This window comes from Cryptotermes secundus, unplaced genomic scaffold (assembly GCF_002891405.2).
Source record: "Cryptotermes secundus unplaced genomic scaffold, Csec_1.0 scaffold632, whole genome shotgun sequence".
NCBI lineage: Eukaryota > Metazoa > Arthropoda > Insecta > Blattodea > Kalotermitidae > Cryptotermes > Cryptotermes secundus.
The window spans coordinates 88,872-160,960 of NW_019738356.1; the positions used below are offsets into that span (position 1 = coordinate 88,872).

Sequence of the window (72,089 nt, forward strand, 5' to 3'; positions counted from 1 at the left end):
ATATCATTTTAATTCTTGTATTGGGGTTTTACCCAGGCCTGACTAGTAAAATTAGAACTGTGTGTTTTTCTTTAATCTGTGTACAGTTTCGCTGCCGTCTAGTGGGCTCGCCGCTAGATTGTTAGTGTGGATTTCTAATTCTCTTAAGTATCGGATCTAGTCGTCAGAGTTCCTGGCTACAGATCCAGAGATCCCGGGTTCGATTCCTGGCGACACCAGATTTTCTGCAATGTAATGGGTCTGGAACGGGGTCTACTCAGCCTCGTGAGGATAATTGAGAAGCTATTTCAAGGAAATAGCGGCTCCGGTCTAGAAAACCGAAATTAACGGCCGTGGGGGATCGTTGCGCTGACCACGCGACACCCTCTATCCATTAAAGTTGGCACTAACTTCGCTGACAAGCGGCGGTCGCTCGGTCGTTATAGTTCGCTTGCGGACTAAAGTTTTTGTATTTGTCTGATATTCCGCTTTCTTATTTCACTGAGGGCTGTGTTAATTTGGGGATCTTCATATATTTAGTTTTCGTCCGAACAAGTTTTGGAATTTTATAGATGTAAATTTCAACATTTCTTCTTCAGCGAGAGAAAAAAAACATTTCATTCACTTGAAGTGGTCATATAAAATTCTTCTCGGAAAAGCGGGAAGAGAGCTGCCAGTCTGGAAGACAGACACAGATGGGAGGGCCACACTAAAATTCATGAAAACTGAAATCAACTGCGTGAAAATATGGTCCAGTGAAGGGCTTTTGTGAGCACAAGGCTGGATCTCCTCCGTCCATAAAAACACAGAAATTTATTAACCCGGTCACCAACTATCAGCTTCAAAATAGCGACTCCGTCCCAGAGAGTTAGTCTTTTTGACTTCTGCTATAAGAGAGAAATATTTCTTTTTATTTCACTAATCTGTCAGTAATTCTGGTTATATCATCTGATGATTTGATGACAATGAAAATTGGATTTTAAAGAATATAAAAATTAATCATCTTGGCTAAATATCAGGTAGCATTTCCTAACTTGTCACGAAGGACCTCAGTCAATATAGCTGGTATCCCAGCCTGGATTCGAACCGAGCACCTCCCCCGAATACAAATCAAAAGCATTATCGCTTGAGTCAGCTTAATCTTTTTTTTTTAATTCGCTTAGTGGGGGCTGAGTCTATCTGGGTCCACTCAGCACGGCGGCCACTGATTGGCCTATTGCACCTGCCCCAGGTGATTATTATGATGATGGAGAATTTGGTGGAATGAAGATTGGCAGGGGAAGCCGAAGTACTCGGAGAAAAAACCTGCCCAAACGCCACTTTGTCCACCACAAATCTCACTTAACCAGACCCGGGATCGAACCCTGGTCGCCGCGGTGGGAAGCCAGCGACTAACCTCTTCAGCTTTGGTGCGGCCATAGAGTCAGCTTGGCCGGTGTCTAAGAGAAACTTCATTAACCATCTCTTTAATATTATATTGTAAATATAGAAAGGCAAGATTTTAACACTGATGTTTTCCTACTCAGACAGAGAGGCCAGCTGCCGCCTGTTCGCATGAGATCAAGTCGCATCTGCTACAAGACTGACGTCGCTGCAGAGACAATGGGATGAAAAAGCCGAAATTGGTCAAAGGAGCGTGAATCCGGGAAGCAGTTTCTTAGAATTCTCTAATCCCATCAGTCGTTTTGAGAGAGGATTACGGTGAACAAAAGAGAAATATTTCCTTACACCGCAACCAGCCAAGTGCCGTAGCACAGATGATGACCAAAAAAGTAAAAACCCAGGATGTGATACTGTGCTGCCTGGTCATAGATACAGATCCTTTAACGACGCTGTCAGTAACTCAGATTATAGGCGTCACATCATAGCCTGGAGGGACTGGTGAATACCACGAAAACCTCATTTAGGATAGTTGAGTCTCCTTGTACATCTAGAATATGTCTTCAGCGATGTTTCTCGGTAAGACGTTAAGAGAAATACACAAAATTTAGCATCTTACATCACATGAAATACGCACACACACACAAAAATTATACAGTGTGTTGCAATTATGGAGAAACGTAACTGACCTTCTGAAGTCCCGGCTCCAGCAAGCGTATATGACAGGATTCATACTGGAGTTGATCCATCCAAGCCACGTCACTACAGCGGACACCAGTTCCTCGTTCCAGATGCACTGCTGGCAAAACCCTGAGAGTAGGTTCACCACGAAGAACGGAGACCAACACACGATAAACACCCCCATTACGATTCCCAACGTCTTCGCCGCTTTCTTCTCCTTAGCAAATTTTGCAAGTTTCCTACTTAAAGAGAAATTCTTAGACATTGTCTTGCTATTAGTGTTCCCAGATATAATTCTGGTTGATGAAAGTCTTGTCAAACCATTATTCTGGTGATGATGATGTTGATGGTGATGATGGTGATGATGCGGTGGTGATAAAGTGTCAGCAGGATCTAGAATTTCAGCTGGAAGTTCATCAGGCGTCCCTCCACTTCCGGTACTGTACATATGTCTGTCATCCACAACAGTACTTCCACTGTTTGTGGAGCTGGTATTGTTTCCTCCTCTGTGGATCCTGAGTGTGAGTTCCAGTTCGCCTGAAGCCATCATGACTTGCTTTGACCCTAGCTTCAGTGATCTAGTCTGAATCACAGCGGCTCTGTATATTCTGTAGTACGTAAACACCATAACAAATAAGGGCAGATAGAAGGATATAGTTGACGAAAACACCAGGTAGCCCAGATGATCCGTGAAAGGACATTTGAAGGCAGGCACGACTTCTGTGCGTACCGCCCTCCACCAAACTATAGCAGGGAAGGAAATAGCTCCAGAACAAACCCAAACAGCGGCAATAAGTAATGCAGCTCTTTTCACAGTCATTTTTGTAGGATACGTGAAAGGGTCTGTAATTGCCCAGTAACGGTCAAGAGAAATCACACAAAGATTAAGTATAGAAGCTGTACTGAAGAGGACATCTAATGATCTCCATACATCACACCAATCCATACCAAAGAACCATCTGTTTTCTAGGACCTCATACACAGCACTGAAGGGCATTACGACAAGCCCCACTAGGCAATCCGCAACGGCCAATGAAGTTATGAAGTAGTTAGTGGCTGTGTGCAAGTACCTCTCTCTGATGACAGCCAGAATGACAAGCATGTTGCCGAACACAGTGGCCACTGAGAAGAGCAGGAGGAGAGCGGCCAGGGGTGCCCGCTTTTGAAGAAGGTCCCAGGTCACATCACTTTCATTTGATGTGTTAGGATCGAGTGTGAAATTTGTATCAATTTTGATGTTTCCGATCGTGACGACATCGGTGAAAGTCTCTTCTGATGTTGACCAGTTGTGCTGGGTGCCAGCGGCAAAATTCCAATCGATAGAGCCATCTGCCGATGCTTCTTCCTCGTCGAACCAGGCCTCTATCAAGCTTCCGTTCATGGTAGAGCTTAGTTGACAAACATTACATACGATTGTGGTTACAGTCTTTTGTCGAGTGCAGTTCCGTACTGTTCTATAGAGTAATTTGTGAACTTACATTCGTAACTCTATTTGAATTGAAGTGTCATAGGATGAATAGAGTCTCTGGAATTCGATTCTGTATCTTGTCTACTGGCTCAGCAAATTTATCTTGCATTTCAGTCAATATTAGCGGCTTTAATACAATTTCGTGCTTCTATTAAAAGGATATTAGAAAATAAACTTTGTCAGATATTACTTACTTATCAGTTTAAATATCACATTTGTAATAAAAAATCAAAATATCCAATTAAACTTTTTTATATACTCCCAAAACACGCCCCAAAAATTCACTATATTTCACGATCGACAATTTCTGTAGTCTTTCTTCTCTGCTTGTAATTTTCTCTTGAAAATATTTATGATTTAATTTATTTACTATATTTCCCATTAAACCACATCACTCTTAAAAATGTTGCTTTCACCATTCTCAAAATAAATCATCTGTAATTACCTCAGTCCAAAATATTCTTCGGTCATCAAAATACTTAATACCACAGTGTCCATAAAAATTCTACTAATTCCAGATATAACACAAATAGTTCATCTTAATAATATCCATCATCGTGTTAATTCTAATGTTCGCTTCCTTCTTAACAAAAATTTTTTCAGCAATTTCTAAAACTAAACCACTTACACGACAAAATTTTCTTCTATGAAAATGATAATTATAATTTCGTATGCGAAGTACAAACACTAAATCACCAAAACGATTAATAATTTTCATGAAGAGACATGTTCATTCTTCAGTTTAAAACAACAACACTTTAAACATTTCCACCATAATAACGCTTTTCATTTGGAATAACAATAAAATTGTCAACTTGCGAGCGACCTCTACATTCACTGCCCAAACACTGCGCTTGAATGGGTGTAGTTAATGAAGAGGGGATGGTTCAACCACTACAGCTCAACGGGACCAATACGTCGGCCCAACAAGAACAACACAACAGTACACACAATTCGAAATAATATCTGAAAGTTGACAGTTCACTGCGATATATGTAGAAACCCTTACAGGGGATATATTGGCTTCCGAAACCGTGTTTGAACTTCATGTATCGGATCTTGAATGAAGTGATGTTGATCTTGTAGTCTGCATTGGAAGTACGTGGTCTGAAGGTTAATATGTATGTATGTGTGTGTATTGTAAAGAAATGTAACCATTCGTACCAATTTGTATGACAATGATGTATGTCTGACACGCAACACTTTTCATAGTTTGGCACCAAGAACACATCACTGAGTCAAGGACAAGTTAGTCTGTATCGCACGCGAACCCACCTTACGGTGTTAACGATATTCTGTTCCGAATTGTCGAAGAGCTTTCTGAAGGTGTCTTATTTTATCTCATCTTACTCACATATCGTATGGGATACGTGGAATCGTTATAAGTTAATAAAAATCTGGTATTTAATAATTAGACTGAAAATAATTCAGAACCAAAATACAAATAACACATTATTTAACTATTTTTATGTAGATATTCTCGTAATTACATAAACGACAACGATTTCATATAATTGTATTATTATATATGTATTAAATAATTAAAAATGTTAAATAACATCAATAAATTTAAATGATATTCATTACAAGAGGTCACACGTTTTAAATATATAAAATTCTGTTTTATTTCTAACAAAAGTCTAATATTTTCTCTCTAAAGCTTTCGCAAATAAAATAATTATAAAGAGAGTGTCCAAACGAGTCTAAACAGAACCGAGTAACGTCACTTTATCCTTATTTATATGGCCATATTACATCAGTCAGACGAAGTTTTGTTGAAGTAACGACTTCACGCGTACGAGTCACGATAATTCAAGGTCGAGCGGCGCAGCTATGTGCTACAAGTGTAACGCAGGCCAGTAGCCTACAGACTGAGGCGTCCTAACTACCCCGAGAAGAGAGTCGGGCCCTCGCGCCGTCGCGCACTGCGGCTGGGAACTCCCTTCTCCTCCGCATGACACAGCCCGGCGTCAGCATCTTCATGATGTTTTGGAAACAACATCATCAACAACAATTCAATAAATAGTAACTCTTGTTCCAAAATGGTGTTGGGAACAAAATAAGAACGTCAACACCAATGAAGCACACATTTTCCAGAAGTGTTTTTTGATGTTCTGCACCCCGCACTACTTCTCACATTCACCGTTAGAAGTCAACAGTAACTTGCAAGATTGTCTACACGTAAAGCTCTGTACTGCCTGAGATTTTTCACGGTTTTCCTTAGTCCCTCGGTCAGCCCACGATCTCTCCATTCCAAATCCTTTACAATTTATCGTCATTTACGTAGCACCCTACAATCTGGCTTTATATAGTCGTGATCCTGAAAGGGCCTTTAAAGAAGACACAAAAAAAAAGCTTTAAAGCAAGGTGGTTAGTATATGTACCACTTGTTTGAACATTAAAAAGAACTCTGCCTTCTGCCCACACAGTGTATCTGTGTTTTCCGTATGATTCTCACAGTAAACAGCGACTGTTTCCCTAAACAGCATTAACCGGTTGGGCTTTGTAACGGAGACGTAACGTGTTTCCTGTGAGGTACGGACTGAATTGCTATATATTCTGCCCACACAGTGTATCTGTATGTTCCTTATGGTTCTCACAGTAAACAGCGACTGTTTCTCTAAACAGCATTAACTGGTTTGTCGTTGTTATGGAGGAGCGGTGTTTTCTGTGAGGTACGAACTCAGTTATTAAATATTATTGGGACTACCTTCAGCCTTCAAAACCAAGTATCTCAGTGTATAACTGGGCCACCCTCTTCCTGCGGGATATAAACACGGGGACCTGGTCCGCCAGGTTGGGGAAGTCTCGAACCTGAGACAGTAAAATATGGTCATGAGTCCCGAGGGACTCGGGCCCGAGAATGATTGCGCTGGCTAGGACCAACAGCAATTATAAACGACAAACCCGTCTTCTCGTCAGAGAGGGTGCCCCACAACAACAAACCCGCAACTGTCTAATACAAATCTGGTCTTGGGCCCCAGATGGGGGCTTGACACCAAGACAGACTGGCCGACTGACCGTCTGTCGTATCGTAAGGTTCACTCTACTGTACCGGCCCCAGATGATAGATGATGGTGATTGTAGAGCAATTGATGGAATGAAGTTTGGCAGGAGAAACCGAAGTTCTTGGAGAAAAACTACCCTAGGCCCACTTTGGCCACCACAAATCCCACATAACCTGAGCTATGGCGCGGCCTTTCATGCTTCTAAGAGTTAACTAATTTTAACATTTACTTGGATATTTTAACTTAAATTTTCCACTTCGAAAGGGTACGTTTCCTCTTCGTCAGCTTTGCACAAACTTTGGCCTTCTACTCTTAGCTTCAAGAGCGCCCCAACTGTGCATTACATTCACATTATCATGGTCTTCGTGTCCAGGCACCATAATATTAGAGACTAATTAAAATGTGGAGGTAAATCTCCATGCATTCACCTAAGCACTGAACATACGTGTAAGGGTCAGTATTCACCATCCATCCGCTTCCATCCCGATTATCCTGATTTACATTTCCACCCTGATGATTGGAGCAACTGTTAGCTTTGAGATGCTAATAGCTACCAGACTACACGACATCACAGTGAACGGTTGGGCATAATGGTAACGCTTCTGATTCATATGATGGAGGAATTAATTTAGAATCTCCGACGGGACACAGGTATTCCTCGCTGGTATTTCGTGGGTTTCTTCCGTCACTCCAAGAAATTTCTCGATATTTCATCGATTATACCACGACCGCTTCCTTACAAATCCTTTCCAAATCATTACAAACGTGCTATCTACTATTTCACTTTATAATACGGCTACTAAAATAACCCATACCCATATAAACGGTGTCACATCCCAGAAGGTACCAGACTTCATAACATTGCATCTATCACAGTACACCACATTTCTGAGCAGATGCGCTGAGAACCGGGTTAGCTCAGTCGGTACAGCAACTAGGCTACGGGCTGGACGACCACAGATTCGAGGTTCTATTCTCGGCTGGGGCAAAACATTTTCTTTCCTCCACAGTATCCAACCCGGTTCTCCGACCTATCCAGCCTCCTACACAATGGATATCGGGAGGCTGTTCCCCCGAAGTTAAAGTGGGCTGGAACGAGAAGCTCACCAATCACCGAAGTGAGAACCAATACCTCCACTCTCCCATAAGTCTTCATAGCATGGTACTTAATTAATTAACAACTTTAACTTCGTTGGATTTGAGGTTCTTACGGCTGCTGTAACGCCTCGTAGTCCTGAGGAACATGTGGTTTCCATCTTCAGGGTCACAGAGGAAGCTGCCTGTTTCTGTAGATTTCGTGCCTGGCTTGCTCTTCGGCGCTAAAGACGGAAAGGGGAACTTTGAGCTCTCTCCCCAGGAGCCCTCAGTCTGCAATTATTCCCTTACCTTTTACCCGGATGCCATCAGCAGTTGATGCCCCTAGAAGCCTGCTATGTCACTTACGTGTCAGTTGATACATTTCTGTCACCTGACTGATGTGTAGAATTTGCTCAGTGTGGCACGTCCATTTGTGCATCTGTTACCTCTCTGATTAGATCCCTGAAACTTGTATTCCAAGTTCAACACAGGACGTCAGTTTACAGCTTAACTGTCTCCATCTCTCAAGCTCCAACTTGAGTCATGACACCGTAAGCACATTTGGCCTTATCGGTCAGACTAGTTCCTGACTAATGAATATTGACTGATATTCCTCCGGGGATATGCACTATAGCAGAATGTTATCTGACCACACGCCTTACATACCGAGGGCAAAAACGCGTGGAGTTATCGTCCACGCCCCCTCCTCCCATGGTCTCTAGGCACAGGAATAACTTCTTAGTCTCGTATCACTACATCAGTGTTAAAACAGTTTAAGATTTCCAGAGAAGGTTGTGCTCACAATCTACTAAAATAAGGGGGTCTGTGTAAGTGTTCTAGTGGTCAGAGTTCCTGGCTACAGATCCAGAGGTCCCGGGTTCGATTCCCGGCGCTACCAGATTTTCTGAGAAGTAGTGGGTCTGGAACGGGGTCCACTCAGCCTCGTGAGGATAACTGAGGAGCTATTACAAGCAAATAGCGGCTCCGGTCTAGAAAACAGAGATTGACGGCCGTGGCGAACCGTTGCGCTAACCACGTGACACCCCTCTATTCGCAAAAGTTGGCACTAACTTCGCCGACAAGCAGCGGTCGCTCGGTCGGTATAGTTTGCTTGCGGACTAAACCCACGGAGTTTTTTGTGTAATCAACATATAAAGATTCTACCGTTAACGCAACAATTGTTTATTAACATATGTACCACTACATGTTTCGACCCAAACGGGTCATCCTCAGGTGCTGCAAGTCTCAGACACTGAACCACTGAACTGCAACTCTCGCATTCTCTTTATATACACGTACATATGGTTCACGAAAGGTAACTTTCTTTATATATTCAGTTCATCAACAAGACTATACCAGCCTAGACATTGATTCAAACAAGAATCATACATGCGATAAAACAGTAAGAATAACAATTAGGTAAAAATTAAATTTAACAATTGATTTTTAAAAACATTGTGAGCTGTGACGAGCTTCATGTCTGTTGTTGCAGTAGACCACGCACAGCCTTCATCAGATTCTTCTCTTATTTGCTGTGTTCTCACCGCCATCTGTGAGCCGATTGTCAAGGTAATGTGGAACCCTCAACGTCTCACAACCCTATGGGCCTTCACGGCCTGGTACAGGGTTAGCTTTACTTTACTTTTATTAGAATATACAAAACTAGCATTTTGCCTGTGGTCCTGTATTGGTGTGAAACTTAGTCTCTGACATTAAGGGAGGAACACTGACTGAGAACAGTGTGTTGAGAAGAATATTTGAACCGAAGAGGGATGAAGTGAGAGGAGGTAGGAGAAAACTGCATAATGAGGAGCTTCATAACTTATACTCTTCTCCAAATATAATTAGAATGATCATGTCTAGGAGGATGAGATGGGCAGGGCATGTAGCGCGAATGGGGAAGAGTAATGTATGTAGGATATTGTTGGGAAAGCCAAAAGGAAATTGACCACTGGGAAGACTAAGGCGTAGGTGGGTGGACAATATTAAAATGGATCTTAGAGAGATAGGATGGGATGGGATGGATTGGATTCATCTGGCTTACGATAGGAACCAGTAGAGGGCTCTTGAGAACACGGTAATGAACCTTCGGGTTCCATAAAATGCTGGGAAATTCTTAAGTAGCTGCAGATTTGGCTCTCCTCAAGAAGGGCTCAGCTCCGTAAGTAAGTAAACCGCTGTGTTGCTGTCAATATGTTAACGTTTCCTAGAGAATGAACCCCTCCCCTTCCATATTGTCGGATGCCAATTTACGGTTAATGTTGTGTAGTCTATTTATGCGGAGCACTTCCCTGCTTGGTTTATGCTACTGTAAGCAATTCCGTTTTGTGTACGCAAGCCTAAGGCATCCATTGCCAATAGAAATAAACTTCATAAAAATTTTCTAAATGGTTCTGACGATGGTGTATAACACTCAGAATTACTGGGTTTTTGGATTTTGCACATCGTCCGGTATTCTGAAGAACATAACGTTTCGGAAACTCGATTTGTTTCCTTCCTCAGGTGACGGCTGATAGAAACCGACTTTGTTGAGTCCGTTAGAAAGAGCTGACCTCAGTCACTTAATCTTCCGCTTATATTAAGAAATATACAAATTCTGTGACGTGCATTTATGCTCCATTAACACAAACATATTGCATTAAATATAATACAGTTGTACCGAACAAATTGTTCGAAACAATAACGCTTCTGACTTTCATCCTGAAGATATCTGGTTCGAATCTAGACTGGGGTACCGACTATCCTGAGGTGTATCGTGGCTTCCTTCAAAGAAATGTTGGGATAGTACCTCACATTAAGCTGTGACCGCTTCCTTCCTCATCCTTTCCAGTTCATTATTCTCTCACACTACCATTCGAAGCTATATAATGTAGCATGTAGACCTGTGCTAAGTAATGACTCTGTAAACAACGGCCGTTGCTGGGTAATGACTGCAACAGATTCGTAACACACACCAATGGAGTAAGTAGGACGCAGTGTTCTCTACGAGATCCACGAGAGAGCTATGTGACGCAACAGTAGAGGAACTGTTGGGAGAGGTGTTCTCTACGCGGTCCGTGCCGAGGGCATATAAGAAGACCACAGTACGGATACGGTCATGGGTTCTGACGGGTTCAGAAACCAAGAACGACTGTGTTGGTGAGGGTCAACGAAAATTTACTGGACTGGACTCGAGAATTCAGTTAAACAGAAGAGTAGGAGGTTTGTGTGAGATGGCCGTCAGTCTGGAAGTTACTCATGAGACAGTCGCCGACCAATAAAGACGTGAACACGGAAGCTGAGGAAGCTACGGCATTAGAAGCCGATACCAGGCGACAGCCAGTGAAGATACAACAGACTGAGAAACTTAGTGCGTCCTGTAGTGAACTGTATATAGTATGTGAATTAGCGATAGTGCTATAGTTACTTGTATTTACGATCTGTGTTTAATAAATCCAATTACAAGTTCAAACCCCCGTCTATAGTCACGCATACACTTGAGAGTATACTGAAAGAGTGTTACTATGTATATCATGAATGTCATCTGCTTCTTGCTAATCTATTGCTTGGGTTAGACCCTGAACGTGGAGGCAGAATGTCCCCTTGGTAAGTCAGTGGGCTTCTACCGGACTACACGGCGTCAAATCCTATAATACAGTACTTTTCATAGTCACCACTGTGCCAATCTCAAATTCGACGTAAATAAGTAAACATTTAGCTCAAGAAAACTGTAGGAAGGAAAATTTCCGATGTTTTGTAAAATGTAAACATTAAGGGTAATTAAGATTACAAAGCGAGCATTTGGGAAATACACTCTTCCTCCACTCTTGTTAATTTCGCAGCTTGACTGTGTATTCGTGATCGCTGTATTTCCCATTTCACCGGCTGATGAGCTCCGGTCGCTCTGGGGAGGTGTGAAACGCAGCACCCCCCATTAATCACCGCATCATCGAGCGGGTTAACTCAGCCTTCCGCAACACAGCACTTCTCCCGGAAGGGGGAAAAAAGATCCTCCACGCCAACGTTGGCATTTTACAAAACGTCAGTCAATTACATAAGCATGAACTGTCTTTCTTTTAAATAACTTGACTAATGTCCGTAAGGTTCATAATTCAATTAAGTTTAAATAAATTAATCAACCGTCTGTCACTAACTGAAGTAGCAACTTAAACTGTCATGCTATTTAAACGAATCAAAATACTTGCATAAAAGTAATCAGTAATGTCAATATATCACTGAAGATTTTCACAAAACTTTCTTGCAGATTTCAATTTAATTTGTTTTATTGGTTTAAACTGTTTGAATTTAATCCGTCAAATATGAGGCTTGTTCAAATGAAAACCGTTTGGGTACTGTTGTGGGACAAGTTGTGAGGGTCGGTGAAAGTACAGTATGCGACAAAAATTTCAGTAATGAAACTAGCGCATCTCGAACGCACAAGTGCGTTTGTCGACGGGGCATAGCTCCAGCCGCACGTGTTCCCAGTATTGAAAAGCTAGTTGTGTTGTGTTGTGTTGGAAATGGGTCTGTCGACGGAGGAAAAAGTATTCATAGTTGAGTATTATTTCCCCTCATACAGAAGTGGTCGCCAGACAACTCGCTTCCTTGGTTTTGAGAGGCCAGATGTTATCGTCCAGAAACCTCTACATAGTTCACGTGTGACTACATGGTGTGCCGTCTCAGCACACGATATATTAGGCCCCTATTTCATTGAGGATGAGGAAGGCAATGCTCTTACCGTCACCCAAGATGCTACAGGGACATGGCGATCGGACCATTTCTTCAGGATTTGAGAAGGTTCTGTCATGCAAGGAGCCTTCAAATGAATAGACAGTGGTATCAACAGGACGTCTTTTCATTTCAGTACTGTAATTTTGACGCATACTGTAGTTCCCATGGGCGATGAGTCAGGCATCCTATTGGCGCACTAACCAATGAAACCCTCTCCAAAGAAAATCCCTGGATTTGTGATAGAACCACTGAACCACTTCGACCCAGCCCAACATGCGAATGGTTTTCATTTGAACAACTCTCATAGCTAATTTAATATAAATGGGTGATGATTCATAACCATCAGAGCATAACAAAGGATTAATCTAGTTATATACTTACTTATGGAACTGAGCCTTTCTTGAGGAGAAGCCAAATCTTCAGCTACTCAAGAACTTCCCAGCATTTTATGGAACCCGAAGGTTCATTAACGTGTTCACAAGAGCCCTCCACTGGTCCCTATCCTGAGCCAGATCGATCGAATCCATCCCATCCTATCTCTGTAAGATTCACTTTAATATTGTCCACCCACCCTCGTCTTGGTCTTCCCAGTGACCTCCTTCCTTCTGGCTTTCCCACCAATATGCTATATTCATTCATCTTCTCCACCATTCGTACTACATGTCCTGCCTTCTCATCCTCCCTGACTTGATTATTCTAATTATACTTGGAGAAGAGCACAAGTTATGAAGATCCTCATTATGTAATTTTCTACAGTCTCCTATTATAAAAAAAAATGTGCGTTATGTTAATTTTATCCTGGATAATGTCCGTTGTTTGAAGTATATTTGGATATAAAATATACATCAGAGCATCGTAATTGCAGTTCCAATCATGAGTTAAAAATAGACTGTAGCAAACTTCCACGATGACCTAATGAACGGGCCATAATTTGATAATAACGCACTACGAGAATTGTTTCATACCCATAATACTGCATTGTTTTGAGGCATGTGCCGAAACTTTCGGTCAATAACATTTGGAGAAATTGCCTTATTTTAGGGCACCAATTTCTCAGTGATCAATAAAACATCCCATATAAGAATTACTCAGTAAACGCCGTGTGCGTTTCCAACGCGCTTTAAGCTTATCCTTGAGAACAAACATTTTCTACCAGATAGAGAATGCTTTCCTCCTGGAATGGTACTTCTAATCTGAATGAAATGTTTTCATGTTCGCACTGTTGTACTCCACAGATATACCGTGGTGATTCGACTAGCTGAGGCCAAATGCCTTCACACTACACGAAGTAACTCTGATGCAGCGTACGAAGTGTGTGACGTACACATTTGCTCAGAGAAATGACGAAACACCTGTTACCGTGGCCAGTGTTCCGGTTGAGACTCGATCTGAGAACTTGCAGAATACCAGTGTAAAGCGTGACCGCTAAGAAAACCCTCTCGGCTGCTTCCTTGACTTACCCTTCGACTTGGGCCGCGCCATAGCTCAAGCGGTTAGTCGCTGGCTTCCCACCGCGGCGGCCCGGGTTCGATCCCGGGTCTGGTCAAGTGGGATTTGTGGTGGACAAAGTGTCGCTGGGGCAGGTTTTCTCCGAGTACTCCGGTTTCCCTTGCCAGTCTTCACTCCACAAATTGCTCCACAATCACGCTCACCTATCATCTGGACCTCGTACAATAGGCCAGATGTGGCTGCAGTACAAGGGACTTAGTCCCACCCCACTAGCAATGAAAAAAATACCCTTCGACTCTGAATACTGAGTCAGACTTAACGGCATCACATCCCAGAAAATTGTACTCTTAACTAATAAAGTAACTTATTAGGTGCAGAGGGTTCTTTCCCGGGGATAATCGGCCGGGGCGTGAAGCTGACCATTGACCAACTTGTTCCGAAGACAAGAATATCTCAACTCCCTTTACTAACTCAACTAATTAAATAACTGTATGACTGATTTGAAAACATTAAACTTCTGAACTAACAAACCAACAAATTCCTTGCTGTTTACAGAAGTTATGAGTCAGTATAGCGACTGGGCTGGAAGACCGAGGGGTCGGAGTTCAAGTCTTGGTAGGGGCTAGAATTTTCTCTTCACCACTTCGTCCAGACCTGCTCTGGGGTCCACTCAACCTCCAACCAATAGGTACTGGGGGCTCTTTCCCCTGGGGTAAAGCGGCCGGGGCGTGAAGCTGACCACTCACCTCTAACTAATACCGAGGTCAAGAAAATGTGGATGTATACATCCACCCCCCCATACGTCTTCATGACTTAGTGCTTAATTATTTAAGCACAGGGAGAAATTTACGTAAGTTCATTACAGTGTTCACAAGAGCCCGTCAATGGTGCATTAAACTGACGGGGAGAGAATTCTCCCTCAGACATAAGGGCTACAAATTTTCGTCTACAAGTATAGTACATGGCTTGTGTGTTTGCTGAAATATTACGTTTATGTGAACAAATCGCCGTGGCTATGTGGCTACTGTGCAGCGATTTCACGTTCAGTTAGTCACGTTGCAACCGTCAAGGAAGAAATAAAATTACATCAAGTTCTTCAGGAAGTTACAAAATGTGCAATGCTACCACTCTTACAACTCAGAATTACCAGACATCTAACCTAACCCCCAGATCTCTTGGAACTGCCAGTACTATGACAGATAATACCACTGTAATCTGTTCCAGACTGCACGGCGGAAAATTAATGGCATGGGCAGGACAATTTTCTCTCTTCCACAGATCCCAGACCTGCTCAGGGACAAACCCAGGTTGTTTCCCTAGAAGTAAAGAGGCAGGGCCGTAAAGTTGACCGTATTTCTCCATTTAGTACCGAGGTTAAAAAATGTGTTGAGCTGTACCTCCACTCCCCCATACTTCTTCATAACGTGGCGCTTAAATAAGTACGGGAGTTTCCTTTACTATCGTAGCAGTCGCAAATAGTTGCATTTAGTAGTCGAGGCCGATTACGAATAATCGCAATATATATCGTACTGCCATATTTGCGTTCTACGTCACATTTCGGTCACCAAACGACCATCATCGGGGCACGTGGGACCTCCCCACAAAAACCATATTCCCGGACAGACTGGCCTAGACATACTGCTTGAGGCCTATATTTGGAAGGTACTAGGTTCGAATTTTGGGCAGGATACCTACAATCCTGACTATGATTTTTATGAATTTTATCAACCATTCCCGGTTGTATCTCAAATAGGCCACGACCGCTTCCTTCCAAACCATTCCCAATTTATCGCTCATTAGTTATCCTAATATATTTTGCCTGTGGTTCTGTATGGGCGTGAAACTTGGCCTCTGACATTAAGGGAGGAACATAGACTGAGGGTGTTGAGGAGAATATTTGGACCGAAGAGGGATGAAGTGACAGGAGGTTGGAGAAAACTGCATAATGAGCAGCTTCATAACTTGTACTCTTCTCCAAGTATAATCAGAATTATCAAGTCAAGGTGGATGAGATGGGCAGGGCATGTAGCACAAATGGGGGAGAAGAAGAATGCATGTAGGATATTGGTGGGAAAGCCAGAAGGAAAGAGACCACAGGGAAGACCAAGGCGTAGGTGGGTGGACAATATTAAAATGGATCTTAGACGGAGTTTGGATTGGTAAGCGAGTTTATTGGACATACACTCCTCACTACAAATACCTACAACAGTCTTGCTAAATTACACACCACAAAGATCACTGTAACTACAGCACACATAAAGTATTCAGTTTTTAAATAGCCGTTGCTTGGCAGCGGCTTCCAACGAGGGATGTCTCCCTTCCTCTGGGCCCCCGAACTTTCTTCGTCCTTAACTACCACCTTTTAACTTCTCACAACTGCAATTTTCAACCGACTGTTTACGTAGCTGTTACTAGGCAACGGATCAACATGTCACAGTTTTAAAATATTTTTATGTAGGCAGAATGTAAGCGTCGGCGGTGAATTTGTGTGATTAAGTAACGGTAGTAAGCACGCAGTTGGTTGGTCGAAAGATTTGAGAGTCTGCTCTTTTTCTGTGACGTCATAATACGCGTTTGGGTGGATGTAAGTTATAAATCGGATATACAGTGAACAGGGTAAGTCATACTAACGCCGTTGTAAAGGCAGGTTTGAGGTTTAGACACAGGGAATTCAAAATGAGCAGTATGGATGTAAAGATTAAGGAGCTCGTTAAGTGAAAGATTATTTTTTTTAATTATACACGTATATATATATATATATTTTTTTNCATGCCCTGAGTGGGATTCGAACCCACGATCCCTGCTTCCGAGCGAGCGAAGACAGTGCATGCCTTAGACCGCTCGGCTACCGTGACCGGCATATATATATATATTTCCTAGCAGGAAATGCTTGCTGACGTAACATAAAATTTCTCAGCTGCAGTGTTTCGAGTTCCGATCTCATCCAAACATTTTCAATTTGTCTAAAACGTGTAAGTAATGGATTCAAGCAGATCTAAAACTCAGACAGGAATTTCTGGGAGACTAAATCCGTTAGAAGCTGAGTGGTTGCCGTTATCTCTGATATCCGCAGACGTGTTAATATAAGGTTCTATTTCGTGATGCACATAAGATCGTTAAGTCATTGTATGTAACATAAAATTCGACCTTAGGAACACTACAGAATTAGACCCTTGGTCATGAAGTAAGGATGTGTCTTCTATGGTAAATCCCTGTCATTATTCACGAAGGGATCCACGAGGCATTTCCATCACGTGACTAACCACCACAAGAGGTCGGTCTGCTCCCCCCCCCCTTCCCGTACTGATGTAATCTTATGCCTCATTTCACTTGCTTCAAGAGAGACTTCACATAAGGTCTAAACTGTAACCCTCCGAGGCATGAAATTCATCAAAACATACATTAGTTTAGGGGTGGATATGGCAACTTTCCTTTATACATATTCGGAAGGTGTTGTGTTTGAATCTCGGCCGGGAAACAGGCTATTCTGACTGAAGTTTCATAGTTTTCCTCAGTCATTCTACGTAAGTCCTGGAACAGTAGCTCTATTATGCCGTTTCTTTCCAAATCCCTGCAAATTCATCATTTGTCAACCATCTCACCATTCGACGCTGTATATACTACTGACAGCATCGTTAAATAAACAACAAAAAAGGTTTCAGTAAATAGCCGGAACAGACTAATACGTGACGAGTCCCATCTTCTGGGGTATATGACCGTGTAGCTCATTGAAATTAAATCGATGTTTCGGAGGAGTATGTCACCTCTATCTTCAGGTCGAAGAATAAACCAAGGAAGAAACCAGAATAAATTAGGTAGCAACCAGTGCTGATCTTCAAAACTGGTGATTGAGGCCATATATTCCTCCGAAACGTCGATTGAATTTTAATGGACTACACGGCGCAATATCCCAGAAAATAGAACTGTAAGAACATTAAGTCCTAGTGAAGAGACAGAAACCTTCAGAAGATCCACTGTTCTCCAGATATCCTTAGGGTAATCAAAACAAGGTCCGGTCTAGACAACCGAGATTAACGGCCGTGGGGATTCGTTGCACTGACCACGCGACACCCTCTATCTGCAAAAGTTGGCATTAACTTCGCCGACAAGCGGCGGTCGCTCGGTTGGTATAGTTCGCTTGCGGATTACAGGCCACAGAATTCTGTTTGTAATCAAAACAAGTCGGATGAGATTGGTGAGGCATGTAGTACGTATGCATACATAATTTGAGTCTGATGCCCTTGAGAAACCCACAGAGAAGCACTAGGGATAAACCGGAAGATAACATTAAAAGGGATCTTAATAAAGAAAGAGGATATGTGGGTACTGATTGTATTAAATTTGTCAAGTGCCGGTTTTTAAAGGCAGTAATGGGACTTTTTAGGGCTCACAGTTTCTTGATCATGTATCCATTAGTAAGTTAGAACTGGAATGAAAACCTATACAGGGACGGTGCTTAGTAGATCGGGTCTCTGGGCTGTGCATTTGCATCGGTGTTCAAGCTCCCAGTGGCTTACTTTTATTGTGTTCTACATATATAGAGAGTAATAGCAACGTCCGACGTAAATTACTTTTCCTCCCCCATCTCCCTTCCCCTTTAAACGAACCCCTACATGTTCAGGCCCCACAGAACCACAACTCTACTAGTATTCTACGGCAATAGCGAATTTCCTAAGTGAATTTTTATTTAAATAGAAACTTTCAAATATCTGAAAGCGTAAGCGTTCTATCGCAATGAAAAAGAATAAAGATAACATAAAACTGCTTACACTCATAGGTGTTTGAAGAACAGGGTGCTGATTAGAATATTTGGAACAAACATAAAAATAAACAGGCGGAAATGATGATTCCGCGGCGAAGAATTCGGTAATATTATTATTATATTATAGTATAAATATTGTGACATGTCTAGCCGTTGCTGAACGAGTTACTACGAAGACAGACCCTTGATAAACGGTCGTTTGCCAAGTTGCGCAACAGTGGAAATTAGGTTACGCAAAAGTAAGGAAAGCGGTGTTTCTCCATGCCGTGCCTAGTAGAGCCGAGCCGAAGCGCGCTGGTTGCTACGCAGCAATAAACAACTCTCGGCAGCGTTGCCCAGCAACGCCTGTAAACACGGTGTTTACGCAACAGTGAAGCGATGTGGGTTTTCCGCTGTCCTACTGAGGGTTTATGACGGAAACTGGGATGCGTAAGCAGAGATTTAAAATGTAGCAGCCGCAGAAGGCAGTGGAAGTCTAGCATTCGCCGGAACAGTTGAAATATAGCAGCAGTCGCGGTAAGAAGAATGTAACATGTGTGTACTGAAGATAGTGTGAAGAGATTTGTGAGTAGGTTTGTAAAGTGTGTAAACGCGTAATAGTGTCATAAGTATTTGTAGCTACGACTTGTAGGTTGTTAAATAAACCAAGTAACAATCTGAACGGCGTCTTCAGTAGCAAAACACGTTAAAATATTATATAAATGTAATATAAACTATAATATAAATAAAATAAATAAATGAATAATATAAAATATAATAAAAATAAATATACTATATTAAATATTAGAGTATTATATTATAATATTACATAATAATGTAATCTTCACCAAACATTATTCGGATTTGTGTAACACTAACTGAAAAGTCAAAGAGGAAGACACTTTAGTTCCTTAGGCAGGCCGCACACCGGCATGCGTCAAGACATGTAACAGTCAAGCACGATGTCTGCGACATGACGCAAAGAAAGGAGCACAGTTGAAACGAACGAGAATATGAAAACCGCCGCACACCGGTCTGAGTCATGATGCTGAATGAATGAATGTAGCAAGACTGCGTATTTTGTCTCATGTCTACATGTTTGTCTTGACGCAGTTAGTGTGCGGCCGTCCTTAAACATTTGTACCTTCATCTACTTCCCTTCTTTCTCCTACTTTCCTTTCAAACCCATTTTAACTCTCCTATCATCACTCCTCACCCTTCGCTTAATATCCCCTTTCGAAATCAAAGCAGTTTCCGTAAATGTGATTTCTTGCCCCGCGGAGTGACTACCTCGAATATCAGGACTGGATAATTAGATGTGGACTTATGGGACGTAACACCGCATGAAGTGGCCAGTGGTTACCATTCCTGCATCGTATTTCGATTAAATCGTGGGTTTAAACATGAAGAGATAATAAGCTATCTCTGTAACAGGCCGTGGAGGCCCATAGGGTTATGAGACGTCGAGGTTCTCACGTTTTCCTTGACAATCCGCTCACAGATGGCGGTAAGGTTGTCAGCCTTACGTAAGGGCCGCCCTTTACCCCCAGGAAGATTCCTGATACTCATTTCTGTTAGAGGCTGAGCCGACCCCAGGGCCATAGTGCGGCTGGAAGGATTAGGTAAATCGAAAAAATCCAATGATCTCATCGGAAATCGAAACCGCGACATTTCGGCTTGTAGCATAGTGCCTCAACCAACTATGCTACCGCGTGCCCCCTGGAAGAGGTGATAGATTCATCCGAAACGTCTATTCCTCTTCATGAATATATACAAAGAATACAACGTAATAAAATTTATTTCTTCTTTTCATTTTTCTCTTTTTATAGACAATTCCTATCCAGATGGAAACACCACTCGGTTTAAAATCGATTTAAATCGGCCTATCGGAATTCGATGAAAACCACATGGAAAGTTGAGTGAGATGGAATAGGAAGATAGGTTCGGGTCCTGTTAAATCAACTAATGTCACGGCGAAATCCATGCTCGGAATGGCTTTTCAGTCTTATCGGTCAAATCTTCAATCATACTTGACTTTGAAAGGGGCGGATATATCGCCTGGCCATTCTCAGGAGACTGCGCAGTGCGTTTCGTCGAGTCCGACTAAGATAAGCTTTGTATAAATCAGTCAGCGGCTTTATTTACAGTGGGATGGCCTCTGTGGTCTATTGGTCAGAGTTCCTGGCTACAGATCCAGAGGTCCCGGGTTCGATTCCCGGCTCTACCAGATTTTCTGAGAAGTAGTGCCTCTGGAACGGGGTCCACTCAGCCTCGTGAGGATGATTGATGAGCTATTTCAAGGAAATAGCGGCTCCAGTCTAGAAAACCGAGATTAACGGCAGTGGGATCCGTTGCGCTGACCACGCGACACCCTCTGTCCGCAAAAGTTGGCATTAACTTTGCCGACCAGCGGCGGTCGCTCGGTCGGTATAGTTCGCTTGCGGACTACAGGCCTCGGAGTTCGTTTGTTTTTTTTTTTTTTGTTTTATTTACAATACGTCATCCTCCCTCCCCCACAATGCTGCCGTATTTACTGCCCCCGCAACGTCTTGTCAGAGTTCACTCCACTCGCAAACTCAGAGACCATGTCTAAATATACAGCCTGTATAATTCTGTATCCTTGGTTCCGAACATAAGGGAGCTTACTTAGGATTATATTTCATTGGTTCTCTACTGACAATAGGCACTGTTATACTCCTGCTTAGTGTTTCCACTCGGGAATTCCTTCTCGGTATTTCTCGGGAAATTTGTATATTTTTATTTTCACGATTCCCGAGAATAATCAGTCGATAAATAGGCAAAAGTGTTATAATTTCCCCGCGAGAATTTAAATCGAAAACAAGAGCATGAAGAGCTGACACAATTCGACCGAAATCAACGCAAAATGAAAGAAAATTTTCTACGTCTGGAGTATTCTTCACGAAACAAATATCAAAAGTTATCATGTAGGGCAATTAATGCTTTGTGTGTTTTAAAATTTAATTTTAAGAATAACTTTTGAATATTAAATATCTGTGTTTTCCTTAATTTTTAAAAATTGTTTTTATTTTGGTATTTATTATGTCATAGTCTTCCCCTCTTTTCATGCTTTATGTTATCAAATGTTTATATCAGGTAGAGATCATTTTTACATATTACTGAATTATACAATCTCGTCACAATATAATAATTGGTTCAATTTATTCATAATACTAATAAGTCATGCATTTATTATTGTCTTTATAGAAAATCTCTGAAACTTTTAGTGTAATTCTATGACATAAAAGTGATTCACTGTTTTTTATTATGGTCACTCACTATTATACAGAAGCACCTAAATAAAATGTTACGAAAAACACGGAATAACTCATGATTTCGGAAGTTCCCGAGAATTCTCAGGAATTCCGATTTCTCCTTCCCGAATTCAGAATTTGGAAACACTACTCCCGCTAACAGAGCGAGTGCACGTCGCAGTCAGTTCGTGACGTATATCGTTACGTCATAATTAGAAACTTAGTAGATTCTGTTTCCAACACACTTATGTATTCATGCACCGGTGGGAAATTCAAATATGCTCCATCAGATTGCCTATACATAATAAGACGTAATCTGGTTCGTAGCGTGGATGGACTTTATCGTAATAAAGTAGAGTAAACACTCACTAATCCAGTTGAAGTTAATCCGGATTATAATATGAAAATGCTGTTCATAGTTTAGTATGTTAAAAGAAACACGACATTTAGGAGTGCAGATGAGTCACTTGTCTGTTAAGAAAAACTCGAAAAATTCTTCAAACCTGCATAATTACATTAAAAAACAAGTATAATTTCTGAGTCTTCTATCAATGAATAAATTACTGTCTTTTATAGTTGTTAAATAAAGGCTCTACAGTAATATTTTCCTCTGTTTTCGTCAGTACTACTTACATCATTAACTTTATATTTATTTGTGTTCTAAGTTTGTTTTTGTCTTCAGGGCTACCTTTTGCTTCGCTAATCCGGATTATTGCTTAATGTGGATGACCTCTCACCACCAGTTACTTCGGATTAGCTAAGGTTTACTGTATTCTAATCCACGAGATATATATTTCTGTTCACTATAACTGTTTTTTTTGTAGTTCTGAATGTAAATGGCTTCTAAAAGATTTGCATATTTTTGTGTTTATTCATTTGCATCTTATTTAATGAAGTTATTAATACCTCAAGACTACGTAATGTCGAATGATTGCATAATTGGATATAATGATTTGGAAGGGAAGTGGTCGTGGGTTATCTCAAGGCATTATTCCGGCATTTGCAGCGTGAGGTTAATCCGTTTCCCAGCCAAGAATGTAAACAAGTGCCTCACGAATTGAGGTTAGAAGCGTGACCCTTTTGGCTAACTTGCTCGTCACTAGAGCGCTCTGTTTTTCACGTTTCAGTGAGATCATTGAACTGGTCACAACGTGATTCTGAAAACTGCGGTACAAACCCACCCCATTATTGACGAGAATCGAACCCCAGCCACTTAACCCCCATCTCAGTGACATCATTAACTGAGCAGTCGGGCTAATAGAACAACAGCTGGGCGGAAGGCCGGAAATTAAATGTGTTGTGCACACTTTAATCTGATAAATTGCGTATCAAGCCTACAAACACACAATAAAATACGTATTATCCTCGGACATGTTTCATAAGTAGAATGAAACAATAAAACAACCTTTAGGTTGCCCCCCCCTCATTTGGATATATTTTGACTCTGCCATTCATTTCATATTGTGTTATGGTCACAAATAAATACCGAAATTATTATATTTACTGTCTGCACTTCATGTAAGTGAAACTAAATTTATCTGAGTTCTTATTGAGAAACGACCAGATGCTCACCCACTCAAGAATATCCCAGAAATTAATGGAGCCCGAAAGTTTATTGCCAGGAACCCGCCAATAATTCCTATCGCAGCTATATGAATCCAGTTCAAACTCTCCTATCTCATATCCTTAAGATCAATTTTAATAATATTATATACTACTGTATTTCAACATCCTGGTGCATTACTGTATCACTTATATACATTCATTTCCGTCTTAAATGCAAGTTTATTTACAATTATTCCTTTACATATAAATTAAAAATTAACCACTTCGAAATTGCTGTGTGTTTCAGAGGTATTCGTCCGTACATTCGTAGGGTCTACATAAATAACACGTAAAACAGTGACCTCACAGAAGAAAGACAGCGTAAGGACTGATGTTCTCCAACAAATGTTTTTTGATGAGTAAAAGGTAAAGTTCTCTCTGCGTTTAACTAATTAAGCAGTACGCCATGAAGGTGTATGGGGGAGTGGATGTATAGATCCATATTTTCTTGGTTTCGGCACTAGTTGGAGGCGAGTGGTCAGATTCACGCCCAGGCCGCTTTACCCCCGGGAAAGAGCTTCTAGTACCCATTGTATAGGAGGTTGGGTAGACTCCAGAGCCAGTCTGGATGATATGGAGAAGTGAAAATTCTTGACCCTACCGGGACTGGAACTCCGACTTCACGGTCGTCCAGCCAGTAGCCAGTGGCTATACCGACTGAGCTATGAGTGGAAGACGTAAATTTGAAAACACTGAAATATTTCAACTTAGGAAATAATTTATCCGAATTACACTGAAGATATAGTACAGCAATTTGACAAGTTACAGAATTACCTGAAAATGGCTCAGTACGGCCGAAACATGTAGTGTAGTCGGTAGCGATTGGCTACGGGCTAGACGATGGAGGGGTTCGAGTTCCAGTTCCGGTAGAGTCAAGAATTTTCTCTTCTCCACGTCGTCCAGACGGGCTCTGAGGTCCACCCAATCACGTATCAAATGGGTACTGTGGGTTGTTTCCCCGGGGGTAAAGCGGCAGGGGCGTGAAGCTGACCACTCACCTCCAGCTAGTGCCGAGGTCGGGAAAATGTGGATCTATACATCCACTCCCCCATACGCCTTCATGGCGCAGTTAAGCACAGGGACAAGTTTTACGGCCGAAACATGTAGCAGTTTCTAATAGATAATTTTTAAATTTTTATGTAAAAAAATATTTGTAAATAAAGTTGCATGTAACATGGAAGTGAATGTGTATAAATAATCAATTTGAATATTATCACGCCATCGACGCCTTCGTCTTGCTCTTTCCTTCAGGTTATCATACAGAAACTTAGTTACGTATTTCTCTTCTCTCTCAAGCGTGCTTCATGTCCTGCCCATCTGATCCTCTCTGATTTGATCGTCATAACAATATCTGGCGATAGTGCAAATCATGAAAACTCCGTACTATGTAATTTTCTCCAGTCTTCTCTCACTCTATCCGTCTTAGTTCCTAATATACTCCTCAGCACGTCGTTCTCAGATATCGTAGGAGACCAAATTTCACTGCCAAACAAAATCACAGGCAATATTATAGTTGTCTATATTTAAATTTCTACACTTCTATATGGCAGACGAAGAGACGAAACCTGATCTGATAGTTACAAACGAAATAAAACTGTGTTTCGTAGTCTGCAACCAGTGAAACTGGGATTCAGAGATAAAGCATCAAATTTAAACACCGGTGATGTCATAACGTGCAGCCTGCCCAAGGCTATGGGGGATCTGGTATATCATCAGACCCGGATTTACAGTTTCGAGGGCCCCGCGGCAATCAAAATATGCAGGGCCCTATCAGCGGCAAGAGACTTAGGCTACTACAATTTTTTCTTAATTTCTTACAATAACGTGTGAAACTTGCTTTCTGACATTAAGGGAGGAACACAGATTGAGGGTGTTTAAGAACAGGGTCCTGAGGAGAATATTTGGACCGAAGAGAGATGAAGTGATATGAGGTTGGAGAAAACTGCATAATGAGTAGCTTCATAACTTGTACTCTTCTCCAAGTATAATTTGAATGATCAAGTCGAGGAGGATTAGATGGGCATGGAATATAGCAAGAATGGGGGAGAAAAGGAATGAATATAGGATATTGGTGGGAAGCCAGAAGGAAATATGCCACTGGGAAAACCAAGGAATAGGTGGGTGAACAACATTAAAATGGATCTTAGAGTGAGAGGATGGGATGATATGGATTGGATTGATCTGGCTCAGGATAGGGACCAGTGAAGGGCTCTTGTGAACACGGTAATGAACCTTCGGGTTCCATAAGATATTGTGAAGTTCTTGAGTAGCTGCAAAATTGGAGGCTACTCAACAAGGGCTCAGCTCCTTAAGTAAGGAAGTAACTTAAAAAAAAACTTTTTGTGATTTCAGATAAGCAAAATAAAGTCTGTGGGTTCTATTTCTGTGGAGGCCCCGGGACGGTAGCCTCAGTAGCTTTCCTTTAAATGCGCCCCTGTAATAGTGTATGGGGTGCTTCTGAAATGATCATTAGTGGAGGAAAACCAAAGAGATTCGAAGACAGACTTGCTCCAGAGCGAATTCCTTTACGAAAAACCTCGCATGAAGTCGCCAGGGGTTTAATGCTATGCTGCTTCTTGGGAAACCACTTGGACTTGCAATAGCCTGGTGGGGGCCTATTGAATATTCAAAAATCGGAAAGTTTGTTGCGTTACCAAGCAGCACGTTGATACCCTCTGATATGTCGATATTTCCAATGAAGTGTCACGACTACAGACCTACACAAATGGAACGTCGGGGATTGAAGTGCCAATCACTAAAATGAAAATGCTTTCAGCCTTCAAATCTTTAACGCATTATTCAGATGAAAATGCATCATATGTTTCAGAACGCTTTGTAATTCAAAAATAAAATATTTATTCTTTCATCACTGTTATATCGGTGTGTTTACGGCCTAGTTGAATTGCACAAAATACTCGTATTTTGACGCGAATATCCTCTCGTCCAAAATATAAAAATATAGCCTGTTATCCCATAATAAAAGGGGGAAAAAATATATGGTCTATCACGATAATGAAGCCCTCAAAGTATTACATAATGTTTCAATATAATTAAAAAAAAACTTCGCTGTATGTGTTTCGAAAATATATTTGTAACTTTCCGTGTGTTCCTTATCAGCAAGAATCCATTGAAAGGCATAATCCAATTATAAATACCGTATTTACGCATGTATAGGCCGCGTGCGTGTATAGGCCGCAGCACAATTTTCAGACAAATTATAGAAAAAATAATTTTCTTGGAATATTATTTCGGGAGTAGAACACCCTGTATTACTAATTATGAATATATTTTTTTTTAAAAATGAAGTGTGATTTCGAATATAAGCCGCACCCAGTTTTCCTCTTGAATTTTTGGCAAAAAAATGTGCGGCCTATACATGCGTAAATACGGTATATGGGATTTTGGGTCCTCATAGCAGTACATATCTTCTGAGATGTTCGCCGACGTTTCAGAGGAACATATTGCCACCGTATTAAGAGTCGAAGAGTAAGTCACGGAAGTAAAAAGTCGGAAGTAGACAGCAAACGGCTGTGCTTACGTCACATCGCGAAATATCACCGCTGTGACAACCCCTGTAGTTACATTAGCACAAGAAAAATTTGTCACGATTTTAGGACATTTCCGCACGAACTGACCCAAACTACGTCTATTCTTCCGAAGAATAGGACACATATGAATACAGTTAAAAGCAACAGAGATGAAGAAACATCGAGATATCGATATTTCGTGGATCGTTCAGTTGCGACCTGTCTCTTCCGCTATCCATCATGGGCACTCAGGATTTACCAAATCAATGATGTGCAATTATACATTAAAGCGTTACGCCCGGCATCTGTCGGTGACACTAACAGGGCAAGTAACATTATTGCGACCCAGTTCCCTGTGATACTGAAATCTAGTTTGCACAAAGTCTTCATATACTCCATCCAGTGTGTGAACAATCCTGCGTCATCATCAGTTAGTGACGTAGATCGTTACGTCATCGTTACAAAATCACTAGAATGAATTTTCAACATACTTTATATACAGGGTGATTCATGAAGTTTTACCCCCACTTAGGGAGGGCATTCATGAGGTAATTTGGAACAAAAAAGTTAATATACTAATGGTATCCAACTCATAATTAAAGAGATACAGTAATTTGAAAACTGGCGAAAAATATTTTTTTCTTCGAATTTCAATCAAAACAAATTAGAAATACAATACAAGCACTTTTTAAATCGTTAATGTTTTAGGAAATAAGCATTCTAAAACCATTTTTTTTAATTTCTTAATTTTGCATTGTGCAACATTTTTCATCGATTTTGTGTTACAAAATTACATTATTTTCAGCATCCAATTCTGTAAACATACCAATGGTTGCATATCACACCCTTCTATCAATCTGTTTCCTTTAAACTGTAGTGCTTTAGAAGACGACTGGATTTACATAAGATTTTCAAAAATGTCTCCCTGCACGTCAACACAATGCGTCGCACGCGTATGAACCGCTCTGCCTATCTACCTACGCGCAACATTCAAATCGGTCTACCTTATCTGCTGACATAGCTGACTGGAACGTATGGTCGCCCACGCTGAAGCATAGCGCTGCATTCACAATGATGCGTTTCGAAAATCTATTGTTACTCCGTAACTATTGAAAATCGACCACAAGTTTATAAGGAAATTTTGCAGAAAATAACCCCAGGTATATGTACCACAAGCCGGGGTAAAACTTCGTGAATCACCCTGTATTCATACGTCGGTGAGAAATTAAAATATACCGGTACCTATTTCTTCCGTGAGATTGCCTCTGAAAGGCGTGACGTAACATGGTTTCATAAAGTTGATGGACTTTACTAGACATAAATACAAGATTCTAATGGGGCATTCTTTTAAAATTTATCACGTTTTCAAAGCGGAGATTGTTTAGATTGGTGTCTTATAGGTTATGACGCCATGTAATCGCCTAGACAACACTGAAAGGAATATACAGCTTCCTTCTTCAGGACTGAAAACAGAAAATCTTACAATAATACACGGTGTCACAATACAAACTACTGCACAGAATCAGAACCCGCCCTTGAACCTTGAAGACGGAGGCAGTAGACAGCAACTTGGATCGAATACCTCGTATCCCGCCATATGTTATTTTATTCATGGTTTTACAATGACGCTACCAATAGCTCAGAATAAGGCATAGGGTCGAGTAATAGAATGATTAATGAAGACTAAATTTGGAAATGATGTGGAAGAATGCAGTCGTGGCCAATTTTGAGGCACCTTTCAAACATTTGTCTGGAGGAACTGAGTAAACACACGCAATCAAGGCAGACAAACTTGCTCAGTAAATAATAAACTGGAAAGGATGTGGAAGGAAGATTTTGTAACGTAATCCGAGGTTGTATCCCGAAATTTGCCTGACGTGTCTGAGGTAAAGCAACATAATCCTATTTAGGATTAGAGGGTCTTACAGCTGTGCTCATGAAGAGTTCAATCTTCTGGGACATAACAAATACTAGTCCGTTGAAAGACAATAGACGTTTCGGAGGAACATGTGGCTTTTATCACCAGTGTTGAAGATCAACTCTTGTTGCTACCTGTTTTATCCTCATCCTTGTTTCTTGCTTGGCTTATTCTTCGACCCTGAAGACTGAGGCGATATTTTCCTTCGAAACGTCGGTTTGATTTTCAGCGGACTACACGGATCTATATCTCAGCTGCAGTACTCTTCAAGATAAACTGAAGTCAGGACAGGCGCTGTCCTGGCCCCTGCTTGTACCATTAACCTGCTAAGCATGAGTCCTGACCACTCTATCGTGACATCAGTAACTAGGATAAAATAAAATGCTTAGGCTGGATTTGGGGGCATGCGATAGTAGTTGCTTGAGGCACTATGCTACAAGCCGGAAGGTCGCGGGATCGAATACCGATTAGGTGGATTTTTTCAATTGACCTAATCCTTCCAGCCGAACTATGGCCCTGGGGTCGACTCAGCCTCTAACAGAAATGAGTACCAGGAATCTTCCTGGGGGTAAAGGGCGGCCAGCGCGTAAGGCTGACAACCTCACCGCCATCTATGAGCCGATTGCCTAGAAAATGTGGGAACCTCAACATCTCACAAACCTATGGGCTTCCACGGCCTGTTACAGGGATAGCTTTACTTTTTACTTGGCTTGATTCATAATTTGGCATGAAATTCGCGACCAGCGTCAGGCATATGAAGAACTTTAACTGGGTCACGGTGTGCAGACTTCGCAACTGGGGGCACGTGGATACATCTCGATACATGTGCCACTTTGTGCTAAGTCCACTGGGACTTGATGAAGCTCCTCCTCTTGCGAGGCGAAATTTTCGACAGTCAGGAAAGCAGTCAGAAGTTGAGTAAAGCTCACTGTACTTAGGGCTGCGTAACAAGATGGGCTACAGAAGCATCTCTCTCTCTTCCCCCCACCCCCCTTAGGAGCGTGTCACTGCCGTCGGCCTCGTCGTCTTGCGAGAAGCTGGTTGCGTCTCTAGGGGAAATAGAATATTACTGCAGACATTTCCTGAACTTAATACCATTAAATTTATTGAAAATTACTGACCAACTGCTTGAAACACGGTCCTCCTTAAGAAACTGCTAGTCACTCAGATCATCAAGAAATTACCCGCCTTTTTATGGAGCCCCAAGTCCTATTATCGTGTTCACAAAAACCCATCTATAGATCTTATCCTGAGCTAGTTAATTCCACACCACATATATATTATTTATTTAAAATGTATTATGATAGCGCTGTTAAATAAGAAACTTAATATATTTTTTGCTACTTCCAAGATCTATTTTAATATTATCGTTCATCCAAGTGTAGTTCTGCAGAATCGTCTTCTTTCTTCTGTTTTCTATGCTGAAATATTTTACGCATTTCCTACCTGTACCATTAATTCTACCTGTCCCGCCAATCTCATCCCTTTCGATTCGATCATCGTAGTAAAATTTACTGAAGAACGCAAGCTATGAACCTTCTATGTGGATTTCTTCGTCCATCTAACATTGCTTCCTTCTTAAAGGTAAATTTATTGCTGTAATTTAGCACCACGCTATGAAGACATGTGGGGGAGTGGAGGTATAGCTCCACAATTCATTTAACCTCGGCACTAGGTGGACGTGTGTGATTAGCATCAAGCCCCGGCTGCTTTACCCCCGGAGATACAGTTGTATAGGAGACTGGGTGTGACCCAAAGCCGATTTGGTCATTATGGAGAAGATAAAGATCTCTTTCCCTTGCTGGCAATCGAACCCCGGTCGTCCTATAGCCTATTGTACGACTGAGCTATCCCGGATCCTGCACTTCCTCATAAGCCCAAACATTCTTCTCAGCACCCTTAGGCTTAAGTGTTTGTGGAGCGCCTTAACAAATTATTTGTCAGTTGTGTGGGTGTGTGGAAACAGCTACATTAATATTGTAGCATGTAAACCCGTTGGCAAGTAAAGGCAACAGATTCCTAACACGCACCAATGGACTAGGGCTGTTCTCTACTCGGTCCGTGCGGCAGCTACATGACGTAACAATTGACTAACTATTGGAAGTGGTGTTCTATATGCGATCCGTGCCTAGGAGTTATTAAGCAGGACAAGTTTAAATTTTGGTTAGTTGTGAGACAGTCGCCGGGCAGTAAGGACCTGAACACAGAAGCTGAGGGACCTACGGCAATGGAAGCCGTCACCATGCAACGACTGAGAAGATATAGTGTTTGCTGTAGTGAACTGCTGAGTGTGTGAATTAGCGATAGTGCTATCTCTAAGTAGTCATTTAATCCCTTTTTTTCCATTGGCGCTACAGCCCTCATTTGGGCCTAGGCCTGCCTCCATGAAACTCTCCGTTTCACTTCGGTTTACTAGATCTTAAACATTCGGTAGGACTCCTTGGGCGGGTGATCAGCTGGTCGCAAGACCTCTACCTGTACACAAACACAGAAAAATGCACACACACACATGCATGCCCTGAGTGGGATTCGAACCCACGATCCCGGCTTCCGAGCGAGCGAAGACAGTGCATGCCTTAGACCACTCGGCTACCGTGACCGGCTCAATTAATCCAATTACCAATCCAAATCCAGTCTATAGTCACTTTATCACCTGATGATATCAGTGGTTCTTTAGGGTTCTAAGCCACAGTGTGTTATTTCAGCTGTTGCTTTTTTATCATAATTAAATTAGATCTCCGGAGCATATATATATAACTATATGTATATATAAATGTATTAATAATTCTTGATTATTTAACGACGTTTATATTGTTAAGATTATATTTTATCGTCTAATTGTATTAATAGAAAGTAAGAACCGAGACAGATACTGAAAGGAGTAGACGTGACCTAGTTTAAGGTAAATATCCCAACCACGAGCATAACTTATTTCTGACATCACCAATCGTGTTGAGTTCATTTACTCAAATCAGGACAACTGAGAAATATTCCTACATATCTGGACATGTCAGAGGGGCCAATCCAAACTTCTAGACACATTTACTGAGGTTAACTCTTTCTAACGGGTTGGACTCTGCTGGAATATTTTCCTGCCTTGCACTTTATAACGGAAACAGATCCAGTTTCCGAAGGGCTGTACTTCAACGAAATGAAGACAATGGTAAGTTAAAAAAGCTACCCCTGTAACAGGCCGTGGAGGCCCATAGGGTTGTGAGACGTCAAGGCTCCCACATTTTCTAGACAATCGCCTCACAGATGGCGGCGAGGTTGTCAGCCTTACTCGCCCGTCGCATTTTACCCCCAGGAAGATTCCTGATACTCATTTCTGTTAGAGGCTGAGTCGACCCTAGGGCCATAGTGCGGCTGGAAGGATTAGGTAAATTGAAAATTCCAATGACATCATCGGGAATCGAACCCACGATGATCCTGGTTATAGCATAGTGCCTCAAGCAATTGCTCTACTGCGTGTATCCAAAATGAGTCATGTTTATTGCAGCAGACCGTTGTAAGAAACATACAGACTTTGCTTACTACCGTAACGCATGCTGACCTAACTACGAAAAACATAAAACGATATTTCTTGTTACCTACTTTATGTTGGTTTCTTGTTTCGCTTACTCTTCGACCTTGAAGATGGAGGCGATACGTTACGTCGAAATTTTTGTTGAGTGTCACCGGATTATGACCGCCTCTGTGGTCTAGTAGTCAGAGTTCCTGGCTACAGATCCAGAGGTCCGGGTTCGATTCTCGGCGCTACCAGATTTTCTGAGAAGTAGTGGGTCTGGAACGGGGTCCACTCAGCCTCGTGAGGATATCTGAAGAGCTATTTCGAGGAAATAGTGGCTCCGGTCTAGAAAACCGAGATTAACGGCCGTGGGGATTCGTTGCGCTAACCACGTGACACCCTCTATCCGCTAAAGTTGGTACTAACTTCACCGACAAGCGGCGGTCGCTCGGTCCGTATAGTTCGCTTGCGGACTAAAACCACGGAGTTTGTTTGGTTTTGTCGCCGGATTACACGGCGTATTCTAGAATTCTTCATGTGAAATCTCATTCGAGATAGCCTGTTTTAGAGCTAATATTTGAACCCGTGGTCCTACCGAAAACTAAGTACGAATGATATGCACTTGGTTACAATTTTCAGTTTGATAAGCAGCACCAAGAATTCCGCCGTGAAAACTGCTTCTCTAGTTAAAAAAATCCTGATTAAATTTAAAATGTAATTTCAGGAAAGAAAAGTCTGATGTGGGGGGAAGTTCTTGCTGATGCTGTTCCAGTTTGTGGGTCCCACTTTATGCATTTATTCACTGAACTAATCTACAATGCAAAGTGAGAGCTGTAGCGATACACAACACGGAGAGAGGAAGGCGGTCGGTGTTAATCACAAGCATCTGGCTGGTACCCTCCTTACATACATACATATTTTCAAACATACATAAACCCTTTAAGGTACAGCGGTTACTATATGTGTCACATACTTTTAATACTAAAACAAACTACAATTTTCCCAGAGTGTCACAAAGACAAAAACAACACTGTCCAGTGTGACTATTTAAGTTTTATCGCTTGGAATCTCATCACCCTTACATGTTTCGATCCCTACGGATCATCTTCAGCTTTTCATAGTCACAGCAGCCTGTGACTGTGAAAAGTTGAACATTGTGTACATTGTGTATTTCAGACATTATATGTGTATGTATACAGGGTGATTCACGAAGTTTTACCCCCACTTAGGGAGGGCATTCCTGAGGTAATTTGGAACAAAAAATGTTAATATGCTAATGGTATCCAACTCATAATTAAAGAGATACAGTAATTTGAAAACTGGCGAAAAATATTTTTTTCTTCGAATTTCAGTTAAAACAAATTAGAAATACACTACAAACACTTTTTAAATCGTTAATGTTTTAGGAAAGAAGCATTCTAAAACCATTTCTTTTTTCAATTTCTTAATTTTGCATTGTGCAACATTTTTCATCGATTTTGTGTTACAAAATTACATTATTTTCAGCATCCCATTCTGTAAACATACCAATGGTTGCATATCACACCCTTCTATCAATCTGTTTCCTTTAAACTGTAGTGCTTTAGAAGACGACTGGATTTACATAAGATTTTCAAAAATGTCTCCTTACACGTCAACACAGTGCGTCGCACGCGTATGAACCTCTCTGCCTATCTACCTACGCGCAACATTCAAACCGGTCTACCTTATCCGCTGACATAGCTGACTGGAACGTATGGTCGCCCACGCTGAAGCATAGCGCTGCATTCACAATGATGCGTTTCGAAAATCTATTGTTACTCCGTAAGTATTGAAAATCAACCACAAGTTTATGAGGAAATTTTACAGGAAATAACCCCAGGAATATGTACCATAAGCCGGGGTAAAACTTCGTGAATCACCCTGTATAATATAACACCTATTGTAATAGTAGTTTCCGGAAAAAGTATTGATGCCCTCTGAGGATGATCCGTAGGGATCGAAACAAGTAAGGGTGATGAGTTTTCAAGTGGTAAAACTTAAATAGTCACACTGGACCGTGTTGTTTTTGTCTTTGTAATTGTTAGTGTGACTGACCAGAATCAAACAAATCAAATTGCCAGAGTGTGTTTATGTGTTCCATATGGTTCTCACAATAAACAGCGGCTGTCTCCCTACACAGCATTAACCGGTTGGGCTTTGTAGCGGAGACAATGTGTTCACTGTGATGTACGGCCTGAATTGCTATATATTTTGCCCACACAGCATATCTGTATATTCCGTATGGTTCTCACAGTAAACAGCAACTGTTTCCATAAACAGCATTAACCGGTTGGGCTCTGCAGCGGAGACGTAATGTGTTTCCTGTGAGGTACGGTCTGAATTTCTATATATTCTGCCTACTCAGTTTATCTGTGTGTTCCGTATGATTCTCACAATAAACAGAGACTCTTTCCATAAACAGCATTGACCTACTGTTCTACATAATCGATATTTTAGTGCCTACAGTATTGAAATTTATTTTTAAGTATTATTTAGATGAACTTTATTTGTTCCACAGAAAGCAAGAATGTCTAGTAAAGGGTACCATCTTCAAGATATGACCGTGTATAGTGCGGTAGAAGCACACTGTCATTTCGGAGGAACCTACTGCCTCCAATTTCAAAATCGATGATTAAGCCAAGGAAAAAGAATCATCAAGAAGTAACAAGCACAGCCTTGTTTGTTAGCTTACGCATCTTACTCTGGGGATGAAGGCTGTACGTTCCTCTGAAACGTCGGTAAACTTCCATCAGAATATGCAGAGTCATATTCATAGCCATTGGTGTGATAACCTCAAACTGAATACGTGACAATTTCTTTCCTTCTGTATTTATTCTCAAGAATCTCTGGGTTAAGTATTTGCTATAGAAAACACCCAAATATAGTGGAATGAAAAAATACGTGTAATTAGTAATATTTTCAAGATCTGCAAGTAAATTGGGCCAGAATTATAGAATATAAATAACACGAATTTAATGGCCTACCTTATTAATTTTCCATCTGATGGAACCTCGTTTATGACACTACGCAGTCCATGGCGTCTTCACTGCTACCATTTTGTCACAGATCCGTGTGTTCACTGCAGAGGTTATTGTCACTGAATACGGTCTTCTGTTTCTCAAATATCAGTTACAGCCACTACACAAATCCTTCCGTGTTCCAGACACAAAACAACACAAACTTCAGCTTCAAAAGTTTCTGAAATATTATGCATACATTGAACATAACCTCACAAATCTTTATATCTGGCACCCTGCCTGCCACCGAGATATTAGCCTACAGATTTTCTATATTGCGCTTCACATACTGTTTTCTCATGAAGTGTAAGGGTATTGTAACAAATGAATCAAGAATCTATCGATATTTATTGATACGCTTTTGTCTTCAGTCAAAAATATGCTTATTTAACTTCAGTGTTCTTTAAGTACGATTTCTGTGAGCTGTTTTACGGCACCCTCGCTTTACAGAATTGAATGGTATGATGGTTGATGTATTGCAAATGGCTTTGAAGGTAGTGGTCGTCTCTAATCTCTGTACTATCCTAACAGGTCTGGAAGGACTGAGAAAAACCTTAAAAAATCGAACCGAGGACCTTCCGAGTACGAGATATAGAGCGTTAACGCTAAGATAACCCGTTCTTTGATATGCATGGTATATTTATATTACGTAAACGTGCAAGAGAGTTTTTGGGAAATTATTAAAGGACTCAAAGTTGATTTTCTGTATTCGTTAGTTACATAAATATTGGCGGCATAAACTTTAATAAAATTAAACAGGAAGAAAAACTACAGCTAAATTTATAAACAAAATTTCGCAACAACAAAAAAAGAGGAAAATAGAATACAAAGAATAAACACAAAACTAATCGTCAAATAAATGTTTAAGAGAGACAGAAAATAAGTAATACTTTGACGTAGTCAATATGATGAAACATTCCCCCACCCCCAAATCTACGAATTACAGAAACCAAATTTGATTAAACTTTTCAAATTGGAACAATAACGAAGGAGAATTTTCAATTAAGCGTATTCAGAACTTCACAAAGAAATATAACATTGTGTGATACTACAGAGTATATATTCTGAATTCAACAAAGGATTTCCAGGAGAAATATATGTTTTGTACCTATATATTTCATAATTTACATTTCAAAATTGATACAACCCCATCCCCTAGCCATAAAAATTAATATTCCAAGTACAATTTTCAGTACCAGTCAAATGAATGTTCGTATTGCACATCGACATCGCGGATGTCAGCTAAAGTATAATTTTTAATTTGTCTAAAACTGGGACGGACGGTGTGTGCTATAATACTGAATGGTCTTCAAATTATGAAGCTGCGAACATAGCAGTTTCTCGGCTACTGAGATTGGGTTATCCGAGAAATATCTGAAGGACGAATGTCAGCATCATGTAAATAAAACTCTATATCATTAATCTAAATCAGTTCGATATACACACAACTACCCTATTAAGCGTTCACTTTACGCATACCGTGCAAAGAACGCACAAAAATGATGCAGTGCTCTCATGTTATATTCTGTATCTGCCTTCTCTGCCATTACTCATCCCACACAAGCTGTGATGTCGTTGTGTACGAACACAAAGCACAGATTGCAGTGACCGTCAAATGTCAATCAAATGGGTAACTTCGAACTCAACTAACTGAACCTTCTTTTTTTCTTTCAGCGATTCTCTATACACATAATTACCATTATATAAACACATGCGATTCTCTGACGATAATTATTGTGGAAGTGTTATGATTTATTTAGCAATTTACAGATCCATCATCATTACGTCATATCATTCACGTGACCGCTAACGAAATTTTTGCACGTGGCCAAATATTTTACAATTTAACACTGAGTTTCAATTACATTTTTTCTCAATATAATCTTATGCCGAGAACTTAGGCAACTAGGCATCTAAAACTAATAATTCAGAAGCTATTTGGCATGTTCATTCACGTAATCAAGCAATCTCAAAATAATTTTCAATATATAAAAGCATCCAGAATTCTATGTGGCCATATCGGTTTATCAAGGTTATCAGCTTATTGCAAGAGCATAAGTTCTTAAAAAATATCACAATTTCTGATGAAAGAACAGATTTAAGTTAAAAATATGTCGGTAAAATTTTGTCAATGACTATACGATTTACAATCTTTCGTCTGATTAAGTTTCACAGTCTCGAAGTACAAGTCAGCTGTCCTCTGTGCAAGAGACCGATGTTAAATTGGCTTCTGATAGCCTTAAGGTTTTATTTAGTTTTACTGAATTATTAGAAAACAAAAATACTTGCCATAAAACTAATGACGCGACACTAGTTAATTATATAAATATTATACGCGATGGACATAGATTTGGGCTGGCAGCTATGCTTATTCCACGCACAACACACGACCCGAACTGCAACAACAGATCCCGTGGTGCTGAAGGTGAAAGCGAAGTAATAGAAGCACCAGTAGATGGCACTCATATCACTCTTCGATACGAGTGTGTCACAGAAAACGCAGCAAAGAAGCAAGAAATGACACGCAGGCGTAAAATAAGTTTACTTATGACTCGGAAATGTCAGATCTTTAATTCTTCTCATTTAGAAAATTAACGAACGATACTGGACGGAAATTAAAGGGAGTGTTAATATTTATTTGCCGATCACAGTGGTCACACGGTCTAAGGCATAAACTGTCTTCCCCCGCTCGAACACTTGGATCGTGGGTTCGAATCCCACTCAAGGCATGGATGTCTGTGTGCGTTTATACTGTGTTGTTCTGTGTGTTGGTTGAGGCCTTGCCACGGGCTGATCCCCCGTCAAAGGAGTCATGCTGACTCTGTATAGATTAAGAAACTGAAAAGGCGGCCAAGGTCCACAAGGGCTGTATAGCCATAGATAGATTAATATTTACCTAGCTGGCCAGCATTCCAAACCATAATTATGTGTGTGTATATCACGGGCAAAAGCTTAGGTTCGTTCTGATTTTTCGATGATTTAATTACATTTCAATTGGCCTGGAGACTTGAACACAAAGGCAAATTTCAATTATTACTGATATCATTTTACAGTTTATCCCAGTTCAGTGTTAAAATATTTTAAGGAATATCAGCTGGACATTAAAATATTGTCAATTACTGTTTATGACTTAACAACTAAAATACTGGTGACATATATTTCCAGTTTCATGGATTAGATCCTCTGGTCCATTGTAATTAAGAATTACTCATAATTCTGTAACTGTAATTCCTTAGGATCTGAGACTTGTCAGGGCTACTTTGACGAGGCCTCTATCCATATACGCTAAGACAACAGCAACAACAACAATAACTGAAGATGTCTGTGACCCCAGCAAGATTCAAACCCACCACTGCAGTTCCTAGAAGTCCTAGAACCCACTCCTCTCAGAGTGTGATTTCTATTGTTTATGCCCACTTTATAGATATTTATATCCAGAACTTTGTTGACAATATAGAACTATTGTTTATACAATAAAATGATCTTGCGATGTTTCATTTCATCTGTTTGGCAGGAACTTCTTTTTCTTCATCATTAAAGAGTAGGCTCTCTGGCCTGTTGCAATTCAGAATTAATTTTTGAAAGTATGAATCTTTTAGACAATTGATAGGATTCTTTGCATGGTGGATCAGCCCATTGCAACACCCCTACCTACACAGAATACCACATAAAAGACTTGGACAAACATCCATGTTCCAAGTGAGATTTGAACCCACAAACCCAGAGGTGAAAGACATTATGTGCTGTAGACCATGCCACCCTTATGATTGGTAAGTATTTATTAATAATCATTGCTATTTAACATATCTTGATATAACTTAGGGGTAAAAAGAATAATTTATGGCAGGAAATTTCATTCAAAACCTTTAAATTAATAAATTTAGGCTTTTATGAGGGGTTCAATGAAAGGCTGATCCTGCTCTTGGATATTTGCACCATGTATATGTAGGCTGATGACCTTGGAAAGAAAGATTTTAGGGAAAATTTGCAGTCCAAAATGTGAACAAGGAGTGTAGAGATTAAGGGGCAATCTGGAACTACAAAATGCATATAAGTACCCAAATATTGTGACTGAAATCAAAATTGGAAGATTGAAATGGCTGGGGCACATCATCAGATTGGAAGATACTGGTATACCAGAAATGATACTCAACACCGAACCAGAAGGCGGAGACAGAGTTGGAATACCCAAGTTAAGGTGGTTAGATGATGTACAAGTTGACATAAAACTCTAGGTATAAATAGATAGAGACTAAAAGCTCAAGAAAGAAAAGAATGGGCAGTAATTCTAAGGAAGGCTAAGGCTAAACTAAAAGGGCCATGAAGCCAGAGAAGATATGGGCTATTTTCAAAGTGGAACATGCTGCCCCCTTCTTCAGGTTCAAAGTCAATATGTGACTTTTTATTTTATATAGGTTGATGATCCACAAGACTCACAGGTGTTAGGGGGAGAGGGAAGGGGCTAATGCTGTGTGAGCCAGTGAGGGGTGGAAGCAAGTCATATATTGGCCATTTCCCTTGAATTTTGGGGGGAAAAAATCAATGCTGGAAAAGGGAATATTTTTTAAGAAATTTGTCTCCTTAATCCTGTAGAGCAGTCAGCAATACTACTACTGAATGGCATCAATGTAAATTTGCAGGCATATTTTCTGGTATAATGATTTTATTTACATATTTTAACACTTTGGCAAACAATAAATATTCTTGAACACAGAGCTGAACAATGCTCAAAAAATATTTAATACCATAAACATTTAAATCTTAAAAACTGCATACATTTTTTGTTTATACAAGCCAAGTTCATAAAAGTTCTACTGTTATGAACTAAACTACTGTGTTAGGGCGAATATGATCTTCTGGGTTGTAATGCTATATAGTTCAAAGATACCTGGAAACACTGAGCCCTCCTCAAACTACATGGTATTACAACCCAAAACACCATGCTCTTCAGTCACTGCAATGAGAACCCTAAATCCTGCACACTTCTCTATTAAACTTCAATAAAATGTACCTGTGAATTAATGTACTAAAACAGATTTTGCTAAATAAAGACATATGTCAGAATTATATATACCAAATCAGTGGTGAATCCTGACTTAGAAGCAGGTCATGAAGAAATGCAGCCTCACAACATGGCACTATTAGCCAAAGCAGAATATTCGCCACCGTTCCAAACATCTAACACAACACATAAATACACACAACGGTAACTCAGACATTAAAAAGAACATTTATTGCATGTAAGATTTTTTTAAATTCCTTCTCAGAATTTGAAAGATCAATTCCAAACACATTTCAGTAAGTTCAGGTACATGAACATTCTGCTTTACACCACTTCTTGGCAACGTCAATCCAATGAGGGAACTGGCACCAGATCTAGGTCTTCATCAAATTCAATATCAGAAATATCAGGAATGAATGTGTGCCCAAAGCCATTATCTGCAGACAAAGGAATGCAGCATATAAACATCAATATGATAGCCATACATGATCAAAAAGAAAACACTGAGAAATCTGTAAGTTTAACCAATAATAAATAAAGAAAATTACACTGAACTGTTATTCATGCCCTAACAGCCAAATACAAAACCAGAAAAAGGAAAGAAGATATAGAAATTACACATATGACAAAAAAAGTCACCAGTTTCTGTTAATGGACTCTGGGAGTCTCCAAAACATTGAATTTTACTCAATGGAGACGTGGCTGATCATTTGGGAAGACTTCACCACATTCAGTAACAGAATAAGCTTAATATTTTACCAGTATTATCTTAAGAATAACATTTCACATCACTGCTTACTGGAAAAGATATCTCTAACTTATGAGGAGGATGAGATGGGCAGGGCATGTAGCACAAATGGGGGGAGAAGAGGAATGCATATAGGATATTGGTGGGAAAGCCGGAGAGAAGGAGACCACTGGGAAGACCGAGACGTAGGTGCATGGACAATATTAAAATGGATCTTAGAGAGAGAGAGAGAGAGGATGGGATGTGTATGGATTGGATTTATGTGGCTCAGGATAGGGAGCAGTGGGGGGCTCTTGTGAATATGTTAATGAACCTTCAGGTTCCATAAAATGCTGGGAAGTTGTTGAGTAACTGCAAAATTGGCAGCTTTTCAAGAAGGGCTCAGCTCCATGAGTGAGTGAGTGAGTGAGTGAGTGAGTGAGTGATATCCTTCCCTACCTTTCATAGTGAGTGTATGCAGTGTCCAAGCATGGACTCCCAGGGAACAGGGGATAGAGTCAGGCAGACTGCATAACTCATTGCAAATACTCCAGAACACTGGATATGAACCCCATCTTCATGGCTGACTGCTGGGAAGACTTCACTGTTTGATTTCCTTTCTATATATATGAAACACAAGTATCAGCATTCAGTGAAACATTACCTAATTCTTCAACAAGTGGAAGCAGCAGGCCAGATTCAAATTCCATATTAGGTGGCTCTGTTTCCATTTCCCAGAAATTAACCATTCGGTGTATGTCTTCGTCACTTGGACGAAGACTGTTGGGTATAATGTCCTCATAGTCATCTAAAGAGAAAAGGATGAACAAATAAACAAATCAATATTCACAGAACACTATAACAAGGTTGACTTGAAAGGATTCTGACGATGGTGTATACTGGTGGTCCAGTGATTAAGACTAGCTCTTTCTAATGGGCCCAACTGAGTAGGTTTATCCTTCCCTACCCACCTGAAGACAGAGACAGATCCAGTCTCCGAATCGTCATGGTCTTTTGTCTTTTACATACTAGACGATGGATGAAGTCCAAAATAAGCCAAAAGAAGTGCTATAACAAGGTTTAAGGCAAAAAATGTGAGAGTTGCTACTTCATACCAAGAAATGTATATCCAGATATGAAAAGAAAAAATATGTTCTAATGTCACATTGCTTTTATCAGGACACAATGTATAAACAGGAGTATAAATGGTTTTTTCAGAACTAGGAAGATGCTCCAGACCATCAGAAAATCTGATGGAGGGGATGACCAACACATATACAAAGGAAATTATTATAAGTTAGGCTCGTGAATTTCTTCCCACATGTATCGTTGTTGAGAACGATAGTTATGTCTTAAGGAACTGGAAATAGCTCCCCCAAAATGAAGTGTTCTGGAACTAAGTACCTGGCATCTGCCAGTGTCTATCCCCATTTCCAGTCCTGCTTCTAACATTTAAGAATCTAAAAAAATATCATAGAAAGTAAATAGTTTTATGAAAAAGTTAGATAGTTCTGTTCAGTGTGACTGGTTGACTTTCTTATTTCAATTATTCATACCTTTACATGTTTCGGTTTTCAGAGACCATCTTCAGAGGGACACCTTTACATCAATACAGTTAGAAACCACTATTACAGTACATGTTCTAAAAGTTAAAATATATACATACAATATAAATAATATACAATTGGCTGTAAAAATCTAAAGTCTTTACAACTACAGCAGATATTCCAATACTTTAAAATATTTCTAGTTAGTTTGTTAAGATTCTATTGGAATTCGTAAACCAAGCTGGTCCGTGTCATCCCTCTTATTATTTCTTTTGACGGGGGCCGAATGTGTGCCACCCTGTCGTTCTCGAGAAGAGGGTTCTTTAATATTGTCCTGTATGTGTTTGTGGCCCGCAGTGTTGCAACAGGCCTTGGAGGCCCACAGGGTTGTGAGAAGTTGATGTTCCCACATTTTCTAGACAGTCAGCTCATAGATGGCGGCAAGGTTGTCAGCCCTATGCGCCAGCTGCCCTTTACTCCCAAGAATATTCCTGGTACTCATTTCTGTTAGAGGCTGAGTCGACTCCAGGGCCATAGTGCGGCCTGAAGGATTAGGTCAATTTAAAAAAATCCAATGACCTCATCAGGACTTGAACCCGCGACCTTTCGGCTTGTAGCATAGTGTCTCAACCAACTACGCTACTGCATGCCCCCAAGAAGAGCCTGAAGAAAAACTTTTTCCGTTAAACCATAGGAGAAAGAAATGATGCTATAACAGGACAACCCGCTATACAAACCTATATGTTCATAATCACTTAAACCATCAAGCTCCAACCAGGACAAATCATCAGTGTCACCATTAATAAAATTATCAATTGCATTTATTTCAGAAAAGAGGGAATATGTTTCTTCGTTCTTGATGGGTGAATTTTGTTGATTCTGCACTGACTGATTCTTTTTTGATGCTGTTCCTTTTATGTCTGACAGTGGCGTCCTTACAGTTGACTTTAAATTTGGTGTCTGTTTATTCAGTGCTACTGGTTTCTTATTTGGCAACGGAGTTTTAGTCGGTGGCTTTACAAAAGAATTTTCTTGATCACAATTTGTCTGCAATGCCTTCCTTAACTCCTGTGTGCCTGGCAATGATTTGATCTTATTCCCAGCATCACCAAGTGCCTTCTTGCTAGAAGGAAGATCACTCACACTAGAAGATTTGAGTTTCACATTGTCTGCTCCTAAAAAGACACATTTTACATATATTATAAATGGATAGTTAATATTTAATAACATAAAAATCCAAATCAATACTGCCAGTTAATCAATGGATGAACAAATTAGTCTTTTTATTATTCATATTAATATTCACATTTTTATTTGTTCCATAAATCCATATTTGGCAATACAACCTCAAGATATAGACCAAGTTAAGTTTTATTGCGTATAAATCACCAACACTAAAATAACTACATACACAAATAGTGTACACATCACAACGTCCCATAAACAACTATAAAAATGAGATAAAATATGACAAACCCGCATATAAAATTTCTATTACCCGAATAAGCACTGTATCCAAAGCTATAAAAATTAAGTGAAAACAAGATCTTTATAATTTCAAGAGACAATAATACACTCACACATATTAAAAAATTTAAAATTACATAAATTCCTCAACAGAGTAAAAAGAGTGATTAAATAGAAAGGATTTTATGCCCTTTTTAAGTAAATTATTGTCATTAGACTTATGATTAGACTAAATTAGCATGGCACCAGGTGACTGGTACTCACTGAACCACAGCCTCACCCTATCACCAGCCCATTTACTGGCTACTGGCCTCACTTGTCACTAACTGCTGTGTAAGTCTCAACATAAGGGGATCCCTTCCATTGAGAAAATCACTGGGGGACAAGAGAGTTTTTTTCTGACAAAACTGAATATGCCATTTAGTTCCGATGGTTGTACACAAAAATAAGTAAAAATTATATTATTAAAAAATAACAAAATCAAAATTTTATACCTTAAATAGAGCTCTAGGTATTTTCACAGATATTATTAGAATTAGCAATTAGAACTCCCCAATTAATTTTTAAGGATCCTGAAATAAGGTTACCCCTCTTTTCTATATTTGGATTAGTATGGTAATTAGGATGTGGTAGCATAGTTGCGTAGTGTGTTGAAGCACTATGCTACAAGCCAGAAGGTCATGGGTTCAAGTCCTGATGAGATCATTGGACTTTTTCAATTTACCTAATCCTTCCAGCCGCACTATGGCCCTGGGGTCGACTCAGCCTCTAACAGAAATGAGTACCAGGAATCTTCCTGGGGGATAAGGGGCGGCTGGCACATAGGGCTGACAACCTTGCCACCATCTATGAGCCGACTGTCTAGAAAATGTTGGAGCCTCAACATCTCACAACCCTATGGGCCTCCACGGCCTGTTACAGGGATACTTTTATTTTCTTTAACTTACAGTAATTAGGTACCCGTACACACATTTCTGGACTGCCATGTGACCTGCAGAAATAACTGTACATGTGTGTAGTTAGATGCCACACCATTTTCAATTCATCCAAACTTGTCCCAGAAAATTTAAATGTGGTTTTTTTTAACACTTTCTCTCCACAAACAAACATGGGTTTAAAATGGGTCACAAATGTGACAGTTTGTAGAAGTAAGGTTATTTGTTATCTTACACTGTGGCAGCTTGAGCATTACACTTCACATCAACTGCTATAGAACAAGACAACCATCAAGAGTAACATCTCTTTACTAAAACATTGTATCAATAAAATCTTAACATTTTACAGTCCAAGTTTAAATTTTAAATTTTGAATGTATTTGTATGCAATCTCCTTTTTGCTATTTAAGCATAAGAAATTCCTATAGGACAGAAAAATGTAAAGCAATTTTATCAACTCAAAATTTCAGTAGAAGTTTGCTAAATTGATGACTGTCTTATTCTTTAAAAATTCAGGTTAAGCCACTTTCTAATGGCTAACTTTTGATCCACCTCAGGTTCTATTTAGAAATACTCATGCAGACATGCCACAATATTGTTAATATACATCACAGCAAACAAACAGCATGACTAAGCTTATAAAGCTATCCATATAACAGACCGTGCAGGCCCATAGGGTTGTGAGACGTTGAGGCTCCCACATTATCCAGACAGTCAGCTCACAGGTGGCAATAAGGTTGTCAGCCTTACATGCCGGCCGCCCCTTACCCCCCAGGAAGATTCCTGGTACTCATTTCTGTTAGAGGCTGAGTCGACCCCAGGGCCATAGTGCGGCTGGAAGGATTAGGTAAATTGAAAAAAATCCAATGACCTCATCAGGACTTGAACCCACGACCTTCTGGCTTGTAGCATAGTGCTTCAACCAACTATGCAACTATGCTACCACATCCTAATTACCATACTAATCCAAATATAGAAAAGAGGGGTAACGTGCAACCATCTGGCTTGTAGCATGGTGGCTCAACCAACTACGCTACTGCATGACCCCTGTCTATGCTTATACAAATACATAACCTCCTACTGACAAAAAAATTCTGAGTCAAGAAAGATTTTGTTTCAAACCAAGTCTGCAGACTTTGACAGTCTTCACATACTAACATATACTGTAGTTCTAACCATAGTACATTAAATATGTTTTTATTATACCACACTGGCCAATGATAGTTTTGATCCAATGCACACTTTAACCACAGCCTTCTCAGCTACAGTTAATCCTCACAGATAAAACTGTGTATGCTCTGCTACAGATATAAAGACAAAACCCACAACATTTCTCCTTAGATATATAAAATTACACTGTCCACATTCTTAATGGCCAAATGTAATGCAGTGTAATGTAAGAACTACATTAACATTGTGTGTAGTGGTGTGAGGTAAAAGGGACTTGAATGTATAAGGGGTGGGCCTTCTCAGCCCTTGCACCGTGACCTACAGTGATCTATTGTGCTTTAAAAGGGGCTTACTGCTTGGGCTTGTTTGATTTGCACTGCCTACAAGACAGGGGAAATGCTTACCAGTAAACTAAGTCTGCTGACTAGCAATGTCAGTTCTCCCTTCCCCCAACAAGAAACACATACACACTCAGATCTCACACTCCAAGGTAATTACACATATCAAAAAGGCATGATATAATATAGCTGATGCCTCTGATAGTTGAAACAAAAGCTTGGTTACCTCACTTACCTATGATATGGTCTTACATAAAAAGAGTCCATCAAATCAGCTGCTGCTCTACACAAGAGGAAACAAACTATTTATAAACCACTAGATTTTCTTTTCTGCACATCTTTTGCCCAAGTTATTAGAAAAAATCCAGGTTGGGGGGGGGGAGACGATTAACCGTCTTTCCATAACACAGCCAAATTTCTTAGCACCTATGGCTAAACCCTGAGGGCAACACATTATAAAAGCTGGTGCTGCAAATTGCAAACTACATTACATTCTACATAAAATTCACGTTTTGAATGGTAATCTAGCTTTAACTGAATTTAAAATACGGCTGTACTGAACAGTAAAGTAGCTGTAAGAACCAGAACAAAATTAAATTGCATCTCATTTACCTTTCAGAGTCCCGAAAGAGTTCGCAGATGATGGTCGGACGGTTAATTGCCGTTGTTGAACTTTTGTTCCAAATATATCAAAAATCGATTCCTCCATATTAAAGTTATGTCAAAATTTATATCGGTATGTATTTCGTTGTTGTTACTGATACCTCCTATGACAGATTTATTCTATATTGTAATAATAAAGGCAATACTGATTTTACACTTCGTTCACAACTCCTCCAAGTTCACCTGATTTAATTCGCATCAAATGTCCCGGATCAAGTATACTGGTCCGTTGTGAGAAGGCACCAATGGCATTCGAAATAACGCATTTATGTCAATGACTTTGATTGGGTGAAAAACGCCACCAGGTAGCATTGTAACCAATATGGCCACTACGAGAGAGAGCAATTTGAGTGCTCTTTATGTTGAATTAAATCGTTTTGGACAGAATGGAGAATACGAGAGGGCTTTAAAAACAGCTAATAAAAGTAAGGTTACTTGTGTGCTCGTATACGGATTTGTAGTGCAGTTAATTTGAGAAATAGCTGTGAAGTATGTGCCATATGTTCATATCAGATCGTGCGAGACAACATGATTGCTACGTGTTGATGTTTAAGTTTTGCACTGAGAGGACATTAAAATTTATAAGTATTCATTTTTTTTGCAGTACTCCAACAGTTTCCCGACGAAGAAAAGGCATTTCACTGCAAGATTGTTTGCTTTATACAGTTATCAAGATTCCAGGATGGGCTTAAGGCTATTTTAAATCAACCAAAACTGTCATCGTAAGTGATTTTAATGTATATATATATATATATATGTGTACGTCAAACACGTCTTTATAGATAAGATCTAAAAGTTATTTATAGAATTATTTGAAATTTGGAGAAAAATTGAAGGCCGTGTCATCCCCAGTTTCCACTTTCCTTAACCTCTCCCACATCTGTGACCCTAGTATCCAATTTCTTAGCATTCAGCTGGCACTATCGTGATGTTACCGTCAAATAGTTTGCATGATCTGTAACAAAATAACCTGAAGTGATATGCGCTATATACGCTGATGCCCTCATTCATCGCTCTTGAAGAGAAAAGGAAAAATGTGATAATCTCCTGGATGTACATTAGTCATTATTCAGTTAGGTCACAAGAATCTCACATCGGCACTGTATTTGTAAACAGAAAACTGATTGTCTCCAGCCATGTTTGTAGCCCAACTGTCGTCAGAAGTGGAAGTTTGTAACCCTGAGATAGTATATTCCCCTGAAATGCTGGTATCCATCTACAAGATTACATGTGTAAGAAGCCAAAACACCATACTGTGAAAACTTTAGAATTTAACACAATTTAGTATTAGCTCATCTGACCAAAAACAGGAATTTCTTAATTATCTGCTGTTGATAATTTTTCTGGCTGCTTAATTCTTAGGTGTACTAATGACAACCGTTCAGATGCAGATATTTTGTAATATTGAATGAGGTGTGGTCTTCAATAGTGAATAGGAGGATTTTGGTTGGAAATGGCAATGGCCTGTTTGAAGGAACTATCCTATCACCACCTGGTGGTACTGACAAAAACATATTGACAGAAACCTGTCACAGAATGTTCTGTATATAACTAAGGGAATTTTCTTTTTAGAACAGTGTTCCAGTACTGAAGATGGGCATTTGAATCAAGCAGCAGCAAAAGATGTTTTACTTCTGCTGTATTTGTTTGCATGTGACTTGAGACCCACTGAATGGATTTTCATGAAACTTGATATACTAAATTTTGTCAACCCATGGAAGTTTTGGTTAAATTCAGACAATTTACAAAGAGATATATACATGCAATTCTACAAGCACCTCAAGTGTAACTTACAAAATATTGTAATGAAGAACATTGCAAACTAATGTTACAGAGAAAAATGAAACATACATTTTATTTGCAATAGAATTTTCCTATAAATCTTATGGTTTTTGAGATAATCAAAATGAAAGGGAGTGAATATGGCAGAATTGTAACCCTGTGTGTACATTTCCTGTTAATGTCATGTATGTAGAAGTGACAGACTTCTGACTGTGAAGTTTAAGTTGATTATTTATCATTTTAATAACTCTGTTTTACAGGGAATTGGTGTTTGAAAAAGCTTACTGTCAGTATAGGCTAAACCTGCCGCAGGATGCTCTAAAGACACTGAACACCGCAGCTTCTTTATCACTGAAACTGAAAGAACTGAAAGCACAAATCCTGTACCGGCTTGAAAGGTATTTAATTACTGGCTTTGGAGTATGTTCATTTCTTGTAACCTAGTCTTATCAGACTGTGAGTTACTCTGTAGAATGCGGCATAAATTTGAAGCTAATTGTAAGGGTAATTTTTCAGGTATGAAGAATGTTTTGATGTGTACCGAGATATAATTAAGAACAGCACTGATGAGTATGAGGACGAGAGAGAAACTAATCTCACTGCAGTGGTAGCAAATCTGTGTATTGAAGGATCGGTGCGTATAATATATAATGCTATTTAATTTACCAAATTGCAGTTGTGTGTCACGGTGACATAATACAAGATGTTCAATCAAGGAGGAAACTTTGCAACACCGCTGACCGGGCCCAATATTCCTCACACATTGCTGCTGTAACTGCAACTGAGCGCGTTTATCAGCGCTAATGACTCATTCTGCTATCAGCAGTTACAGCAGCAATCTGTGAGGAATGCTGGGCCAGGTCAGCGGTGTTGCGAAGTTTCCTCGTTAACTGAACACACTGTATATTCCCATTTTTACATGAAACTAGTCAAATATATTGTTCTTGATCATAAAATATACTAAAATTTCTTATTTTTATATCACATATCTTGTAACTGTGCATGTATTAAATTAAGCTTCAAAATACAGCTTGTGCTTATAGACTTAGCCTCTGGGTTGCAAGCGGGAAGAAGCGTGGCCAGAAGTGGTAGGGTAATGGTTGCAGTGACATTGTGGGAGGGTTGCATATTACATACACTCCATACAATCCTGATCTCAGTTAGTGGACTGAACTGAATCCACCATGCATTCTGCTGGGAATGGCCAGGTATAAAACCAGGTACAGTACATATATACTTAGCTATATAAGTGACATAAACAGTAAGACCACTCATGTTAAGGTACTGACACATGAAAGTTAATGCACTGCAAGAGACAAAAATTGAATTAAGAAGACTGTTGCCTTCTTCCCAGAGCAACAGGTTCCCTCAAAACATTGGCAATGAACTACCGGACTGCATGGTGTCACATCTGAAAAGACAGCATCTTCATAATCACCATCATGGGAATGTGGAATCTGAAGAGACTCAGTTTGAATTATAAAAATACAAACTACAGTTAAAACAGCTTCTATTAATGTTCATAATTTTAAAGATGTTACACAGATTGAGTTAAATTTGTTCCAAAGTAGAGCAACATTTTCAAACAGTGCTAGAAATGGATTTTCTGAGTCACTTATTGTTTAGCCCAAAACATAAAACATTTCTTTTTGCAGGATTCAGAAACTAGGGGCTTCCAATAATTCATTCTGAACTGTTAATGTTTTAGAATCGAGAGATTCCTCAGTTACGGGAACATACGTATGAGTTAGCATACAATAGCTCATGTCAGCTGGTAGGACAAAACCAGTACACGGAGGCTGAGAAGAAATTAAAACTCAGCGAGAGACTTTGCCGAGAATCTTTAGAAGAGGACGCTACAGAAGAAGAAATCGAAGATGAACTGGGCATAATCAAGTATGTAACGTGTGACTACTCAGTCTCGGTCGATTATGCACCTCTTGAGATTTCTGCAGTTTCATATTGTTCATCATTCTACCTCACAATTCTTATGACAGCGATCACCAAGCTAAAGGTTTATGAGAGGTTTTATCGAAGTCCTCAGACATTTATTAAGCTGGTTTTTCATTTTGTAGAGTGGCATATGAAGATATTGATTATAAGTATGATATAAATTTATGAAAATAGGTAGGCAGTTGTTCTGGTGTGTTTATTACTTTGCCTGGAAAGACTGAAGAAGAGCATGGAAACCTCAGTATGGACAGAGTTAAGTTAGTACACTGTAAACCTTCCAGATGTGAGTCAGATGAACAGCTGTCTTATTTGAATTTACTTCAGCTGTAAGAATGTAACTTACATTTAGGACACCAATCAGCATTCTAGAATCTGCGCAATCCATGCAGGCGTATAATTTCATAAATTAGACCACAATGACCTCCCTTCTTTTGTAGATCCTCATTTCATGAATAGTTATCACATCTGAATTGTATTTTGGGAAGTAGTATTAACTCCCATAACTAAGGTTTCCATTCAAATGCCAGTCAAGTGCTGCATGCGGCTACTGCCGTTTCCTTTTACCATTCCCTGCTTCACCCTAACGAAAACCGCAGTTCTGATATTATGCTACACTTCCTTACACCATACAACATATTTCTCTGATAAATGCAGTGAGCAGCTTGGATGAAACCAGCACACTGAGTCTCCTGATTGAAGTATTTGTTTTTCCTCAGTCCCTTTATGTAAATGTTGGGGTAATGCTGTAGCAACATCCTTTCCAATGCCTTACTCATCCTAACACTGTATATTCTGAGATGCTGACATCATCCTTAAATAAATCGTAAGGAAATGGGCGTAGTGCAAGGTAGCCATGTTGGTATTGCTGGCAAGGGAAATAAGTACCAAGATGGATTTCCCTTCGACAACTTGCAGTTCATACCACATTTCAGGAAAATCGGGTACTTGGATGACTGAAATTTAAACAGGGCTGGATGGACGGACGCAGTTCTGTAATATGGTTCTGAAAGAGGAAACACAAGGGTTGCAAAGGAATAACTTTAAGACAGAACTTCCATAACATTCAAAATAAAATATTCAAAGAGCTGTCTGAGTTAATGTCTCAATTTAATGTTGAGTATGAGGATGATGAGGTGGTTAGTAACTAGCTTCTCATTGTAGAGACCTGAATTCGATCCCAGGTCAGTTCATGTAGAAGTTGTGGTGGACAAAGTGTCACTGGGGCATGTTTTCTCCAATTACCTCAGTTTCCTATACAAATTCTCAGCATCCTGGTCTGGTGCAATATTTACTGCGTAAGTGCCAAGGGAGTCGATTTCACCCCCACCCCAAGAATAAAAACTAAATGGGGACAGTGATATTGCAGTAATTCTTTTGACTGTATATGCTACAATTCTGTTTATAAGATCATTATTTTATACTTAAATTAATGAATGTAAAATAACATACAAGAATCATAGCAACCCCCCCCCCAAAAAAAATAGTAAAATAATTTTAAAACAACAGAAGACACCACTTTATATCAGCCGTCTGGCCTCCCAGCAAGAAGAATTCATTTCTGATGTAAAGGCATATATTATAAAAGATAAGACAATTACATCCAGTGTGACTGGTGATGTTTTTATTTCAATTCTTCATGCCCTTACATGTTTCAGTCCTTATCTGATGATGGTCTCTAAGGACCGAAACATGCAAGGGCATGAAGAATTGAAATAAGAAAAACATCACCAGTCACACTGGATGGAATTGTTTTATCTTTTATAATATTGTTAGTGCGACGGACCAGAATAAAACAAAGCATATATTACATTCATTCCTCCGTCTACAATGGTAAAATGGTGGTGAGAAAGACAGTAACAGAATAACTTAACATGTGGATTCCAAACTCCTTAAGTCTAAACATCAACAAATATGAAAACTTTAATCTGCAAATAAAAAGTAATAAAAGCATCCATTCAGATATGGCCAGGAATTGAACCTGTGATCATGTGTGTAGAAGTCCTGTATCTAATCCCCAAGACCACTGGCTGTCCACGGTAAAGGTGTATATTTAACACCTCAACAATATACCCAATGGTAATATAATTAACCTAGAAATGACACGACATATTTTTAATTAATGACTGGAAAAAACATTGAGCAGAAATAAGTAGGATAAGTAAGAAATATGAAAAGATTTTAAGCTGTGGGAATTAACTTTCTGAAAATAACAGAAGAAAAGTCTGAGGACCAGAATCACGAGAAAAAATGAGCTACATTTAAAATTAGGGTTATTTTAAATGAAATTAAAATGAACACAGAATGAAAATTTTTGCTGTACTTAATTACCATGCCATGAAGAGGTATGGGAGAGTGAAAGTATAGCTCCACGCATTCTTAAACTACATCCTTAATGGAGGTGAGTGGTTAGCATCATTCCTCGACCAATTAAAACTCCATTATCCCCTGGACAGGAAGCTGGATGGGCCTGTGAACTGATTTGGACGTAGCAGGAAAAAGAAAAATTTCCGCTTCTGCTGGGAATTGAACCCCAGTCCTTCAGACCTGTAACCTAGGCACTATACCCACTGAGCTACCTGACTAATAAATTCAGTGACTATATAATCGATAAAGTAAAAAAAATATTGCATACAAACTCTGAAGTACAGATTGGTTACATTTTTATTCTAAATTGAACTTAGACTCAAGAGATAAACTAGTAATGAAATTACGAATCCCCCAACTTAAATACCAAGGATATGATAATGCACTGCCTGGACAGGGCTATTTCACACTTCAAGTGTCAGTGATATGTGAGTGTGTAACATTGGTGGGATCGTGATTAGAAAGAGAAAGCTGAGAGAAAACCCTTCTCCAATGCCACTTCATACATAATGACTGTCACAGTGACCAGGAATTGAACCTAAGTTTCTATGGCAGGTAGCCTGAGTTATGGCATGGCCTTATATCTCAAATATTCATTCTAACTGTGAGTATAAATTCATATATACTGTTCACACAGTGTCACTGAATAATATATAAACTTATTCTTTCATTTATATAGGGTGCAGCTGGCGTACTGCCTTCAGATGCTGGGTCGAGAAAAGGAAGCTCAGTCCATCTACACAGCAGCTTTGAAACAAAAGCCAAATGATGCCGGCTTAGTGGCTATTGCAAGTAATAATATGGTCGTCATCAACAAGGATCAGAATGTATTTGATTCTAAAAAGAAGATGAAGAACGCCACTTTGGAGGGACTGGAACATAAGTTGACGTCGCGCCAACGCAAGTACATAGCCTTAAACCACTGTCTGCTTGCCCTCTACACCAACCAGGGTGAACAGTGTCAGCAGATGTGTGAGAACCTCGTGGTAACATACCCCGACATGGGCGCGGAGGCAGCTCTCATCAGGGCTGTCCAACTCACAAAGGATGGAAAGGCTAGAGAAGCTGCAGCACTCTTAGATGAAGAGTCAAAGCAACATCAGGAGAAGAAACTGGAAATGAAACTTGCAGCGGCTCAGCTTCTGCTAGCTGAGGTGATCACATGACAGATTCACTACTGTTGTTGTTGCCCAGCAGTCAGAAGTTATTGCCATTTTTGTTTTGTGTTGACTTCTGGAAATCCTTTTTCTTAAATCTCATTGATGTCTTGGCTGTACTGGAGCCTCTGAGGATCTTGAGGTCTCACTGAAGTCTTCTCAGGCATTCAGTCAGTATGGAATTGGTGTCCAATGTTTCCTTCATCATGTAAACATGGAAACTGTCTGCAAGATATCAGATACTAATTCCATATCACATGAGATGATACTACACACAGCCATCATGAATGCTTCAGATCACAGACCTTTACCTCGTCTGTGACATTCTGGTTTTTTACTTCTCCAGTGAGCCCCCCCCCCCAATTAATTTTCCTCAATTTATGGTCAATTTCAGTGATCCCATGTTTATACTGTCACTGTTAAATTTGGGGGGGGGGGCATGCCATAGCGTAGTTCGTTGAGGCACTATGCTACAAGCCGGAAGGTCGTGGGTTCAAGTCCCGATGAGGTCATTGGATTTTTTTTCAGTTGATGTAATCCTTACAGCTGCACTATGGCCCTGGGGTCGACTCAGCCTCTAATAGAAATGAGTACCAGGAATATTCTTGGGGTTAAAGGGCGGCTGGCATGTAGGCTGACAACCTCACCGCCATCTGTGAGCCGATGGTCTAGAAAATGTGGGAACCTCAACATCTCACAACCATACGGGCCTCCACGGCCTGTTACAGGGATACCTTTACTTTACTTACTTTTACTTTTACTGTTAAATTTGCTCCATTTAAGATTTTCCTCAGTTTAATGTACATGGCCACTGATCCCAAAAGCAGGGGGTTTCATTGTATTCGCCTTTTGCTTTGTGATATAATTATTACATAGGTAAATCGAGTGGAACTAGATTTCTACCTGATTAGAAATATTTTCAGTAAAAATAGTTTAGGCGTTTCTGCATTTTACGCTACAAAATTTTTCTGAGATTTTCTCATGGTAGTGACTACAAAGATTACAGCATTCTGGGATATGATGCTGTGTAGTCGGGTAAATAAATATCTAGCAGCCTGTAAGACATCACTTCTCAGAATACAGTAATGTTCACAGATATCACCATGAGAATATCTAGGCTGTGACAGATACACACTTTTCTTAACATAATACCTTTCAAATTATTTTACATATACACTTTTTTGTTTTGTTTTCAGGGTGACAGGAAAGAGGCTTGTCAGATTCTACAAAATTTAGGTGAAGCCACATTCAAACCGGGCATCATTAGTGCATTAGTTACACTTTATTTAGCAGATGGAAGCCGTGACAGTGCCTCCAAGGTTCTTAAAGATGCTGTTGATTGGTACCGTAAGAACAAGGTAAGTTCACTGATACTGAATAGCAACTGCTTCATTCCAAATAGACCCATAGTTCACTATCTTCATATAGAGATTGAATTCTTCTGCTTCTCTAGGCAATTCTAGTCAAGTAAATTAAAACTCACCATAACTGCTGTCTTCTCGTCTTCACCAGTTCACTTTCCACCTAGAACGTGTGCAGCGTCATTACCTAATTGACTGCAAAGATTACAGCGTGTAGTCGGGTGGATAGCAGTGTTTCAGAGGAACCCAATGGCCCTATCTTGAAGTCAGAAGAATAAGTCAGCCATGGAAAAAAGTAGTAGGAGTAAGGAGAATGCTGTAAGGGATATTCCTTAAAAGAAGCATCACTTTGCGAGAGCACAGTGATGGGGGCAGTAATGACTCGGTGGAAGCCAGGAGAAATAAAGTAAGGAAATGCTGGACCATTAGAGGGCCTGTTTTTGAGAGCAGAGTGAGGGGCTTGGGGGGAATGAAGCAGAGAGAAAGGATAAATTAAATAAATGGGGTGTAGGCTGAAGAAAGAGGAAACATGCCGTGAATGGGGTAAGTGCATGACTGTATGATTATCGAGTACTGGTGGTGTTGACAGGTCAGCACAGGAGATCTGGGCACGCTGTGGCGCCAGGCAGCGGACTTCCACCTGCGAGGGGGTGAGCCAGATGTGGCTGCCAAGAGTCTGGAGGAGTTGCTAAGAATCAACCCAGGTGACAGAAAGACATTGGCCCAATTGGTTGTGGCATATGCTCAAGTGAGTATTAATATTCCTAAGGCATGTAGGTCTGATACTGATCAAGTTCTGAAAGGTATGCATTGCACGACAGTCCTGACATGTTCACTCCCTCGTATTTAATTACATCAAAAACCATTAAGACTTGCATATTGGGCATAAATGTATGTTTAATTTTTCTTTATGCTGTTGTTTTAAGCATTTTTCACCCTATTAAATATTTACCGAGTTACAATCGAGATGCACGCAGAAACGTGAGTAGGTCTTCATATAAAGTATCTGTTATTATTGCCCAATTTTAACCAAAACTTGCATGTGCCTACAAATTTTAGTAGAACAAAAGAGTATCAAGTTTCATAAATATCCGTTAAGTGGTTCCTGAGTTGTTACATGTGGATAAAACAAGGTTAATATCTCCGCAAACTTTTCAAGGGAAATCAACAACAAATCATTCTATTCACAGTGGCTGTATACAGTGAAATGTGGAAACTAAAGCTCTCCCTGTAACAGTCCATGAAGGCCCATAAGGTTGTGAGATGTCGAAGCTCCCACATTTTCTCTATACAGTCGGCTCACAGGTGGCGGTAAGGTTGTCAGACTTACGCACCAGCAGGCCGCCCTTTACCCCCAGGAAGATTCCTGGTACTCATTTCTGTTAGAGACTGATTTGACCCCAGGGCCATAGTGTGGCTGGAAGGATTAGGTAAATTGGAAAAATCCACCTCATTGGGACTTGAACTTCCGAACTTCCAGCTTGTAGCGTAGTGCCTCAACCATGCTACCACACGCAAAATGTGGGAGAAATGTTCTTTTTTCCCTCCTTTTTGCAGTTTGATCCTAAAAAAGCCCAAGCCCTCAGCAAACAGCTGCCACAACTGGACTTCACTCAGGCGACAGATGTGGATGCCTTAGAAACGTCCAGCTGGATGATGGGACCCAAGGTTATCAAGAAGACTGTGGCCAAAGTGGAGCCTTCTCCTAGCTCAAAGCCAGGGTGAGCTATTGATAGTTATACTTGTAGAGAGCAGTAGTGGTCCGACGCTGTTGGGCTGCAAAGACGTATATGACGGCACTGATCTGAATCTAGCTCCAGCAATAGAATGATATAAATGGTTCGTCAGGGTTTGACTTGAGCATTTATATCAACCGATACCAAAATTCTTCTTGAGCTAGCCACACTGCCTTTCTAAATCTATATGTTGATTATGCATCCTGCAACCCTAAATTCTATTCAGTTTCAATCTCAGCCAGGACACCAGCTATCCTAACTGAGGTTTCTCATGATGTTCCTCAGTTAGGCCACAGCTCTTTCCTTCCAAAACCTTTCCAATTAGTCTATCATCCTACCACTTGATACCATGTAGTCTAGTTATTGGCAGTGTCTAAAACAACCCACTTGAAAAAAGCAATATGTATTGAAAGTTCCCACTTTAGAAACAATTATCCAGCAAAGACTGTACACAGATCATGGGACATGTTTGAAATGCAAAATTTAGACCAAAGTCTGCATTCTGTATCTAATGTGTAACTTAAAATATAAGTTCAAATATTTGTCTATTATATTCTTGCAGAACACCAGGCAATGAATTAATTCAAAAGAAGAAAGCAAAACGTAAACGAAAGGGCAAGTTACCCAAGAATTATGACCCAAATGTAACACCTGATCCAGAACGTTGGTTACCAAGACATGAGAGGACAGGTTACCGTAGGAAGAAGGACCGTCGCACCAACAAAGACGTTGGAAAGGGTACCCAGGGAGCAGCAACTGGCATTAGTGACCAATAGTAAGTACTAACAACATGATTCACAAATAATCTATGCAGAAAATAATATTATATTATAGCGTCCTGTTGCACATCACTTACTTATTCATAACAACTGCATACAACACAATAAGGGACTACCCATCATCATAGGACACGTGGGCGCATAGACGAAGGCATATCCCAGAACTTGAACTTATGGACAGAAGCACAGCAGTTTCATCAACAATTTCAGACACTTGAAGATGACCAATGTTGGTCGAAACATGTAGTATGCATACACCAGTGATGCAGAAGAGATTTTAACATTTAAAACTTTTGAAAGTGTTTAAAAAGCATGTTGCACATCAGATGGCTAACAGAAATATATAGGCAGAAAACTACTGAGATTTCATTACCAGTGGAGTAATTATGACACAGGTCAAAATTAGTTCTCTGTAATTCCTAAATGACCAAACCATAATAAGGCTCAGCAGATTTTCTTTATGGGGCCTCTCATATTGAGACATTGCACAGGCTTTCAGGAACATGATATGGGCTGGAGGGCCAGTTTCAAGTTGTGTGTTACTGTTTTGACTTTGTTGTACAGGGAATTAAAATCAGTGCCCTTGACAACATCATTAGAAATGACATCAGTGAAGGAAGGTCTTGTTTACATTTGTCTGTAAACTATAAATTTGTTATGGTGTTAAACTCAACCTGAAGAATGTTATCTGCACATCCTTACTAGAGGAAAAAGAATGCCATATAAGATTGTAATCACCAAAGAACCATACTAATTTATGAACATCAAAAAGTGTAACTCGGACTGACTAGCAAAGTGAAGGTAAAGTTATCCCTGTGTGTAATGAAACACTGTTGTATGGAGATCCATTGTTGCACTAGATGGAGGTGAAGGTCAGCTTCAAGTCGCAGCCACTTTGGCACAGCTACTCGTTGTATGGGGGGGGGCTGTGTAGGCCCAGGGACAGTATGGGTACAATGGTTAAGAATAAAATCTATGCCAGCTCCTAAGATTAGAACTCTAGTCCTCAAGTCATCACCTCGTAATCTAGTTACTACACTGACAGCCTTGCTGGTTCTCGACACACTAGCAGTTAGGTTTATATATAAAAGTCTCTGAGGATCTGACATAAATGTGTTTACTTTTCAGTGACATAACAAAGATGCAACGTCAACAGTCAAAGGCCTCTCCCAATCCTAACAGTCCAGTCCAACCAGAAAGCACTGGTCCAAGACAGCAACAGCGTAAAGTTCAGCAGAAGAAGAAGAAAAAGGGTGGAAAGTGGTAGACACAAGAAACTGAAGTCCAACACTGCCAGCAATGCACAGTAACTGTGTCTCAGTATTGAAACTGTATGGTTCTCACATCACCATTTAAGGTTCATAGTTCACAGATGAATGACTACCAGATTTGAGGTGTTGATACAACAGAGCAATAACTCTTCTGTGAACCTAACTAGTTATTGATGAACAGACACTTATTTAAAAACTGAATGGCTAAAATCACTTGTACACAAAAATATTAAAAATATGAGTATCCTGGCAATCACTTAATGTGGCACAGTTTTCATCTTGAATGTGTTTCTAATACAGTGAAACCCACATTTAAGGTTTATTTGGTGACCAGAGAATTTGAACACTAAACTTAGAAATTTCTTGAATCAAGAAGGGAGGGTTTCCCTGCATACATTTGGGGCAAAAGCCAGAACACATTTGAAATAATGGAAATATTCATTACTTATTTTTCATGATTTCCCTTACAAACATCCTTATAATCTCGGAAAATACATACCCCTTTATGAATGTGAGTATTAATAATGTCTATAATTCTACACACACATCTTATGCGTGAGGAAAGAAAAGAAATAGACATGAGAACTATGAATTGTGTTTGGGCTTTGGCAACGCACTACATATCATCTTCATGGATTTGGCTATTTTGCCTATTCCATTTCCAAATAAAGGTCTTAAAACTGTGCAACTCTAACTACAGAAGGGATGTGTTCTTCAGAATGTACTTACATTATATAATTAGTGTTCCTTATAGCGAAGTTGGTTGAGGCATTATGCTACAAGCTGGAAGGTCGCGGGATCGAATCCTGATGAGGTAGATTTTTCCAATTGACCTAATCCTTCCAGCCGCACTATGGCCCTGGGGTTGACTCATCCTCTAACAGAAATGAGTACCAGGAATATTCTTTGGGGTACAGGGCGGCCGGCGCGTAGAGCTGATGGTCTAGAAAATATGGGAGCCTCAACATCTCACAACCCTATGGACCTCCACAGCCTGTTAAGGGGATACATTTACTTTACTTTTTATTTTAATGTTAAATATCTGTTCATATAACAGACAAATTCAAATGAGGATTTCACTGTACATATTCTTACGCTCTTTTCATTCGTGTCTGTGAGCGCACGTACCAATAAGTCTTTCCTTATCTAATTTACATGATTTATGAAACCTGGGAACTATATTGCAACTTTCTGTATAGTGCCACAAATCTTCCATTTGCAGTAAACAGAAAGTAGTTACGTTAAAATGATGGGTCTCCAAATGTCACATCATATTTCAAAGGAATTCATAACATTAAAATCAGAGACCAGCAGTCCTCTTCCTAGCTTGCAACTCTAATGAAATGTAACTACACATGAAGGGTATGATCATGTGGACTGCAGTACTGTGTGTTTCTGTAGAAGTCCACTACAGTTCAGAGGACTGTTACTGGACTAAGTACATGATGTTGCAGTCCAGAACACTCCTCTTCAGTCACAGCTGTGAGAACCTCAAATCCAACAACTGTTACACATGTTTGGACATTTGTGGATGTTGGTTACTAATACATTAAGCAAAGTAAATGCCGCTGAACAGATATTCTTTCTATAAAACACACACACACACATATATATATAAGATGCTGCTGTTATGATTAAAAAAGATTAATAAATAACTGAAAGGAATTACTGAATAATGAATTTATTTACCTGTCTAGTAAACTTGACGAATGGCACCAGGTTAAAATCTCGAATAGTTTGTGGCTTCGGGAAACAGATGGAAAAGCGCAGGGAAAGTAGACACATTCTGGATCCTCCTTCACACTAAGTTCACAGCACTTTCTTCACATCTAGCTTAAGTCTTCTACCTTGAAGATCGAGGCAGAAGATTCCTCCAAAACACCAGTAATGATGTATCAGACTATACAGTGTCATCCCAGAAGACTGTAATCTGCAGGGTAACTGCTGTGAGAACGTCAATACTGTTTTTGGGAAGTTGAACATATATAAATCAGCAGATACTAACCAAATTCCAGTGCAAGTAATCCAAGCAGGAAGTAAAACATTACAGTAAATGTAGAAACTTACATATACAATCTTACCATTCTACATCTTCATATTGCCTGCATCAGTTTCCTGACCCTTACATTCCCCAGTTCTACTGCGCACGTGTACCACGCAACATGTATCCAGGTAACAGGAAAGTGACACGGAGCTCCACAGTTTCTCAGACAGGAACACACACCAGCCCACATGAGTGAAAACTCGTGAAAACTGACACGGATAGTACAAGGACAGACAAAACTACTGTAGCTGTTATTGTGGATGTTCATTATACATTATGAAGTAACCAATCAACTACTGAAGAATGCAATCTTCTGGGATGTGGCGCCAAGTAGATCTTCTGTAAACTGACGTTTCGGAGGAATGCATCACCTCCATCTTTTTTTTCCAAATGTATCCCTGTAACAGGCCGTGAAGGCCCATAGGGTTGTGAGATGTTGAGGTTCCCACATTTTCTAGACAATCAGCTCATAGATGGCAGTAAGGTTATCAGCCTTATGCGCCAGCTGCCCTTTACCCCCCCAAGAAGATTCCTGGTACTCATTTCTGTTAGAGGCTGAATCTACTCCAGGGCCATAGTGTGGCTGGAAGGATTAGGTCAATTGAAAAAAATTCAATGACCTCATCAGGGCTTGAACCTGCCACCTTCCAGCTTGTAGCATAGTGCCTCAACCAACTACAAAATTCCATAAGCGAGGAACTATTGTGAGCAAGTGGCTACCAACACAAGATCTACACAGCACCACATCCCAGAAGACAGCATTCTTCAGTCACCGCCATGAAAACCTCAGATCCTACAATAAACTACTGATTAATCCAGTTAAGGTCAAGACATACTTACTACATACCTGAGAGAAATGAGAGTCAGCTATTTATAAGACTTCAAAAAAGGCCTACTGCTCAATTAGGAAAGATATGCAGTGTATTAGATTAGAGCAGGGGTCTCCAAACTTTTCGAAACGCGGGCCACATTAGGTAATTAAGCACTTTCAACGGGCCAGATAAAATGAGAAATCAATAACTCTGGGTATATGAGTTTTATAGAAAGCACAGAATTTCATAAACTAAATACAAAGTACGTGAGAATAAATTATCGTATATTAATGACAACAGGCAGTAGCAGCAAATGCTCATATTTTCATCACAAATTATAATAAAACAATTAATGTGAATGATAGAACTCTTTTTGCATTCTTAAAATCTGATTAAATTGAGGTGATGATGATCAGTTACAATTATACTGCACTTTTGCATTCTTAAAATCTGATTAAATTGAGGTGATGATGATCAGTTACAATTATACTGCACAACTGCAAGAAGTCTTGTGCACAAGACAGCTAGTAACAAACTGCTCGCGCTACCTACATTGCCACAAAGTGACACTGCCGATCGAGGCCGAACAAGTACAAAGAAATACCGCATAGTATATGGTCCAGAATTAGTAAAATTGTGAATAATATTATTAACATAATATGGAATATCAATATATTTTAAACACAATCTTAATTAATAAATTTGAAATCTCTGAACAAGTATTTTTTTTACCAGTACTCATTGGAAAATTAGTTCAATTGGCACATTTCTGCACAATTCTTTCGCGGGCCGTAGTTTGGAGACCCTTGGATTAGAGGAAGGCAGTATGTTCCTCCAATACATTGTTACCCCCTACAAGATTACATAGTGTCAACCCAGATGATCATACTATGAAGTACAACTTTCTCACTAGATATGGCTTGTTACCCATTTCATGCTGGATTCTTGCCTTGGATTGCTCCTCAACTCTGAAGGTGGAGGCTACATGACATTATCTCCAAAAAGACTGAACTCTTCTTAATCACTGCTGTGAAAATGACAAATCCTATATAATAAAGATATATTTAAACAAAACTTATTGTGGCCATGAAACATTAGTCTGATGCATTTCCTATTTCCAGTGCTTGGGAACATTACATAAAGGGTCCGAAAGTTAAAAGGAATATTATACTGCTAGTTCCAGTCTAGAAAACCAAAATTAACTGCCGCGGGGATTCGTTGCGCTGACCACGCGACACCCTCTATCTGCTAAAGTTGGCACTAACTTCGCCGACAAGTGGCAGTCACTCAGTCGGTATAATTTGCTTCCGTACTAAAACCAGGGGTTTCTTTTTTTGTATTGCATTCCTAGTTAACACGTTCCCATCCAACAACTCTACTGTTTGGTTACCTGTCAGCCCAACCATTTTTAGCAGTCTGCAGCGTTTCACGGCAAAGAAATGAATAGCAAACAATCAAGGTCTACATTGTTTGCTATTCATTTCTAGATTCTAGACAAAGCATCAGTAATTGGCCAACCTCAGACAAAATAGCAGAAGGATTAAATCAACCTGCTGAACAGAGAAATCAAAATCTTCTTGTTACAATGGAGAATCCGATACCTAATGGTTCAGATATCGGAGATGCTGAAGACTTGGTGTCAAATGCCTAAGGCTCATTACTTGTTCACCCCCAGACAAGTGAAAGTTGAGCAATATGAAACAAAAATGTTTTTATCTTGTCCATTCTATAAAAGAGCTATGTTTTCATTATAGTCAGTTGCATACACTGTGTACCTTACACAGCATTTCTTTCTCAACTTCATGTATATGAGGCCAGAGATGTGGGTAGATTCACCACTCAACTAAGTTCTAAATCTGTGTTTTCATGCATTGACTATTACCTAACAGAATTTTAATTTTATATCATTTTATTAAAATCTTTTACCTCCCTTGAAAAATAAGTCCAATGTGTCACATAGAACCTTGGCTCAGGACTGAGTGTCACAGAACACTTATCAACTGACATCAAAACAAGACAAAAAAGGATAAATTAAATTTAATCAAATATTATTTACAACTGTAAATATTTTGCACTAGCCATAATAATACTAATAATTATACACTAAAATAAACATAACATTTATCAAACTTTTTTTCACTTGACACACATGTAACAAAGAATTAAAATGTTGATCCTCAAATATAAAAATTAGATCACAGAAACATCAACACCTGAACAACACAATTACTTCACAGCTGGGCACTCACTACTGCTGCTGGATGTTATGAACAGATAAGAATAAAACTATATTATTTCCTGTTGGCACTATCAAAACTTTTCCTACACAATGTTCAAGAAATGTTTATTAGATCTCTATAAAACAGTAGGTTTCTGTAGCAAAGCTTTACTTGTGGAAAGATTAAATCTTTATTTTCAGATGCCAAATTAAAAAAAAAATAAAATTTAATGCAACAAAATTCTACATTCTGCTGAATGCCTGTGTCTTTTACTGTTATACACATCTTCATGGTGTGATAATTAAGTAGGAGGGTCAGTCAAAAAGTTCCCGGAATGGTGGTACAGCACTCTAATGGTAGGACATATGGCAATGCTTACTTAATCACCTTCAAAGTAGGACCCTTGCACGCACACACACACATGCTCCATTGATCCTGCCATTGTTGGAAGCTGTGGTGGAAGGCTTCTTTTGGAATCTTCTGGAGCTCAGCCATTGCATTCGATTTGATGTCCTCAATGCTTGGGAAACATGTCCCCTTGAGGCCAATTTTCAGAGTAGGGAACAGCCAAAAGTCACTCAGAGCGAGATCCGGAGAGTACGGTTGTTGAGCGATGACAGGAATGTTTTTCTTGGCAAGGAATTGCTGCACGACAAGCGATGTGTGGCTCGGTGTGTTATCGTGATGCAGAAACGGCTGTCCCTGCCACCTGTCACGCCGCTTCCTCCGAACCGCATTGCGCAACCTCTGTGAAACTTGCATGTAGAAATGGCCAGTAACAGTACCAACTTCTTTCTCCAACTCTGTGATGGTCATTCTTCGATCACATCAAATCAGTTGCACTTTCCAATCATTTCTTCAGTTCTGGATGTCAAAGGTCTCCTGCTGCACTGGTCATCCCCTAACATCTCCTGCCCATTCTTAAACTGGGTAACCAGTTGTAAACTGCGGATTTCTTTAGTGCAGTATCACCATAAACTTCCTGCAGGCCCAATAGCGACTGTGAAGCAGATTTTCCCAATTTGCACATGAACTTGATGTTCGCACGCTGTTCGAACTGTAACACTGTGCCGAATGACCAACACTCACATCTAAATCAAACAGAACAGTAACGACATTGCACACTGAAACCTGTCCAGACCTGCTGCACCTGCGAGCAGACACGTTGAGCTTCCCACAACAGTGTGTGCACTATCTTATTGCTCATTCTCCATCTGCAGGGGAATTCCGGGAACTTTTTGACTGACCTACGTACAGGGACAACTGTAATTTGTCACCAACAGGACATACCAAATAAAATGATTTAGTTATCAATCACTAAAATATCAGGCACAAGAAAATACAAACTTCATTTCAACAAGTTAGAAAAGTGTCAGAAATGTCAAAAGACATCACTATTCAATGATTCTTCCAAAATAAAATTTAAAAGAAATTATAATTGAAACAAAACATGATTGACATAGAACAGTTCATGTTGAATTGTAGGATCACAATAATAAAATCTGTTTAGTATATATGTAAACAATACAAATTACTCATACTACATAACAATTATAAAATTACTGTAATATTATAACATATTGTATGGTGCATATAAATACTTCTCATGGTCAGTCAAATTGCTCACTTCTCACCCAGTGTACCTTCCCATGCTTGATCTCTCTGTCTTGCCGCTAATTTTTTCTTCTCTGCAAAGTAAAAGAAAAGTAAATGCATTAGTTACCTTCTTTCTTGTGGAAATGGAATAGCTCAGTCAGTGTAGTGACTAGGCTATAGACTGGATGACCAAGGAACTGGGGTTTGATTCCCAGCATGAGCAAGAAATTTTCTATTCACCACAGGCTGGACAGACAAAGATTACTGGTAGAGGCAACAGATTTTTCTCTTTTCTGCCTCATCCAGTCCAACTCTGGGACCCACCCAGCCTCCTGCCCTATGAGTACTAGGGGCCCTTTCCCTGGAGGTAAAGTGGCTGGGGCGTGAAATTGACCACTTACCTCCATCCAGTACCCTTCTTCACTTAACATCTGTGGAAGACATACACCAAAATAAGCATAAAACTAAATGAGAGGGAAACTTTAACTTGGATTCCTAAGGGTGCAAAACAGACATTACCTCTCGCTTCTCTGAGGAGTTTGCGCTCTGCTTCTCGCTCTTCACGTGTTGTGTTAAGCCGCACACCAAGAGCGCCAGTAACAAGTCTGCGTGCAAGAGCAGCACATGTCTCTGGCCGGGCACGATATGGCTGCAGAAACTCTGCTGATCTACGAGCTTTCATCCGAGACTCAGGAGTCGCTTCATGCAGAGGTCGTGTTTTAACAAAAGGATGATCTGTTGCCAGAACTTCAGCAGCTGCAAGAATAAACATATGTGGCATTTTTGCAGTGTAAAAACTCACATATAAACATTCATATACATATAACATAAACATATAAACATAGCTGATTCCAAAAGTAAGGTCTCCAAAGCGCTGGGTAATTTTTCGTGCGGCTGTTGGCAACCCTGTTGCATTCGTTGCTTCCCCCACTCCCCCCAATACCACCAAGCATGCGCGCACGTAGCTAGGACGCTCAGTCTTGGCACGGTTGCCGTTAGAAATGGAGCTCCCGATTACTAAAACCGCGAAGTGTGAGATTCGCGCAGTTATTCGGTTTTTGAACGCAAAAGGGACTAAACCAATTGAAATTCATCGTCAATTGGTGGAAGTGTATGGCGAGTCGTGCATGGACATAAAGAACGTCCGCAAGTGGTGTAGGGAGTTTGAATCTGGTCGTACTGCAATACACGACGAAAAAAGAACTGGGAGACCGTCAATTTCTGACGAGACAGTCGCGAAGATTGAGCGAGTCATGCGTCAGGATAGGCGCATCACACTCGATGATCTCTGCATTTCGGTTCCCGAGGTTTCCCGAACCACCATTTATCGGGTTTTGACAGAGAAGTTGAATTATCGGAAGGTGTGCGCAAGATGGGTCCCGCGAATGCTCACGGAAGACCACAAACGGCAGAGAGTTGACTCTTCCCGTGAATTTCTTCGCCGCTATGCTGACGAAAAGGACAACTTCTTGAATTCAATTGTCACAGGCGACGAAACCTGGGCGTACCACTTCACACCTGAGACAAAACAACAATCACGTCAGTGGCGGCATTCCTCTTCGCCTAAGCCTCGAAAATTCAAGCAAACACAGTCTGCCGGTAAAGTCATGGCAACTGTGTTTTGGGATCGAAACGGGGTATTGTTGGTTGACTTTATGGAAACTGGGACCACAATAAACGCTGAGAGATATTGTGAGACACTGAGAAAACTCAGGCGGGCGATTCAGAACCGGAGAAGAGGGATGTTGAGCAAGGGCGTAAGCATTCTCCACGATAACGCTCGCCCCCATGCTGCCCGACAAACCGTCGCTCAACTGCAACAGTTTGGATGGAACATCATCACCCATCCACCCTATAGTCCGGACTTGGCGCCCAGTGACTACCATCTCTTTCCAAAGTTGAAAGAACATTTGTCTGGAAAGCGCTTCAACAACGACGATGAGGTGAAAGCTGAGGTTCGAAGTTTCCTGAACAGCATGGAGGTGAACTGGTATGACATGGGCATACAAAAACTGCCACTGCGCCTACAAAAATGCATCGACCGAAATGGCGATTATGTAGAGAAATGAGTACATGTTCAAGATTCAACTGATGTATCCAAAATTGAAAATAAATGTTTATTTTATATTTTCAAACATAGGAGACCTTACTTTTGGAATTTAACATTAACAATTAACAATTTAACATGTTAAATTAACATTTAACAATTAACATGACTAAGAGTGAAGTCTTCTGGGTTATAACGCCTTACGGTTTGTAGGGAAGCCAACATTTTGAAGGAATATGCCACAACATCAAGGAGTAAGTCAAGCAAGAAACCAACAAGCCACCACCTACTTATGCTGGTTTCTTGCTTCATTCACTCTTCAACCCTGAAGATCAAGGCAATATCTTACTCCGTAACGTCAGGCTGTCTCTGACATAAGCAGTTACAATTCAGAGGACTGTACCGATCATTGACACTTCTGTGAGAATCTCAAATCCAACATAAAACAAGGTTACATTCTTCATTAATCCTAATTCATGTTAGTGAAGTGCAATTCTTATATCAAGTAATTCCATCTGCTGCCACGTGTTCAATCCTAGGTAATTTATCTCACAAAACATTCGCAACCACCCAAAGCGAACAAAACAGTTGAGTGGTCAGTACTCCTCTTTTGTATTTGGGAGATCTCAGGTTTCAATCTCAGCCCAGAGACCTGCTATCCTGACTGAGAATTTCTGTGGTTTTCCTCAGTCCCTTCCCAAATCATTATTCACTATTCATCCTATCATTCGTGGCTACATAGTCTGAGCTACCGACAACATTGTTAAATCAAAAATAGATACATCATGTCACATCCCAGAAGATGGGAATCTTCACACCCATGTCTCTGTTTGACTTTATAGTATGACATGAACAATTTTTCAATTCTTTGGGATCTTTTCCTTCCAACATTTCTCCAGACACTGAAAAGATGTACACGTTTAATAACTTTCAATGAACATACGGAACTATCCATACCATCTTTCTGGTCACTATGATTATGTTAAATAATTGTGGGTTCAAATCTCACTCAGGGCATGGATATTTAGTGTTTGTGTACAGGTAGAGGCCTTGCAACGAGCTGATCACCCGCCCAAGGAGTCCTACAAAATGTCTAAGATCTAGTAAACCGAAGTGAAATGGGGAGTTTCATGGAGTTAGGCCAAGGCTCAAATTGGGTCTATAGTGTCAAAGGGGAGTGGATCAGATAACACTGGACTTTCAAACAGTCTTAGCTGTAAACAAAATTCATCCACCTCCACATCAAACTTACCAACAAGAGCACTGCTGAACACACCCAGCGCATGTGTATCATCAACCCATTTAATCTCGAAACCTCCTTTCATGTAGGGGGAGAACACAGCATATAGGTCATGTGTTTTAAATTCAGCAGGAAAGCTGTAGATCTCCAGCACATGAGAAAACTCGTCATCAGCAGCTCCACTCATTATCAACTCGACACGGCTTTGGTAGCTGCGATAATCTGATGGGGGCTTTTCGATTGTTACTGACCCAACAGAATTTGTAAGCTGCAATAAACACAAATTTCCTCCATTACCAACAGTAGTACAAACACATGAAGATGCTATGACATGAATTTTGAAAACTCGAAGACTATCTATGAATGAATTATATTCACATACAGCAAACAATGTTTTTTAATACTGTAAGAGTACCCAACCTGACCAGGTCTGATGTCAGATTTCATTCAGAAAAACACCAATTATGCATAGTTCTGGGCTGAGAAATGTAAAAGGTAAAGCTATCATGGTAACAGGCTGTGAAGGGCCACAGAGTTACGAGATGTCGAGGCTCCCACATTTTTCTAGACAATCAGCTCACAGATGGCAGTAAGGTTGTCAGGCTTACGCGCCGGCCGCCCCTTACACCCCAAGATTCCTGGTACTCATTTCTGTTAGAGGCTCAGTCAACCCCAGGGCCATACTGCAGCTGGAAGGATTAGGTCAACTGAAAAATCCAACGACATCAGGAATCAAACCCACGACCTTCCAGCTTATAGCATACTGCCCCAACCAACTATGCGTTCCTTCCCACCGCGGCAGCCCGGGTTCGATCCCGGGTCTGGTCAAGTGGGATTTGTGGTAGACAAAGTGGCACTGGGGAAGGTTTTCTCGGAGTACTTTGGTTTCCCTTGCCAATCTTCATTCCCCCAATTGCTCCACAATCACCCTCACATAACATCTGGGGCTGGTATGACAGGTCAGAAGTGGCTGCAGTACAAGGGACTTAGTCCCACCCCACTAGCAATAAAAAAAATAATAAAAAAACTATGCATTCCAAGCTGAGTACAATTTGAGAAAACCAGAAGTTAAAAAAATTTCCACAGCATTGGCTATAATTTCTGACACATATACCATTACACCTCACAGCAGCAAATGTTTAACCCTTTCGTGACGATCGCCGCTTATATGCGGCACGGCTGGGTATTTAAACATCGCCGACTGCCACATATACGCGGCATCACACGCAATATAATTCTGACTTCGATTGCAGAACGTGTGTTTTCTATCGAAAATTGAATTACTTAGCATTGTACATGAAATGTAGTTGTAACTTTTGACATAAATACATGTACGGTCTTTGAAGCCTATGTTTGCTAAAATGTCTATACAACCTGTCCAGAGGAAATATATTCAGGCTGTGTTTAGAGTCGTGATTATTGTTCCTACACACATACGTACTTGTGCATATGCCAGTCCATAACAGTTCACCAATACAGAGAGGAAAGTGCAAAATGGTTGGGCAGAACAAAATGTCATACCAAGGTTACATGAAAGACATCTCAGTCAAAGGGTTGCTCTTTCTGGAAAGAAATCAATGCCACGGAGGTGTGTGGTATGCAGCAAACATGGACGGAGGAGTGACTCGAGATTTCACTGTCAGGATTGTGATGTCGGGCTTTGTGTGGACAGATGTTTTGAAGCCTATCACACACAACTTAATTTCTAAGGTAATTCTGCATGATTAATTAAAAGTAGAGTATTTAATAGAAAAGTTATGTTTTATACAGAGCACAGTGTTTGTTTCCGGTTTTAAATTCTGTATTTCTAAATTTTTAAGCTGTTTTTCAAAAAAACAATTGTGATCTTCAGACGAAAACACTGAAATATTGCTGTGCTGTTTATAAAATCTAAAACTACTTTCTTTTCTGAATATGACGATAATTTTTTGCTTTGAAATTCTAATTTTCTTTGCTTTTACAATGAATTTATAAAAGTTGTGCATTTCTGGTAAGAAAATTTAAATATCCTCCATCCACCCAGTAAGGTTTACTTTAAATGCCGTTCGTCACCTAAGGGTTAATCGAACACAAGAGACAGAGACTACTTACTTCTTCCATCAGTTTTGGATCAAGGCATTCCCCATTATCGTCAAACATCATATCCCATGTGCATTCCTCTGGATTCAATTTCACAGGCGATGGACATGACTTCTGTTTATCAGCTGAATGCTCTCTTAAGGAAGGCCCTGATTTTTCCACAGTGACAACTCCTTTCTGTCGCACTTTCTTCTTTTTATTAACGATACCATTTGGTGACAAAGAGTTCTCTGAACTGGAACCAATCTGTGATGTTGGAGTTATGTCTGCCACTGGATCAGGATCTGAGATAATCAACACATCTGATATGACATTACCACTGATTATCCTCCTGTTTTTCCTATTTGGCTTTTCTTGCACTCGATACTCTTCATTCTCATCCTTTTTATGACAATCGTTGCTAACGAGATCTTTCCTGGTGCACAATCTCTCTTCAGAA

General features: G+C 40.1%; 4 protein-coding genes across 6 annotated transcripts in view; 1 reads left to right on the forward strand and 3 right to left on the reverse strand.

The window, feature by feature from the left end:
* Positions 1 to 1,966: 1,966 nt before the first annotated feature.
* Positions 1,967 to 4,866, reverse strand: LOC111870828 (dopamine receptor 2). Its single transcript, XM_023863397.2, has one exon. It carries the CDS (start codon positions 3,419 to 3,421, stop codon positions 1,967 to 1,969), a length of 1,455 nt encoding a protein of 484 aa, XP_023719165.1. The 5' UTR covers positions 3,422 to 4,866.
* A 35,155-nt stretch (positions 4,867 to 40,021) lies between these two features.
* On the reverse strand, positions 40,022 to 47,420 carry LOC111870853. The gene is made up of 4 exons (XM_023863442.2): positions 47,160 to 47,420; positions 43,375 to 43,812; positions 41,755 to 41,898; positions 40,022 to 40,800 (listed from the first exon to the last, which is right to left on the reverse strand). Exons 1-4 carry the CDS (start codon positions 47,254 to 47,256, stop codon positions 40,709 to 40,711), a joined length of 771 nt encoding a protein of 256 aa, XP_023719210.1. The 5' UTR covers positions 47,257 to 47,420; the 3' UTR covers positions 40,022 to 40,708.
* An 83-nt stretch (positions 47,421 to 47,503) lies between these two features.
* LOC111870852 (signal recognition particle subunit SRP72) lies at positions 47,504 to 59,874 on the forward strand. The gene is made up of 11 exons (XM_023863440.2): positions 47,504 to 47,635; positions 47,815 to 47,932; positions 49,253 to 49,390; positions 49,509 to 49,626; positions 50,701 to 50,888; positions 53,989 to 54,463; positions 55,663 to 55,824; positions 56,417 to 56,575; positions 57,385 to 57,548; positions 58,126 to 58,338; positions 59,471 to 59,874. The coding sequence occupies exons 1-11, from the start codon at positions 47,533 to 47,535 to the stop codon at positions 59,607 to 59,609; spliced, it is 1,977 nt and encodes a 658-aa protein (XP_023719208.1). The 5' UTR covers positions 47,504 to 47,532; the 3' UTR covers positions 59,610 to 59,874.
* Positions 59,875 to 65,936: 6,062 nt separating this feature from the next.
* Positions 65,937 to 72,089, reverse strand: part of LOC111870857 (coiled-coil domain-containing protein R3HCC1L) — an 11,539-nt gene continuing 5,386 nt past the window's right edge. For all 3 annotated transcript variants that reach the window (XM_033754028.1, XM_023863446.2, XM_023863447.2), the window contains 4 exons: positions 71,663 to 72,089; positions 69,584 to 69,839; positions 66,804 to 67,040; positions 65,937 to 66,376 (listed from right to left, as the gene is read on the reverse strand). The exon at positions 71,663 to 72,089 is cut by the window's right edge and continues 1,251 nt beyond it. In XM_033754028.1, the coding sequence (XP_033609919.1) occupies positions 66,312 to 66,376; positions 66,804 to 67,040; positions 69,584 to 69,839; positions 71,663 to 72,089 (985 nt within the window). In that variant the 3' untranslated portion in view covers positions 65,937 to 66,311. The remainder of the gene's footprint in view (positions 66,377 to 66,803; positions 67,041 to 69,583; positions 69,840 to 71,662) is intronic.

Bases quoted from the DNA above. Each gene is read 5' to 3' on its own strand.
- LOC111870853 (XM_023863442.2), bottom strand. From the start codon at position 47,256: ATGGAGGAATCGATTTTTGATATATTTGGAACAAAAGTTCAACAACGG. The intron at 43,813-47,159 runs GTAAATGAGATG...GTGTCTTTTTAG, and splicing joins CTCTTTCGGGACTCTGAAAG to GAGCAGACAATGTGAAACTC. The intron at 41,899-43,374 runs GTTTGTATAGCG...TTTTCTCTTTAG, and splicing joins AAGTGATTATGAACATATAG to ATGACTATGAGGACATTATA.
- LOC111870852 (XM_023863440.2), top strand. From the start codon at position 47,533: ATGGCCACTACGAGAGAGAGCAATTTGAGTGCTCTTTATGTTGAATTA. The intron at 49,391-49,508 runs GTATTTAATTAC...GTAATTTTTCAG, and splicing joins ATCCTGTACCGGCTTGAAAG to GTATGAAGAATGTTTTGATG. The intron at 50,889-53,988 runs GTATGTAACGTG...TCATTTATATAG, and splicing joins GATGAACTGGGCATAATCAA to GGTGCAGCTGGCGTACTGCC.
- LOC111870828 (XM_023863397.2), bottom strand. From the start codon at position 3,421: ATGAACGGAAGCTTGATAGAGGCCTGGTTCGACGAGGAAGAAGCATCG.